A 72,089-nucleotide genomic window follows, 5' to 3' on the forward strand; every position below is an offset into this window, starting at 1 on the left:
GTACAGTACACTACAATGTGAATCACGGTGCTGTGGGTCTGGGTACACATGTAGGGACAGTACAGTACAATATGAATCACGGTGCTGTGTGTCTGTGTACACATGTAGGGACGGTACAGTACAATGTGAATCACGGTGCTTTCCGTTTGGGTACAAATGTAGGTACATTACAGTACAATGTGAATCACGGTGCTGTGGATCTGTGTACACATGTAGGGACAGTACAGTACAATGTGAATCACGGTGCTGTGGGTCTGGGTACTCATGTAGGGACGGGAAAGTACAATGTGATTAACCGTACTGTGGGTCTGTGTACACATTTAGGGACGGTACAGTACAATGTGAATCACGGTGCTGTGGGTGTGGGTACACATGTAGGGACGTTACAGTACAATGTGAATCACGGTGCTGTGGGTCTGTTTACACATGTAGGGACGGTACAGTACATTGTGAATAACGGTGCTGTGGGTCTGTGTACACATGTAGGGACGGTACAGTACAATGTGAATCTCATTGCTGTCAGTCTGTGTACACATGGAGGGACGGTACAGTACAATGTGAATCACGGTGCTGTGGGTCTGTGTACACATGTAGGGACGGTACAGTACAATGTGAATCACGGTGCTGTGGGTCTGTGTACACTTGTAGTGACAGTACAGGACAATGTGAATCACGGTGCTCTGGGTCTATGTACACATGTAGGGACGGTACAGTACAATGTGAATCACGGTGCTGTGGGTGTGGGTACACATGTAGGGACGGTACAGTACAATGTGAATCACGGTGCTGTGAGTCTGTGTACACATGTAGGGACGGTACAGTACAATGTGAATAACGGTGCTGTGGGTCTGGGTACACATGTAGGGTTGGTTTAGTACAATGTGAATCACGGTGCTCTGGGTCTGTGTACACATGGAGGGACAGTACAGTACAATGTGAATCACGGTGCTGTGGGTCTGTGTACACATGTAGGGACAGTACTGTACAATGTGAATCACGGTGCTGTGGGTCTGGGTACACATGTAGGGACGGTACAGGTCAATGTGAATCACGGTGCTGTGTGTCTGTGTACACATGTAGGGACGGTACAGTACAATGTGAATCACGGTGCTGTGGGTCAGTGTGCACATGTATGGACGGTACATTACAATGTGAATCACGGTGCTGTGGGTCTGTATACACATGTAGGGACGGTACAGTACAATGTGAATCACGGCGCTGTGGGTCTGTGTACACATGCAGGGACGGTACAGTACTTTGTGAATAACGGTGCTGTGGGTCTGTGTACACATGTAGGTACAGTACACTACAATGTGAATCACGGTGCTGTGGGTCTGGGTACACATGTAGGGACAGTACAGTACAATATGAATCACGGTGCTGTGTGTCTGTGTACACATGTAGGGACGGTACAGTACAATGTGAATCACGGTGCTTTCCGTTTGGGTACAAATGTAGGTACATTACAGTACAATGTGAATCACGGTGCTGTGGATCTGTGTACACATGTAGGGACAGTACAGTACAATGTGAATCACGGTGCTGTGGGTCTGGGTACTCATGTAGGGACGGGAAAGTACAATGTGATTAACCGTACTGTGGGTCTGTGTACACATTTAGGGACGGTACAGTACAATGTGAATCACGGTGCTGTGGGTCTGTGTACACATGTAGGGACGGTACAGTACAATGTGAATCACGGTGCTGTGGGTCTGTGTACACTTGTAGTGACAGTACAGGACAATGTGAATCACGGTGCTCTGGGTCTATGTACACATGTAGGGACGGTACAGTACAATGTGAATCACGGTGCTGTGGGTGTGGGTACACATGTAGGGACGGTACAGTACAATGTGAATCACGGTGCTGTGAGTCTGTGTACACATGTAGGGACGGTACAGTACAATGTGAATAACGGTGCTGTGGGTCTGGGTACACATGTAGGGATGGTTTAGTACAATGTGTATCACGGTGCTCTGGGTCTGTGTACACATGGAGGGACAGTACAGTACAATGTGAATCACGGTGCTGTGGGTCTGTGTACACATGTAGGGACAGTACTGTACAATGTGAATCACGGTGCTGTGGGTCTGGGTACACATGTAGGGACGGTACAGGTCAATGTGAATCACGGTGCTGTGTGTCTGTGTACACATGTAGGGACGGTACAGTACAATGTGAATCACGGTGCTGTGGGTCAGTGTGCACATGTATGGACGGTACATTACAATGTGAATCACGGTGCTGTGGGTCTGTATACACATGTAGGGACGGTACAGTACAATGTGAATCACGGCGCTGTGGGTCTGTGTACACATGCAGGGACGGTACAGTACTTTGTGAATAACGGTGCTGTGGGTCTGTGTACACATGTAGGTACAGTACACTACAATGTGAATCACGGTGCTGTGGGTCTGGGTACACATGTAGGGACAGTACAGTACAATATGAATCACGGTGCTGTGTGTCTGTGTACACATGTAGGGACGGTACAGTACAATGTGAATCACGGTGCTTTCCGTTTGGGTACAAATGTAGGTACATTACAGTACAATGTGAATCACGGTGCTGTGGATCTGTGTACACATGTAGGGACAGTACAGTACAATGTGAATCACGGTGCTGTGGGTCTGGGTACTCATGTAGGGACGGGAAAGTACAATGTGATTAACCGTACTGTGGGTCTGTGTACACATTTAGGGACGGTACAGTACAATGTGAATCACGGTGCTGTGGGTGTGGGTACACATGTAGGGACGTTACAGTACAATGTGAATCACGGTGCTGTGGGTCTGTTTACACATGTAGGGACGGTACAGTACATTGTGAATAACGGTGCTGTGGGTCTGTGTACACATGTAGGGACGGTACAGTACAATGTGAATCTCATTGCTGTCAGTCTGTGTACACATGGAGGGACGGTACAGTACAATGTGAATCACGGTGCTGTGGGTCTGTGTACACATGTAGGGACGGTACAGTACAATGTGAATCACGGTGCTGTGGGTCTGTGTACACTTGTAGTGACAGTACAGGACAATGTGAATCACGGTGCTCTGGGTCTATGTACACATGTAGGGACGGTACAGTACAATGTGAATCACGGTGCTGTGGGTGTGGGTACACATGTAGGGACGGTACAGTACAATGTGAATCACGGTGCTGTGAGTCTGTGTACACATGTAGGGACGGTACAGTACAATGTGAATAACGGTGCTGTGGGTCTGGGTACACATGTAGGGATGGTTTAGTACAATGTGAATCACGGTGCTCTGGGTCTGTGTACACATGGAGGGACAGTACAGTACAATGTGAATCACGGTGCTGTGGGTCTGTGTACACATGTAGGGACAGTACTGTACAATGTGAATCACGGTGCTGTGGGTCTGGGTACACATGTAGGGACGGTACAGGTCAATGTGAATCACGGTGCTGTGTGTCTGTGTACACATGTAGGGACGGTACAGTACAATGTGAATCACGGTGCTGTGGGTCAGTGTGCACATGTATGGACGGTACAGTACAATGTGAATCACGGTGCTGTGGGTCTGTATACACATGTAGGGACGGTACAGTACAATGTGAATCACGGCGCTGTGGGTCTGTGTACACATGCAGGGACGGTACAGTACTTTGTGAATAACGGTGCTGTGGGTCTGTGTACACATGTAGGGACGGTACAGTACAATATGAACCACGGTGCTGTGGGTCTGTGTACACATGTAGGGACGATACAGTACAATGCGAATCACGGTGCTGTGGGTCTGTGGACACATGCAGGGACGGTACAGTACAATGTGAATCACGGTGCTGTGGGTCTGCGTACACATGTAGGGACGGTACAGTACAATGTGAATCACGGCGCTGTGGGTCTGTGTACACATGTAGGGACGGTACAGTGCAATGTGAAACACGGTGCTGTGGGTCTGTGTACACATGTAGGGGCGGTACAGTACAATGTGAATCACGCTGCTGTGCGTCTGTGTACACGTGTAGGGATGGTACAGGTCAATGTGAATCACGGTGCAATTGGTCTGTGTACACATGTAGGGACGTTACAGTACAATGTGAATCACGGTGCTGTGTGTCTGTGTACACATGTAGGGACTGTACAGTACAATGTGAATCACGGTGCTGTGGGTCTGTGCACACATGTAGGGGCGGTACAGTACAATGTGAATCACGCTGCTTTGCGTCTGTGTACACGTGTAGGGATGGGACAGGTCAATGTGAATCACGGTGCAATTGGTCTGTGTACACATGTAGGGGCGGTACAGTACAATGTGAATCACGGTGCTGTGTGTCTGTGTACACATGTAGGGACTGTACAGTACAATGTGAATCACTGCGCTGTGGGTCTGGGTACACATGTAGGGACGTTACAGTACAATGTGAATCACGGTGCTGGGGATCTGTGTACACATGTAGGGGCGGTACAGTACAACGTGAATCTCATTGCTGTCAGTCTGTGTACACATGGAGGGACCGTACAGTATAACGTGAATCACGGTGCTGTGGGTCTGTGTACACATGTAGGGACGGTACAGTACAATGTGAATCTCATTGCTGTCAGTCTGTGTACACATGGAGGGACGGTACAGTACAATGTGAATCACGGTGCTGTGGGTCTGTGTACACACAAGGGACGGTACAGTACAATGTGAATCACGGTGCTGTGGGTCTGTGTACACTTGTAGTGACAGTACAGTACAATGTGAATCACGGTGCTCTGGGTCTATGTACACATGTAGGGACGGTACGGTACAATGTGAATCACGGTGCTGTGGGTGTGGGTACACATGTAGGGATGGTACAGTACAATGTGAATCACGGTGCTGTGGGTTCGCGTACACATGTAGGGATGGTATAGTACAATGTGAATCACGGTGCTGTGGGTCTGTGTACACATGGAGGGACAGTACAGTACAATGTGAATGACGGTGCTGTGGGTCTGTGTACACATGTAGGGACAGTACTGTACAATGTGAATCACGGTGCTGTGGGTGTGAGTACACATGTAGGGACGGTACAGTACAATGTGAATCATGGCGGTGTGGGTCTGTGAACACATGTAGGGACGTTACAGGTCAATGTGAATCACAGTGCTGTGTGTCTGGGTACACATGTAGGGACGGTACAGTACAATGTGAATCACGGTGCTGTGGGTCTGTGTAAACATGTAGGGACGTTACAGGTCAATGTGAATCACGGTGCTGTGGGTCTGTGTACACATGTAGGGACGGTACTGTACAATGTGAATCACGGTGCTGTGGGTCTGGGTACACATGTCGGGACGGTACAAGTCAATGTGAATCACGGTGCTGTGGGTCTGGGTACACATGTAGGGACGGTACAGTACAATGTGAATTACGGCGCTGTGGGTCTGGGTACACATGTAGGGACCGTACAGTTTAATGTGAATCACCGTGCTGTGGGTCTGGGTACACATGTAGGGACGGTACAGGTCAATGTGAATCACGGTGCTGTGTGTCTGTGTACACATGTAGGGACGGTACAGTACAATGTGAATCACGGTGCTGTGGGTCAGTGTGCACATGTATGGACGGTACAGTACAATGTGAATCACGGTGCTGTGGGTCTGTATACACATGTAGGGACGGTACAGTACAATGTGAATCACGGCGCTGTGGGTCTGTGTACACATGCAGGGACGGTACAGTACTTTGTGAATAACGGTGCTGTGGGTCTGTGTACACATGTAGGGACGGTACAGTACAATATGAACCACGGTGCTGTGGGTCTGTGTACACATGTAGGGACGATACAGTACAATGCGAATCACGGTGCTGTGGGTCTGTGGACACATGCAGGGACGGTACAGTACAATGTGAATCACGGTGCTGTGGGTCTGCGTACACATGTAGGGACGGTACAGTACAATGTGAATCACGGCGCTGTGGGTCTGTGTACACATGTAGGGACGGTACAGTGCAATGTGAAACACGGTGCTGTGGGTCTGTGTACACATGTAGGGGCGGTACAGTACAATGTGAATCACGCTGCTGTGCGTCTGTGTACACGTGTAGGGATGGTACAGGTCAATGTGAATCACGGTGCAATTGGTCTGTGTACACATGTAGGGACGGTACAGTACAATGTGAATCACGGTGCTGTGTGTCTGTGTACACATGTAGGGACTGTACAGTACAATGTGAATCACGGTGCTGTGGGTCTGTGCACACATGTAGGGGCGGTACAGTACAATGTGAATCACGCTGCTTTGCGTCTGTGTACACGTGTAGGGATGGTACAGGTCAATGTGAATCACGGTGCAATTGGTCTGTGTACACATGTAGGGGCGGTACAGTACAATGTGAATCACGGTGCTGTGTGTCTGTGTACACATGTAGGGACTGTACAGTACAATGTGAATCACTGCGCTGTGGGTCTGGGTACACATGTAGGGACGTTACAGTACAATGTGAATCACGGTGCTGGGGATCTGTGTACACATGTAGGGGCGGTACAGTACAACGTGAATCTCATTGCTGTCAGTCTGTGTACACATGGAGGGACCGTACAGTATAACGTGAATCACGGTGCTGTGGGTCTGTGTACACATGTAGGGACGGTACAGTACAATGTGAATCTCATTGCTATCAGTCTGTGTACACATGGAGGGACGGTACAGTACAATGTGAATCACGGTGCTGTGGGTCTGTGTACACACAAGGGACGGTACAGTACAATGTGAATCACGGTGCTGTGGGTCTGTGTACACTTGTAGTGACAGTACAGTACAATGTGAATCACGGTGCTCTGGGTCTATGTACACATGTAGGGACGGTACGGTACAATGTGAATCACGGTGCTGTGGGTGTGGGTACACATGTAGGGATGGTACAGTACAATGTGAATCACGGTGCTGTGGGTTCGCGTACACATGTAGGGATGGTATAGTACAATGTGAATCACGGTGCTGTGGGTCTGTGTACACATGGAGGGACAGTACAGTACAATGTGAATGACGGTGCTGTGGGTCTGTGTACACATGTAGGGACAGTACTGTACAATGTGAATCACGGTGCTGTGGGTGTGAGTACACATGTAGGGACGGTACAGTACAATGTGAATCATGGCGGTGTGGGTCTGTGAACACATGTAGGGACGTTACAGGTCAATGTGAATCACAGTGCTGTGTGTCTGGGTACACATGTAGGGACGGTACAGTACAATGTGAATCACGGTGCTGTGGGTCTGTGTAAACATGTAGGGACGTTACAGGTCAATGTGAATCACGGTGCTGTGGGTCTGTGTACACATGTAGGGACGGTACTGTACAATGTGAATCACGGTGCTGTGGGTCTGGGTACACATGTCGGGACGGTACAAGTCAATGTGAATCACGGTGCTGTGGGTCTGGGTACACATGTAGGGACGGTACAGTACAATGTGAATTACGGCGCTGTGGGTCTGGGTACACATGTAGGGACCGTACAGTTTAATGTGAATCACCGTGCTGTGGGTCTGTGTACACATGTAGGGACGGTACAGTACAATGTGAATCACGGTGCTGTGGGTCTGTGTACACATGTAGTGGCGGTACAGTACAATGTGATTCACGGTGCTGTGGCTCTGGGTGCACATGTAGGGACTGTACAGGTCAATGTAAATCACGGTGCTGTGGGTCTGGGTACACATGTAGGGACGGTACAGTACAATGTGAATCACCGTGCTGTGGGTCTGTGTACACATGTAGGCACGGTACAGGACAATGTGAATCACAGTGCTGTGGGTCTGCGTACACATGTAGGGACGTTACAGTACAAAGTGAGTCACGGTGCTGTGGGTCTGTGTACACATGTAGAGACTGTACAGGTCAATCTAAATCACGGTGCTGTGGGTCTGGGTACACATGTAGGGACGGGACAGGTCAATGTGAATCACGGTTCTGTGGGTCTGTGTACACATGTAGGGACGGTCCAATACAATGTGAATCACGGTGCTGTGGGTCTGTGTACACATGTAGGTACAGTACACTACAATGTGAATCACGGTGCTGTGGGTCTGGGTACACGTGTAGGGACGGTACAGGACAATGTGAATCTCATTGCTGTCAGTCTGTGTACACATGGAGGGACGGTACAGTACAATGCGAATCACGGTGCTGTGGGTCTGGGTATACATGTAGGGACAATACAGTACAATGTGAATCACGGTGCTGTGGGTCTGGGTACACATGCAGGGACGGTACAGGTCAATGTGTATCACGGTGCTGTGGGTCTGTGTACACATGTAGGTACAGTACACTACAATGTGAATCACGGTGCTGTGGGTCTGGGTACACATGTAGGGACAGTACAGTACAATATGATTCACGGTGCTGTGTGTCTGTGTACACATGTAGGGACGGTACAGTACAATGTGAATCACGGTGCTGTCCGTTTGGGTACAAATGTAGGTACATTACAGTACAATGTGAATCACGGTGCTGTGGATCTGTGTACACATGTTGGGATGGTACAGTACAATGTGAATCACAGTTCTGTGGGTCTGGGTACACATGTAGGGACGGTACAGTACAATGTGAATCACGGTGCTGTGGGTCTGTGTAAACATGTAGGGATGTTAAAGGTCAATGTGAATCACGGTGCTGTGGGTGTGGGTACACATGTAGGGACGGTACAGTACAATGTGAATCACGGTGCTGTGGGGCTGTTTACACATGTAGGGACGGTACAGTATAACGTGAATCACGGTGCTGTGGGTCTGTGTACACATGTAGGGACGGTACAGTACAATGTGAATCTCATTGCTGTCAGTCTGTGTACACATGGAGGGACGGTACAGTACAATGTGAATCACGGTGCTGTGGGTCTGTGTACACTTGTAGTGACAGTACAGTACAATGTGAATCACGGTGCTCTGGGTCTATGTACACATGTAGGGACGGTACAGTACAATGTGAATCACGGTGCTGTCGGTCTGGGTACACATGTAGGGACGGTACAGTACAATGTGAATCACGGTGCTGTGGGTCCGCGTACACATGTAGGGACGGTACAGTACAATGTGAATAACGGTGCTGTGGGTCTGTGTACACATGTAGGGATGGTATAGTACAATGTGAATCACGGTGCTCTGGGTCTGTGTACACATGGAGGTACAGTACAGTACAATGTGAATCACGGTGCTGTGGGTGTGAGTACACATGTAGGGACGGTACAGTACAATGTGAATCACGGTGCTGTGGGTCTGTGTGCACATGTATGGACGGTACAGTACAATGTGAATCACGGTGCTGTGGGTCTGTATACACATGTAGGGACGGTACAGAACAATGTGAATCACGGTGCTGTGGGTCTGTGTACACATGTAGGGACGGTACAGTACAATGTGAATAACGGTGCTGTGGGTCTGTGTACACATGTAGGGACGGTACAGTACGATGCGAATCACGGTGCTGTGGGTCTGTGGACACATGCAGGGACGGTACAGTACAATGTGAACCACGGTGCTGTGGGTCTGTGTACACATGTAGGGACGATACAGTACAATGCGAATCACGGTGCTGTGGGTCTGTGGACACATGCAGGGACGGTACAGTAGAATGTGAATCACGGTGCTGTGGGTCTATGTACACATGTAGGGACGGTACAGTACAATGTGAATCACGGTGCTGTGGGTCTGGGTACACATGCAGGGACGATACAGTACAATGCGAATCACGGTGCTGTGGGTCTGTGGACACATGTAGGGACGGTACAGTACAATGTGAATAACGGTGCTGTGGGTCTGTGTACACATGTAGGGACGGCACAGGACAATGTGAATCACGGCGCTGTGGGTCTGTGTACACATGTAGGTACGGTACAGTACAATGTGAATCACGGTGCTGTGGGTGAGTGTACACATGTAGGGACAGTACAGTACAATGTGAATCACGATGCTGTGGGTCTGGGTACACATGTAGGGGCGGTACAGTACAATGTGAATCACGGTGCTGTGGGTCTGTGTACACATGTAGAGACAGTACAGTACAATGTGAATCACGGTGCTGTGAGTCTGTGTACACATGTAGGGACGGTATAGTACAATGTGAATCACGGTGCTGTGGGTCTGTGTACACATGTAGGGACAGTACAGTACAATGTAAATCGCGGTGCTGTGGGTCTGGGTACACATGTAGGGGCGGTACAGTACAATGTGAATCACGGTGCTGTGCGTCTGTGTATACATGTAGGGACGGTACAGGTCAGTGTGAATCACGGTGCTGTGGGTCTGTGTACACATGTAGGGACGGTACAGTGCAATGTGATTAACGGTGGTGTGGGTCTGTGTACACATTTAGGGACGGTAGAGTACAATGTGAATCACGGTGCTGTGGGTCTGTGTACACGTGTAGGGATGGTACAGATCAATTTGAATCACGGTGCTGTGGGTCTGGGTACACATGTAGGGACGGTACAGTACAATGTGAATCACAGTTCTGTCGGTCTGGGTACTCATGTAGGGACGGGAAAGTACAATGTGATTAACCGTACTGTGGGTCTGTGTACACATTTAGGGACGGTACAGTACAATGTGAATCACGGTGCTGTGGGTGTGGGTACACATGTAGGGACGGTACAGTACAATGTGAATCACGGTGCTGTGGGTCTGTTTACACATGTAGGGACGGTACAGTATAACGTGAATCACGGTGCTGTGGGTCTGTGTACACATGTAGGGACGGTACAGTACAATGTGAATCTCATTGCTGTCAGTCTGTGTACACATGGAGGGACGGTACAGTACAATGTGAATCACGGTGCTGTGGGTCTGTGTACACTTGTAGTGACAGTACAGTACAATGTGAATCACGGTGCTCTGGGTCTATGTACACATGTAGGGACGGTACAGTACAATGTGAATGACGGTGCTGTCGGTCTGGGTACACATGTAGGGACGGTACAGTACAATGTGAATCATGGTGCTCTGGGTCTGTGTACACATGGAGGGACAGTACAGTACAATGTGAATCACGGTGCTATGGGTCTGTGTGCACATGTATGGACGGTACAGTACAATGTGAATCACGGTGCTGTGGGTCTGCATACACATGTAGGGACGGTACAGAACAATGTGAATCACGGTGCTGTGGGTCTGTGGACACATGCAGGGACGGTACAGTACAATGTGAATCACGGTGCTGTGGGTCTATGTACACATGTAGGGACGATACAGTACAATGCGAATCACGGTGCTGTGGGTCTGTGGACACATGTAGGGACGGTACAGTACAATGTGAATAACGGTGCTGTGGGTCTGTGTACACATGTAGGGACGGTACAGTACAATGTGAATCACGGCGCTGTGGGTCTGTGTACACATGTAGGGACGGTACAGTACAATGTGAATCACGGTGCTGTGGGTGAGTGTACACATGTAGGGACAGTACAGTACAATGTGAATCACGATGCTGTGGGTCTGGGTACACATGTAGGGGCGGTAAGGTACAATGTGAATCACGGTGCTGTGGGTCTGTGTACACATGTAGAGACAGTACAGTACAATGTGAATCACGGTGCTGTGAGTCTGTGTACACATGTAGGGACGGTATAGTACAATGTGAATCATGGTGCTGTGAGTCTGTGTACACATGTACGGACGGTATAGTACAATGTGAATCACGGTGCTGTGGGTCTGTGTACACATGTAGGGACAGTACAGTACAATGTAAATCGCGGTGCTGTGGGTCTGGGTACACATGTAGGGGCGGTACAGTACAATGTTAATCACGGTGCTGTGCGTCTGTGTACACATGTAGGGACGGTACAGGTCAGTGTGAATCACGGTGCTGTGGGTCTGTGTACACATGTCGGGACGGTACAGTGCAATGTGATTAATGGTGCTGTGGGTCTGTGTACACATTTAGGGACGGTAGAGTACAATGTGAATCACGGTGCTGTGGGTCTGTGTACACGTGTAGGGATGGTACAGATCAATTTGAATCACGGTGCGGTGGGTCTGGGTACACATGTAGGGACGGTATAGTACAATGTGTATCACGGTGCTGTAGGTCTGTGTACACATGTAGGTACAGTGCACTACAATGTGAATCACGGTGCTGTGGGTCTGGGTACACATGTAGGGACAGTACAGTACAATATGAATCACGGTGCTGTGTGTCTGTGTACACATGTAGGGACGGTACAGTACAATGTGAATCACGGTGCTGTCCGTTTGGGTACAAATGTAGGTACATTACAGTACAATGTGAATCACGGTGCTGTGGATCTGTGTACACATGTTGGGATGGTACAATACAGTGTGAATCACAGTTCTGTGGGTCTGGGTACACATGTAGGGACGGTACAGTACAATGTGAATCACGGTGCTGTGGGTCTGTGTAAACATGTAGGGATGTTACAGGTCAATGTGAATCACGGTGCTGTGGGTGTGGGTACACATGTAGGGACGGTACAGTACAATGTGAATCACGGTGCTGTGGGTCTGTTTACACATGTAGGGACGGTACAGTATAACGTGAATCACGGTGCTGTGGGTCTGTGTACACATGTAGGGACGGTACAGTACAATGTGAATCTCATTGCTGTCAGTCTGTGTACACATGGAGGGACGGTACAGTACAATGTGAATCACGGTGCTGTGTGTCTGTGTACACTTGCAGTGACAGTACAGTACAATGTGAATCACGGTGCTCTGGGTCTATGTACACATGTAGGGACGGTACAGTACAATGTGAATCACGGTGCTGTCGGTCTGGGTACACATGTAGGGACGGTACCGTACAATGTGAATCACGGTGCTGTGGGTCCGCGTACACATGTAGGGACGGTACAGTACAATGTGAATAACGGTGCTGTGGGTCTGTGTACACATGTAGGGATGGTATAGTACAATGTGAATCACGGTGCTCTGGGTCTGTGTACACATGGAGGGACAGTACAGTACAATGTGAATCACGGTGCTGTGGGTCTCTGTACACATGTAGGGACGGTACAGTACAATGTGAATCACGGTGCTGTGGGTCTGTGTGCACATGTAGGGGCGGTACAGTACAATGTGAATCACGGTGCTGTGGGTCTGTGTACACATGTAGAGACAGTACAGTACAATGTGAATCACGGTGCTGTGGGTCTGTGTAAACATGTAGGGATGTTACAGGTCAATGTGAATCACGGTGCTGTGGGTGTGGGTACACATGTAGGGACGGTACAGTACAATGTGAATCACGGTGCTGTGGGTCTGTTTACACATGTAGGGACGGTACAGTATAACGTGAATCCCGGTGCTGTGGGTCTGTGTACACATGTAGGGACGGTACAGTACAATGTGAATCTCATTGCTGTCAGTCTGTGTACACATGGAGGGACGGTACAGTACAATGTGAATCACGGTGCTGTGTGTCTGTGTACACTTGCAGTGACAGTACAGTACAATGTGAATCACGGTGCTCTGGGTCTATGTACACATGTAGGGACGGTACAGTACAATGTGAATCACGGTGCTGTCGGTCTGGGTACACATGTAGGGACGGTACAGTACAATGTGAATCACGGTGCTGTGGGTCCGCGTACACATGTAGGGACGGTACAGTACAATGTGAATAACGGTGCTGTGGGTCTGTGTACACATGTAGGGATGGTATAGTACAATGTGAATCACGGTGCTCTGGGTCTGTGTACACATGGAGGGACAGTACAGTACAATGTGAATCACGGTGCTGTGGGTCTCTGTACACATGTAGGGACGGTACAGTACAATGTGAATCACGGTGCTGTGGGTCTGTGTGCACATGTATGGACGGTACAGTACAATGTGAATCACGGTGCTGTGAGTCTGTATACACATGTAGGGACGGTACAGAACAATGTGAATCACGGTGCTGTGGGTCTGTGTACACATGTAGGGACGGTACAGTACTTTGTGAATAACGGTGCTGTGGGTCTGTGTACACATGTAGGGACGGTACAGTACGATGCGAATCACGGTGCTGTGGGTCTGTGGACACATGCAGGGACGGTACAGTACAATGTGAACCACGGTGCTGTGGGTCTGTGTACACATGTAGGGACGATACAGTACAATGCGAATCACGGTGCTGTGGGTCTGTGGACACATGCAGGGACGGTACAGTACAATGTGAATCACGGTGCTGTGGGTCTGTGGACACATGTAGGGACGATACAGTACAATGCGAATCACGGTGCTGTGGGTCTGTGGACACATGTAGGGACGGTACAGTACAATGTGAATAACGGTGCTGTGGGTCTGTGTACACATGTAGGGACGGTACAGTACAATGTGAATCACGGCGCTGTGGGTCTGTGTACACATGTAGGGACGGTACAGTACAATGTGAATCACGGTGCTGTGGGTGAGTGTACACATGTAGGGACAGTACAGTACAATGTGAATCACGATGCTGTGGGTCTGGGTACACATGTAGGGGCGGTACAGTACAATGTGAATCACGGTGCTGTGGGTCTGTGTACACATGTAGAGACAGTACAGTACAATGTGAATCACGGTGCTGTGAGTCTGTGTACACATGTAGGGACGGTATAGTACAATGTGAATCACGGTGCTGTGAGTCTGTGTACACATGTAGGGACGGTATAGTACAATGTGAATCACGGTGCTGTGGGTCTGTGTACACATGTAGGGACAGTACAGTACAATGTAAATCGCGGTGCTGTGGGTCTGGGTACACATGTAGGGGCGGTACAGTACAATGTGAATCACGGTGCTGTGCGTCTGTGTATACATGTAGGGACGGTACAGGTCAGTGTGAATCACGGTGCTGTGGGTCTGTGTACACATGTAGGGAAGGTACAGTGCAATGTGATTAACGGCGGTGTGGGTCTGTGTACACATTTAGGGACGGTAGAGTACAATGTGAATCACGGTGCTGTGGGTCTGTGTACACGTGTAGGGATGGTACAGATCAATTTGAATCACGGTGCTGTGGGTCTGGGTACACATGTAGGGACGGTACAGTACAATGTGAATCACAGTTCTGTGGGTCTGGGTACTCATGTAGGGACGGTACAGTACAATGTGAATAACGGTGCTGTGGGTCTGTGTACACATGTAGGGACGGTACAGTACAATGTGAATCACGGCGCTGTGGGTCTGTGTACACATGTAGGGACGGTACAGTTCAATGTGAATCACGGTGCTGTGGGTGAGTGTACACATGTAGGGACAGTACAGTACAATGTGAATCACGATGCTGTGGGTCTGGGTACACATGTAGGGGCGGTACAGTACAATGTGAATCACGGTGCTGTGGGTCTGTGTGCACATGTATGGACGGTACAGTACAATGTGAATCACGGTGCTGTGGGTCTGTATACACATGTAGGGACGGTACAGAACAATGTGAATCACGGTGCTGTGGGTCTGTGTACACATGTAGGGACGGTACAGTACTTTGTGAATAACGGTGCTGTGGGTCTTTGTACACATGTAGGGACGGTACAGTACGATGCGAATCACGGTGCTGTGGGTCTGTGGACACATGCAGGGACGGTACAGTACAATGTGAACCACGGTGCTGTGGGTCTGTGTACACATGTAGGGACGATCCAGTACAATGCGAATCACGGTGCTGTGGGTCTGTGGACACATGCAGGGACGGTACAGTACAATGTGAATCACGGTGCTGTGGGTCTGTGTACACATGTAGGGACGATACAGTACAATGCGAATCACGGTGCTGTGGGTCTGTGGACACATGTAGGGACGGTACAGTACAATGTGAATAACGGTGCTGTGGGTCTGTGTACACATGTAGGGACGGTACAGTACAATGTGAATCACGGCGCTGTGGGTCTGTGTACACATGTAGGGACGGTATAGTACAATGTGAATAACGGTGCTGTGGGTGAGTGTACACATGTAGGGACAGTACAGTACAATGTGAATCACGATGCTGTGGGTCTGGGTACACATGTAGGGGCGGTACAGTACAATGTGAATCACGGTGCTGTGGGTCTGTGTACACATGTAGAGACAGTACAGTACAATGTGAATCACGGTGCTGTGAGTCTGTGTACACATGTAGGGACGGTATAGTACAATGTGAATCACGGTGCTGTGAGTCTGTGTACACATGTAGGGACGGTATAGTACAATGTGAATCACGGTGCTGTGGGTCTGTGTACACATGTAGGGACAGTACAGTACAATGTAAATCGCGGTGCTGTGGGTCTGGGTACACATGTAGGGGCGGTACAGTACAATGTGAATCACGGTGCTGTGCGTCTGTGTATACATGTAGGGACGGTACAGGTCAGTGTGAATCACGGTGCTGTGGGTCTGTGTACACATGTAGGGACGGTACAGTGCAATGTGATTCACGGTGGTGTGGGTCTGTGTATACATTTAGGGACGGTAGAGTACAATGTGAATCACGGTGCTGTGGGTCTGTGTACACGTGTAGGGATGGTACAGATCAATTTGAATCACGGTGCTGTGGGTCTGGGTACACATGTAGGGACGGTACAGTACAATGTGAATCACAGTTCTGTGGGTCTGGGTACTCATGTAGGGACGGTACAGTACAATGTGAATAACGGTGCTGTGGGTCTGTGTACACATGTAGGGACGGTACAGTACAATGTGAATCACGGCGCTGTGGGTCTGTGTACACATGTAGGGACGGTACAGTACAATGTGAATCACGGTGCTGTGGGTGAGTGTACACATGTAGGGACAGTACAGTACAATGTGAATCACGATGCTGTGGGTCTGGGTACACATGTAGGGGCGGTACAGTACAATGTTAATCACGGTGCTGTGCGTCTGTGTACACATGTAGGGACGGTACAGGTCAGTGTGAATCACGGTGCTGTGGGTCTGTGTACACATGTCGGGTCGGTACAGTGCAATGTGATTAACGGTGCTGTGGGTCTGTGTACACATTTAGGGACGGTAGAGTACAATGTGAATCACGGTGCTGTGGGTCTGTGTACACGTGTAGGGATGGTACAGATCAATTTGAATCACGGTGCGGTGGGTCTGGGTACACATGTAGGGACGGTATAGTACAATGTGAATCACGGTGCTGTGGGTCTGTGTACACATGTAGGGACGTTACAGTACAATGTGAATCACGGTGCTGTGGGTCTGTGTACACATGTTGGGACGGTATAGTACAATGTGAATCACGGTTCTGTGGGTCTGGGTACACATGTAGGGACGGTACAGGTCAATGTGAATCACGGTGCTGAATGTCTGTGTACACATGTAGGGACGGTACAGTACAATGTGAATCACGGTGCTGTGGGTCTGTGTAAACATGTAGGGATGTTACAGGTCAATGTGAATCACGGTGCTGTGGGTGTGGGTACACATGTAGGGACGGTACAGTACAATGTGAATCACGGTGCTGTGGGTCTGTTTACACATGTAGGGACGGTACAGTATAACGTGAATCACGGTGCTGTGGGTCTGTGTACACATGTAGGGACGGTACAGTACAATGTGAATCTCATTGCTGTCAGTCTGTGTACACATGGAGGGACGGTACAGTACAATGTGAATCACGGTGCTGTGTGTCTGTGTACACTTGCAGTGACAGTACAGTACAATGTGAATCACGGTGCTCTGGGTCTATGTACACATGTAGGGACGGTACAGTACAATGTGAATCACGGTGCTGTCGGTCTGGGTACACATGTAGGGACGGTACAGTACAATGTGAATCACGGTGCTGTGGGTCCGCGTACACATGTAGGGACGGTACAGTACAATGTGAATAACGGTGCTGTGGGTCTGTGTACACATGTAGGGATGGTATAGTACAATGTGAATCACGGTGCTCTGGGTCTGTGTACACATGGAGGGACAGTACAGTACAATGTGAATCACGGTGCTGTGGGTCTCTGTACACATGTAGGGACGGTACAGTACAATGTGAATCACGGTGCTGTGGGTCTGTGTGCACATGTATGGACGGTACAGTACAATGTGAATCACGGTGCTGTGAGTCTGTATACACATGTAGGGACGGTACAGAACAATGTGAATCACGGTGCTGTGGGTCTGTGTACACATGTAGGGACGGTACAGTACTTTGTGAATAACGGTGCTGTGGGTCTGTGTACACATGTAGGGACGGTACAGTACGATGCGAATCACGGTGCTGTGGGTCTGTGGACACATGCAGGGACGGTACAGTACAATGTGAACCACGGTGCTGTGGGTCTGTGTACACATGTAGGGACGATACAGTACAATGCGAATCACGGTGCTGTGGGTCTGTGGACACATGCAGGGACGGTACAGTACAATGTGAATCACGGTGCTGTGGGTCTGTGTACACATGTAGGGACGATACAGTACAATGCGAATCACGGTGCTGTGGGTCTGTGGACACATGTAGGGACGGTACAGTACAATGTGAATAACGGTGCTGTGGGTCTGTGTACACATGTAGGGACGGTACAGTACAATGTGATTCACGGCGCTGTGGGTCTGTGTACACATGTAGGGACGGTACAGTACAATGTGAATCACGGTGCTGTGGGTGAGTGTACACTTGTAGGGACAGTACAGTACAATGTGAATCACGATGCTGTGGGTCTGGGTACACATGTAGGGGCGGTACAGTACAATGTGAATCACGGTGCTGTGGGTCTGTGTACACATGTAGAGACAGTACAGTACAATGTGAATCACGGTGCTGTGAGTCTGTGTACACATGTAGGGACAGTACAGTACAATGTAAATCGCGGTGCTGTGGGTCTGGGTACACATGTAGGGGCGGTACAGTACAATGTGAATCACGGTGCTGTGGGTCTGTGTACACATGTAGGGACGTTACAGTACAATGTGAATCACGGTGCTGTGGGTCTGTGTACACATGTTGGGACGGTATAGTACAATGTGAATCACGGTTCTGTGCGTCTGGGTACACATGTAGGGACGGTACAGGTCAATGTGAATCACGGTGCTGAATGTCTGTGTACACATGTAGGGACGGTATAGTACAATGTGAATCACGGTGCTGTCCGTTTGGGTACAAATGTAGGTACATTACAGTACAATGTGAATCACGGTGCTGTGGATCTGTGTACACATGTTGGGATGGTACAGTACAATGTGAATCACAGTTCTGTGGGTCTGGGTACACATGTAGGGACGGTACAGTACAATGTGAATCACGGTGCTGTGGGTCTGTGTAAACATGTAGGGATGTTACAGGTCAATGTGAATCACGGTGCTGTGGGTGTGGGTACACATGTAGGGACGGTACAGTACAATGTGAATCACGGTGCTGTGGGTCTGTTTACACATGTAGGGACGGTACAGTATAACGTGAATCCCGGTGCTGTGGGTCTGTGTACACATGTAGGGACGGTACAGTACAATGTGAATCTCATTGCTGTCAGTCTGTGTACACATGGAGGGACGGTACAGTACAATGTGAATCACGGTGCTGTGGGTCTGTGTACACTTGCAGTGACAGTACAGTACAATGTGAATCACGGTGCTCTGGGTCTATGTACACATGTAGGGACGGTACAGTACAATGTGAATCACGGTGCTGTGGGTCTGTGTACACATGTAGGGACGGTACAGTACGATGCGAATCACGGTGCTGTGGGTCTGTGGACACATGCAGGGACGGTACAGTACAATGTGAACCACGGTGCTGTGGGTCTGTGTACACATGTAGGGACGATACAGTACAATGCGAATCACGGTGCTGTGGGTCTGTGGACACATGCAGGGACGGTACAGTACAATGTGAATCACGGTGCTGTGGGTCTGTGTACACACGTAGGGACGATACAGTACAATGCGAATCACGGTGCTGTGGGTCTGTGGACACATGTAGGGACGGTACAGTACAATGTGAATAACGGTGCTGTGGGTCTGTGTACACATGTAGGGACGGTACAGTACAATGTGAATCACGGCGCTGTGGGTCTGTGTACACATGTAGGGACGGTATAGTACAATGTGAATCACGGTGCTGTGGGTGAGTGTACACATGTAGGGACAGTACAGTACAATGTGAATCACGATGCTGTGGGTCTGGGTACACATGTAGGGGCGGTACAGTACAATGTGAATCACGGTGCTGTGGGTCTGTGTACACATGTAGAGACAGTACAGTACAATGTGAATCACGGTGCTGTGAGTCTGTGTACACATGTAGGGACGGTATAGTACAATGTGAATCACGGTGCTGTGAGTCTGTGTACACATGTAGGGACGGTATAGTACAATGTGAATCACGGTGCTGTGGGTCTGTGTACACATGTAGGGACAGTACAGTACAATGTAAATCGCGGTGCTGTGGGTCTGGGTACACATGTAGGGGCGGTACAGTACAATGTGAATCACGGTGCTGTGCGTCTGTGTATACATGTAGGGACGGTACAGGTCAGTGTGAATCACGGTGCTGTGGGTCTGTGTACACATGTAGGGACGGTACAGTGCAATGTGATTAACGGTGGTGTGGGTCTGTGTACACATTTAGGGACGGTAGAGTACAATGTGAATCACGGTGCTGTGGGTCTGTGTACACGTGTAGGGATGGTACAGATCAATTTGAATCATGGTGCTGTGGGTCTGTGTACACATGTCGGGTCGGTACAGTGCAATGTGATTAACGGTGCTGTGGGTCTGTGTACACATTTAGGGACGGTAGAGTACAATGTGAATCACGGTGCTGTGGGTCTGTGTACACGTGTAGGGATGGTACAGATCAATTTGAATCACGGTGCGGTGGGTCTGGGTACACATGTAGGGACGGTATAGTACAATGTGAATCACGGTGCTGTGGGTCTGTGTACACATGTAGGGACGTTACAGTACAATGTGAATCACGGTGCTGTGGGTCTGTGTACACATGTTGGGACGGTATAGTACAATGTGAATCACGGTTCTGTGGGTCTGGGTACACATGTAGGGACGGTACAGGTCAATGTGAATCACGGTGCTGAATGTCTGTGTACACATGTAGGGACGGTACAGTACAATGTGAATCACGGTGCTGTCCGTTTGGGTACAAATGTAGGTACATTACAGTACAATGTGAATCACGGTGCTGTGGATCTGTGTACACATGTTGGGATGGTACAGTACAATGTGAATCACAGTTCTGTGGGTCTGGGTACACATGTAGGGACGGTACAGTACAATGTGAATCACGGTGCTGTGGGTCTGTGTAAACATGTAGGGATGTTACAGGTCAATGTGAATCACGGTGCTGTGGGTGTGGGTACACATGTAGGGACGGTACAGTACAATGTGAATCACGGTGCTGTGGGTCTGTTTACACATGTAGGGACGGTACAGTATAACGTGAATCCCGGTGCTGTGGGTCTGTGTACACATGTAGGGACGGTACAGTACAATGTGAATCTCATTGCTGTCAGTCTGTGTACACATGGAGGGACGGTACAGTACAATGTGAATCACGGTGCTGTGGGTCTGTGTACACTTGCAGTGACAGTACAGTACAATGTGAATCACGGTGCTCTGGGTCTATGTACACATGTAGGGACGGTACAGTACAATGTGAATCACGGTGCTGTCGGTCTGGGTACACATGTAGGGACGGTACAGTACAATGTGAATCACGGTGCTGTGGGTCTGTGTACACATGTAGGGACGGTACAGTACAATGTGAATAACGGTGCTGTGGGTCTGTGTACACATGTAGGGATGGTATAGTACAATGTGAATCACGGTGCTCTGGGTCTGTGTACACATGGAGGGACAGTACAGTACAATGTGAATCACGGTGCTGTCGGTCTGGGTACACATGTAGGGACGGTACAGTACAATGTGAATCACGGTGCTGTGGGTCCGCGTACACATGTAGGGACGGTACAGTACAATGTGAATAACGGTGCTGTGGGTCTGTGTACACATGTAGGGATGGTATAGTACAATGTGAATCACGGTGCTCTGGGTCTGTGTACACATGGAGGGACAGTACAGTACAATGTGAATCACGGTGCTGTGGGTCTCTGTACACATGTAGGGACGGTACAGTACAATGTGAATCACGGTGCTGTGGGTCTGTGTGCACATGTATGGACGGTACAGTACAATGTGAATCACGGGGCTGTGAGTCTGTATACACATGTAGGGACGGTACAGAACAATGTGAATCACGGTGCTGTGGGTCTGTGTACACATGTAGGGACGGTACAGTACTTTGTGAATAACGGTGCTGTGGGTCTGTGTACACATGTAGGGACGGTACAGTACGATGCGAATCACGGTGCTGTGGGTCTGTGGACACATGCAGGGACGGTACAGTACAATGTGAACCACGGTGCTGTGGGTCTGTGTACACATGTAGGGACGATACAGTACAATGCGAATCACGGTGCTGTGGGTCTGTGGACACATGCAGGGACGGTACAGTACAAAGTGAATCACGGTGCTGTGGGTCTGTGTACACATGTAGGGACGATACAGTACAATGCGAATCACGGTGCTGTGGGTCTGTGGACACATGTAGGGACGGTACAGTACAATGTGAATAACGGTGCTGTGGGTCTGTGTACACATGTAGGGACGGTACAGTACAATGTGAATCACGGCGCTGTGGGTCTGTGTACACATGTAGGGACGGTACAGTACAATGTGAATCACGGTGCTGTGGGTGAGTGTACACATGTAGGGACAGTACAGTACAATGTGAATCACGATGCTGTGGGTCTGGGTACACATGTAGGGGCGGTACAGTACAATGTGAATCACGGTGCTGTGGGTCTGTGTACACATGTAGAGACAGTACAGTACAATGTGAATCACGGTGCTGTGAGTCTGTGTACACATGTAGGGACGGTATAGTACAATGTGAATCACGGTGCTGTGAGTCTGTGTACACATGTAGGGACGGTATAGTACAATGTGAATCACGGTGCTGTGGGTCTGTGTACACATGTAGGGACAGTACAGTACAATGTAAATCGCGGTGCTGTGGGTCTGGGTACACATGTAGGGGCGGTACAGTACAATGTGAATCACGGTGCTGTGCGTCTGTGTATACATGTAGGGACGGTACAGGTCAGTGTGAATCACGGTGCTGTGGGTCTGTGTACACATGTAGGGACGGTACAGTGCAATGTGATTAACGGTGGTGTGGGTCTGTGTACACATTTAGGGACGGTAGAGTACAATGTGAATCACGGTGCTGTGGGTCTGTGTACACGTGTAGGGATGGTACAGATCAATTTGAATCACGGTGCTGTGGGTCTGGGTACACATGTAGGGACGGTACAGTACAATGTGAATCACAGTTCTGTGGGTCTGGGTACTCATGTAGGGACGGTACAGTACAATGTGAATAACGGTGCTGTGGGTCTGTGTACACATGTAGGGACGGTACAGTACAATGTGAATCACGGCGCTGTGGGTCTGTGTACACATGTAGGGAGTATACAGTACAATGTGAATCACGGTGCTGTGGGTGAGTGTACACATGTAGGGACAGTACAGTACAATGTGAATCACGATGCTGTGGGTCTGGGTACACATGTAGGGGCGGTACAGTACAATGTGAATCACGGTGCTGTGGGTCTGTGTGCACATGTATGGACGGTACAGTACAATGTGAATCACGGTGCTGTGGGTCTGTATACACACGTAGGGACGGTACAGAACAATGTGAATCACGGTGCTGTGGGTCTGTGTACACATGTAGGGACGGTACAGTACTTTGTGAATAACGGTGCTGTGGGTCTGTGTACACATGTAGGGACGGTACAGTACGATGCGAATCACGGTGCTGTGGGTCTGTGGACACATGCAGGGACGGTACAGTACAATGTGAACCACGGTGCTGTGGGTCTGTGTACACATGTAGGGACGATACAGTACAATGCGAATCACGGTGCTGTGGGTCTGTGGACACATGCAGGGACGGTACAGTACAATGTGAATCATGGTGCTGTGGGTCTGTGTACACATGCAGGGACGATACAGTACAATGCGAATCACGGTGCTGTGGGTCTGTGGACACATGTAGGGACGGTACAGTACAATGTGAATAACGGTGCTGTGGGTCTGTGTACACATGTAGGGACGGTACAGTACAATGTGAATCACGGCGCTGTGGGTCTGTGTACACATGTAGGGACGGTATAGTACAATGTGAATCACGGTGCTGTGGGTGAGTGTACACATGTAGGGACAGTACAGTACAATGTGAATCACGATGCTGTGGGTCTGGGTACACATGTAGGGGCGGTACAGTACAATGTGAATCACGGTGCTGTGGGTCTGTGTACACATGTAGAGACAGTACAGTACAATGTGAATCACGGTGCTGTGAGTCTGTGTACACATGTAGGGACGGTATAGTACAATGTGAATCACGGTGCTGTGAGTCTGTGTACACATGTAGGGACGGTATAGTACAATGTGAATCACGGTGCTGTGGGTCTGTGTACACATGTAGGGACAGTACAGTACAATGTAAATCGCGGTGCTGTGGGTCTGGGTACACATGTAGGGGCGGTACAGTACAATGTGAATCACGGTGCTGTGCGTCTGTGTATACATGTAGGGACGGTACAGGTCAGTGTGAATCACGGTGCTGTGGGTTTGTGTACACATGTAGGGACGGTACAGTGCAATGTGATTAACGGTGGTGTGGGTCTGTGTACACATGTAGGGACGGTACAGTACAATGTGAATCACGGCGCTGTGGGTCTGTGTACACATGTAGGGACGGTACAGTACAATGTGAATCACGGTGCTGTGGGTGAGTGTACACATGTAGGGACAGTACAGTACAATGTGAATCACGATGCTGTGGGTCTGGGTACACATGTAGGGGCGGTAAGGTACAATGTGAATCACGGTGCTGTGGGTCTGTGTACACATGTAGAGACAGTACAGTACAATGTGAATCACGGTGCTGTGAGTCTGTGTACACATGTAGGGACGGTATAGTACAATGTGAATCACGGTGCTGTGAGTCTGTGTACACATGTAGGGACGGTATAGTACAATGTGAATCACGGTGCTGTGGGTCTGTGTACACATGTAGGGACAGAACAGTAGAATGTAAATCGCGGTGCTGTGGGTCTGTGTACACATGTAGGGACGATACAGTACAATGCGAATCACGGTGCTGTGGGTCTGTGGACACATGCAGGGACGGTACAGTACAATGTGAATCACGGTGCTGTGGGTCTGTGTACACATGCAGGGACGATACAGTACAATGCGAATCACGGTGCTGTGGGTCTGTGGACACATGTAGGGACGGTACAGTACAATGTGAATAACGGTGCTGTGGGTCTGTGTACACATGTAGGGACGGTACAGTACAATGTGAATCACGGCGCTGTGGGTCTGTGTACACATGTAGGGACGGTATAGTACAATGTGAATCACGGTGCTGTGGGTGAGTGTACACATGTAGGGACAGTACAGTACAATGTGAATCACGATGCTGTGGGTCTGGGTACACATGTAGGGGCGGTACAGTACAATGTGAATCACGGTGCTGTGGGTCTGTGTACACATGTAGAGACAGTACAGTACAATGTGAATCACGGTGCTGTGAGTCTGTGTACACATGTAGGGACGGTATAGTACAATGTGAATCACGGTGCTGTGAGTCTGTGTACACATGTAGGGACGGTATAGTACAATGTGAATCACGGTGCTGTGGGTCTGTGTACACATGTAGGGACAGTACAGTACAATGTAAATCGCGGTGCTGTGGGTCTGGGTACACATGTAGGGGCGGTACAGTACAATGTGAATCACGGTGCTGTGCGTCTGTGTATACATGTAGGGACGGTACAGGTCAGTGTGAATCACGGTGCTGTGGGTCTGTGTACACATGTAGGGACGGTACAGTGCAATGTGATTAACGGTGGTGTGGGTCTGTGTACACATTTAGGGACGGTAGAGTACAATGTGAATCACGGTGCTGTGGGTCTGTGTACACGTGTAGGGATGGTACAGATCAATTTGAATCACGGTGCTGTGGGTCTGGGTACACATGTAGGGACGGTACAGTACAATGTGAATCACAGTTCTGTGGGTCTGGGTACTCATGTAGGGACGGTACAGTACAATGTGTATAACGGTGCTGTGGGTCTGTGTACACATGTAGGGACGGTACAGTACAATGTGAATCACGGCGCTGTGGGTCTGTGTACACATGTAGGGACGGTACAGTACAATGTGAATCACGGTGCTGTGGGTGAGTGTACACATGTAGGGACAGTACAGTACAATGTGAATCACGATGCTGTGGGTCTGGGTACACATGTAGGGGCGGTAAGGTACAATGTGAATCACGGTGCTGTGGGTCTGTGTACACATGTAGAGACAGTACAGTACAATGTGAATCACGGTGCTGTGAGTCTGTGTACACATGTAGGGACGGTATAGTACAATGTGAATCACGGTGCTGTGAGTCTGTGTACACATGTAGGGACGGTATAGTACAATGTGAATCACGGTGCTGTGGGTCGGTGTACACATGTAGGGACAGTACAGTACAATGTAAATCGCGGTGCTGTGGGTCTGGGTACACATGTAGGGGCGGTACAGTACAATGTTAATCACGGTGCTGTGCGTCTGTGTACACATGTAGGGACGGTACAGGTCAGTGTGAATCACGGTGCTGTGGGTCTGTGTACACATGTCGGGACGGTACAGTGCAATGTGATTAACGGTGCTGTGGGTCTGTGTACACATTTAGGGACGGTAGAGTACAATGTGAATCACGGTGCTGTGGGTCTGTGTACACGTGTAGGGATGGTACAGATCAATTTGAATCACGGTGCGGTGGGTCTGGGTACACATGTAGGGACGGTATAGTCCAATGTGAATCACGGTGCTGTGGGTCTGTGTACACATGTAGGGACGTTACAGTACAATGTGAATCACGGTGCTGTGGGTCTGTGTACACATGTTGGGACGGTATAGTACAATGTGAATCACGGTTCTGTGGGTCTGGGTACACATGTCGGGACGGTACAGGTCAATGTGAATCACGGTGCTGAATGTCTGTGTACACATGTAGGGACGGTACAGTGCAATGTGAATCACGGTGCTGTGGGCCTGTGTACACATCTAGGGACGGTAAAGTACAATGTGAATCACGGTGCTGTTGGTCTGTGTGCACATGTAGGGACAGTACAGTACAATGTGAATCACGGCGCAGTGGGTCTGGGTACACATGTAGAGACTGTACAGTACAATGTGAATCACGAATCTGTGGGTCTGTGTACACATGTAGGGACGGTACAGTACAATGTGAATCACAGTGCTATGGGTCTGTGTACACATGTAGGGATGGTACAGTACAATGTGAATCACGGTGCTGTGGGTCTGTGTACACATGTAGGGACGGTACAGTACAATGTGAATCACGGTGCTATGGGTCTGGGTACACATGTAGGGACGGTACAGTACAATGTGAATCACGGTGCTATGGGTCTGTGTACACATGTAGGGACGGTACAGTACAATGTGAATCACGGTGCTGTGGGTCTGTGTACACATGTAGGGACAGTACAGTACAATGTGAATCACGGTGCTGTCGGTCTGTGTACACTTGCAGGGACAGTACAGTACAATGTGAATCACGGTGCTGTGGGTCTGTGTACACATGTAGGGACGGTACAGTACAATGTGAATCACGTTGCTGTGGGTCTGTGTACACATGTAGGGACAGTACAGTACAATGTGAATCACGGTGCTGTCGGGTCTGTGTACACATGTAGAGACGGTACAGGTCAATGTGAATCACGGTGCTGTGGGTCTGTGTACACATGTAGGGACAGTGCAGTACAATGTGAATCACGGTGCTGTGTGTCTGTGTACACATGTGGGTCAGTGTACACATGTAGGGACGGTACAGTACAATGTGAATCACGGTGCTCTGGGTCTGTGTACACATGTAGGGACAGTACAGGTCAATGTGACTCACGGTGCTATGGGTGTGGGTACACATGTAGGGACAGTACAGTACAATGTGAATCATGGTGCTGTGTGTCTGTGTACACATGCAGGGACGGTACAGGTCAATGTGAATCACGGTGCTGTGGGTCTGGGTACACATGTAGGGATGGTACAGTACAATGTGAATCACGGTGCTGTGGGTCTGGGTACACATGTAGGGACGGTACAGTAGAATGCGAATCACGGTGCTGTGTGTCTGTGTACACATGTCGGGACGGTACAGTACAATGTGAATCACGGTGCTGTCCGTTTGGGTACAAATGTAGGTACATTACAGTACAATGTGAATCACGGTGCTGTGGATCAGTGTACACATGTTGGGATGGTACAGTACAATGTGAATCACAGTTCTGTGGGTCTGTGTACACATTTAGGGACGGGACAGTACAATGTGAATCACGGTGCTGTGGGTGTGGGTACACATGTAGGGACGGTACAGTACAATGTGAATCACGGTGCTGTGGGTCTGTTTACACATGTAGGGACGGTACAGTACATTGTGAATCACGGTGCTGTGGGTGTGGGTACACATGTAGGGACGGTACAGTACAATGTGAATCACGGTGCTGTGGGTGTGGGTACACATTTAGGGACGGTACAGTACAATGTGAATCACGGTGCTGTGGGTCTGGGTACACATGTAGGGACAGTACAGTACAATGTGAATCACGGTGCTGTGCGTCTGTGTACACATGTAAGGACGGTACAGGTCAATGTGAATCACGGTGCTGTGGGTCTGTGTACACATGTAGGGACGGTACAGTGCAATGTGATTCACGGTGCTGTGGGTCTGTGTACACATTTAGGGACGGTACAGTACAATATGAACCACGGTGCTGTGGGTCTGTGTACACATGTAGGGACGATACAGTACAATGCGAATCACGGTGCTGTGGGTCTGTGGACACATGCTGGGACGGTACAGTACAATGTGAATCACGGTGCTGTGGGTGAGTGTACACATGTCGGGACGGTACAGTACAATGTGAATCACGGTGCTGTGGGTCTGTGTACACATCTAGGGACGGTACAGTACAATATGAACCACGGTACTGTGGGTGAGTGTACACATGTAGGGACGGTACAGTACAATGTGAATCACGATGCTGTGGTTCTGGGTACACATGTAGGGACAGTACAGTACAATGTGAATCGCGGTGCTGTCCGTTTGGGTACAAATGTAGGTACATTACAGTACAATGTGAATCACGGTGCTGTGGATCTGTGTACACATGTTGGGATGGTACAGTACAATGTGAATCACGGTGCTGTCGGTCTGTGTACACTTGCAGGGACAGTACAGTACAATGTGAATCACGGTGCTGTGGGTCTGTGTACACATGTAGGGACGGTACAGTACAATGTGAATCACGTTGCTGTGGGTCTGTGTACACATGTAGGGACAGTACAGTACAATGTGAATCACGGTGCTGTCGGTCTTGGTACACATGTAGAGACGGTACAGGTCAATGTGAATCAGGGTGCTGTGGGTCTGTGTACACATGTAGGGACAGTACAGTACAATGTGAATCACGGTGCTGTGTGTCTGTGTACACATGTGGGTCAGTGTACACATGTAGGGACGGTACAGTACAATGTGAATCACGGTGCTCTGGGTCTGTGTACACATGTAGGGACAGTACAGGTCAATGTGAATCACGGCGCTATGGGTGTGGGTACACATGTAGGGACAGTACAGTACAATGTGAATCATGGTGCTGTGTGTCTGTGTACACATGCAGGGACGGTACAGTACAATGTGAAGCACGGTGCTGTGGGTCTGGGTACACTTGTAGGGATGGTGCAGTACAATGTGAATCACGGTGCTGTGGGTCTTTGTACACATGTTGGGACGGTAATGTACAATGTGTGTCACGGTGCTGTGGGTCTGTGTACACATGTAGGGACGGTACAGTACATTGTGAATAACGGTGCTGTGGGTCTGTGTACACATGTAGGGACGGTACAGTACAATATGAACCACGGTGCTGTGGGTCTGTGTACACATGTAGGGACGGTACAGTACAATGTGAATCACGGTGCTGTGGGTCTGTGGACACATGTAGGGACGGTACAGTACAATGTGAATCACGGTGCTGTGGGTCTGTGTACACATGCAGGGACGTTACAGTACAATGTGAATCACGGTGCTGTGTGTCTGTGTACACATGTGGGTCAGTGTACAGATGTAGGGACGGTACAGTCCAATGCGAATCACGGTGCTGTGGGTCTGTGTACACGTGTAGGGACGGTACAGTACAATGTGAATCACGGTGCGGTGGGTCTGGGTACACATGTAGGGACAGTACAGTACAATGTGAATCACGGTGCTGTGCGTCTGTGTACACATGTAGGGACGGTACAGGTCAATGTGAATCACGGTGTTGTGGGTCTGGTTACACATGTAGGGATGGTATAGTACAATGTGAATCACGGTGCTCTGGGTCTGTGTACACATGGAGGGACGGTACAGTACAATGTGAATCACGGTGCTGTGGGTCTGTGTACACTTGTAGTGACAGTACAGTACAATGTGAATCACGGTGCTCTGGGTCTATGTACACATGTAGGGACGGTACAGTACAATGTGAATCACGGTGCTGTGGGTCCGCGTACACATGTAGGGACGGTACAGTACAATGTGCATAACGGTGCTGTGGGTCTGTTTACACATGTAGGGATGGTATAGTACAATGTGAATCACGGTGCTCTGGGTCTGTGTACACATGGAGGGACAGTACAGTACAATGTGAATCACGGTGCTGTGGGTCTGTGTACACATGTAGGGACAGTACTGTACAATGTGAATCACGGTGCTGTGGGTCTGGGTACACATGTAGGGACGGTACAGGTCAATGTGAATCACGGTGCTGTGTGTCTGTGTACACATGTAGGGACGGTACAGTACAATGTGAATCACGGTGCTGTGGGTCTGTGTGCACATGTATGGACGGTACAGTACAATGTGAATCACGGTGCTGTGGGTCTGTATACACATGTAGGGACGGTACAGTACAATGTGAATCACGGCGCTGTGGGAATGTGTACACATGTAGGGACGGTACAGTACATTGTGAATAACGGTGCTGCGGGTCTGTGTACACATGTAGGGACGGTACAGTACAATATGAACCACGGTGCTGTGGGTCTGTGTACACATGTAGGGACGATACAGTACAATGCGAATCACGGTGCTGTGGGTCTGTGGGTACACATGTAGGGACAGTACAGTACAATGTGAATCATGGTGCTGTGTGTCTGTGTACACATGCAGGGACGGTACAGTACAATGTGAAGCACGGTGCTGTGGGTCTGGGTACACATGTAGGGATGGTACAGTACAAGGTGAATCACGGTGCTGTGGGTCTGGGTACACATGTAGGGACGGTACAGTACAATGCGAATCACGGTGCTGTGTGTCTGTGTAGACATGTAGGGACGGTACAGTACAATGTGAATCACGGTGCTGTCCGTTTGGGTACAAATGTAGGTACATTACAGTACAATGTGAATCACGGTGCTGTGGATCTGTGTACACATGTTGGGATGGTACAGTACAATGTGAATCACAGTTCTGTGGGTCTGGGTACTCATGTAGGGACGGGAAAGTACAATGTGATTAACCGTACTGTGGGTCTGTGTACACATTTAGGGACGGGACAGTACAATGTGAATCACGGTGCTGTGGGTGTGGGTACACATGTAGGGACGGTACAGTACAATGTGAATCACGGTGCTGTGGGTCTGTTTACACATGTAGGGACGGTACAGTACATTGTGAATCACGGTGCTGTGGGTGTGGGTACACATGTAGGGACGGTACAGTACAATGTGAATCACCGTGCTGTGGGTGTGGGTACACATGTAGGGACGTTACAGTACAATGTGAATCACGGTGCTGTGGGTCTGGGTACACATGTAGGGACAGTACAGTACAATGTGAATCACGGTGCTGTGCGTCTGTGTACACATGTAGGGACGGTACAGGTCAATGTGAATCACGGTGCTGTGGGTCTGTGTACACATGTAGGGACGGTACAGTTCAATGTGATTCACGGTGCTGTGGGTCTGTGTACACATTTAGGGACGGTACAGTACAATATGAACCACGGTGGTGTGGGTCTGTGTACACATGTAGGGACGATACAGTACAATGCGAATCACGGTGCTGTGGGTCTTTGGACACATGCAGGGACGGTACAGTACAATGTGAATCACGGTGCTGTGGGTGAATGTACACATGTCGGGACGGTACAGTACAATGTGAATCACGGTGCTGTGGGTCTGTGTACACATCTAGGGACGGTACAGTACAATATGAACCACGGTGCTGTGGGTGAGTGTACACATGTAGGGACGGTACAGTACAATGTGAATCACGATGTATGGTTCTGGTACACATGTAGGGACAGTACAGTACAATGTGAATCGCGGTGCTGTCCGTTTGGGTACAAATGTAGGTACATTACAGTACAATGTGAATCACGATGCTGTGGATCTGTGTACACATGTTGGGATGGTACAGTACAATGTGAATCACGGTGCTGTCGGTCTGTGTACACTTGCAGGGACAGTACAGTACAATGTGAATCACGGTGCTGTGGGTCTGTGTACACATGTAGGGACGGTACAGTACAATGTGAATCACGTTGCTGTGGGTCTGTGTACACATGTAGGGACAGTACAGTACAATGTGAATCACGGTGCTGTCGGTCTGGGTACACATGTAGAGACGGTACAGGTCAATGGGAATCAGGGTGCTGTGGGTCTGTGTACACATGTAGGGACAGTACAGTACAATGTGAATCACGGTGCTGTGTGTCTGTGTACACATGTGGGTCAGTGTACACATGTAGGGACGGTACAGTACAATGTGAATCACGGTGCTCTGGGTCTGTGTACACATGTAGGGACAGTACAGGTCAATGTGAATCACGGCGCTATGGGTGTGGTTACACATGTAGGGACAGTACAGTACAATGTGAATCATGGTGCTGTGTGTCTGTGTACACATGCAGGGACGGTACAGTACAATGTGAAGCACGGTGCTGTGGGTCTGGGTACACATGTAGGGATGGCACAGTACAATGTGAATCACGGTGCTGTGGGTCTTTGTACACATGTTGGGACGGTACAGTACAATGTGTGTCACGGTGCTGTGGGTCTGTGTACACATGTAGGGACGGTACAGTACATTGTGAATAACGGTGCTGTGGGTCTGTGTACACATGTAGGGACGGTACAGTACAATATGAACCACGGTGCTGTGGGTCTGTGTACACATGTAGGGACGGTACAGTACAATGCGAATCACGGTGCTGTGGGTCTGTGGACACATGTAGGGACGGTACAGTACAATGTGAATCACGGTGCTGTGGGTCTGTGTACACATGCAGGGACGTTACAGTACAATGTGAATCACGGTGCTGTGTGTCTGTGTACACATGTGGGTCAGTGTACAGATGTAGGGACGGTACAGTCCAATGCGAATCAAGGTGCTGTGGGTCTGTGTACACGTGTAGGGACGGTACAGTACAATGTGAATCACGGTGCTGTGGGTCTGGGTACAAATGTAGGGACAGTACAGTACAATGTGAATCACGGTGCTGTGCGTCTGTGTACACATGTAGGGACGGTACAGGTCAATGTGAATCACGGTGCTGTGGGTCTGGGTACACATGTAGGGATGGTATAGTACAATGTGAATCACGGTGCTCTGGGTCTGTGTACACATGGAGGGACGGTACAGTACAATGTGAATCACGGTGCTGTGGGTCTGTGTACACTTGTAGTGACACTACAGTACAATGTGAATCACGGTGCTCTGGGTCTATGTACACATGTAGGGACGGTACAGTACAATGTGAATCACGGTGCTGTGGGTGTGGGTACACATGTAGGGACTGTACAGTACAATGTGAATCACGGTGCTGTGGGTCCGCGTACACATTTAGGGACGGTACAGTACAATGTGCATAACGGTGCTGTGGGTCTGGGTACACATGTAGGAATGGTATAGTACAATGTGAATCACGGTGCTCTGGGTCTGTGTACACATGGAGGGACAGTACAGTACAATGTGAATCACGGTGCTGTGGGTCTGTGTACACATGTAGGGACAGTACTGTACAATGTGAATCACGGTGCTGTGGGTCTGGGTACACATGTAGGGACGGTACAGGTCAATGTGAATCACGGTGCTGTGTGTCTGTGTACACATGTAGGGACGGTACAGTACAATGTGAATCACGGTGCTGTGGGTCTGTGTGCACATGTATGGACGGTACAGTACAATGTGAATCACGGTGCTGTGGGTCTGTATACACATGTAGGGACGGTACAGTACAATGTGAATCACGGCGCTGTGGGTCTGTGTACACATGTAGGGACGGTACAGTACATTGTGAATAACGGTGCTGTGTGTCTGTGTACACATGTAGGGACGGTACAGTACAATATGAACCACGGTGCTGTGGGTCTGAGTACACATGTAGGGACGATACAGTACAATGCGAATCACGGTGCTGTGGGTCTGTGGACACATGCAGGGACGGTACAGTACAATGTGAATCACGGTGCTGTGGGTCTGTGTACACATGTAGGGACGTCACAGTACAATGTGAATCACGGCGCTGTGGGTCTGTGTACACATGTAGGGACGGTACAGTACAATGTGAATCACGGTGCTGTGGGACAGTGTACACATGTAGGGACAGTACAGTACAATGTGAATCACGATGCTGTGGGTCTGGGTACACATGTAGGGACAGTACAGTACAATGTGAATCGTGGTGCTGTGGGTCTGTGTACACATGTAGGGGCGGTACAGTACAATGTGAATCACGGTGCTGTGCGTCTGTGTACACATGTAGGGACGGTACAGGTCAATGTGAATCACGGTGCTGTGGGTCTGTGTACACATGTAGGGACGGTACAGTTCAATGTGATTAACGGTGCTGTGGGTCTGTGTACACATTTAGGGAGTATAGAGTACAATGTGAATCACGGTGCTGTGGGTCTGTGTACACGTGTAGGGATGGTACAGATCAATGTGAATCACGGTGCTGTGGGTGTGGGTACACATGTAGGGACGGTACAGTACGATGTGAATCACGGTGCTGTGGGTCTGTTTACACATGTAGGGACGGTACAGTACATTGTGAATCACGGTGCTGTGGGTGTGGGTACACATGTAGGGACGGTACAGTACAATGTGAATCACGGTGCTGTGGGTGTGGGTACACATGTAGGGACGGTACAGTACAATGTGAATCACGGTGCTGTGGGTCTGGGTACACATGTAGGGACAGTACAGTACAATGTGAATCACGGTGCTGTGCGTCTGTGTACACATTTAGGGACGGTACAGTACAATATGAACCACGGTGCTGTGGGTCTGTGTACACATGTAGGGACGATACAGTACAATGCGAATCACGGTGCTGTGGGTCTTTGGACACATGCAGGGACGGTACAGTACAATGTGAATCACGGTGCTGTGGGTGAATGTACACATGTCGGGACGGTACAGTACAATGTGAATCACGGTGCTGTGGGTCTGTGTACACATCTAGGGACGGTACAGTACAATATGAACCACGGTGCTGTGGGTGAGTGTACACATATAGGGACGGTACAGTACAATGTGAATCACGATGCTGTGGTTCTGGTACACATGTAGGGACAGTACAGTACAATGTGAATCGCGGTGCTGTCCGTTTGGGTACAAATGTAGGTACATTACAGTACAATGTGAATCACGGTGCTGTGGGTCCGCGTACACATTTAGGGACGGTACAGTACAATGTGCATAACGGTGCTGTGGGTCTGGGTACACATGTAGGAATGGTATAGTACAATGTGAATCACGGTGCTCTGGGTCTGTGTACACATGGAGGGACAGTACAGTACAATGTGAATCACGGTGCTGTGGGTCTGTGTACACATGTAGGGACAGTACTGTACAATGTGAATCACGGTGCTGTGGGTCTGGGTACACATGTAGGGACGGTACAGGTCAATGTGAATCACGGTGCTGTGTGTCTGTGTACACATGTAGGGACGGTACAGTACAATGTGAATCACGGTGCTGTGGGTCTGTGTGCACATGTATGGACGGTACAGTACAATGTGAATCACGGTGCTGTGGGTCTGTATACACATGTAGGGACGGTACAGTACAATGTGAATCACGGCGCTGTGGGTCTGTGTACACATGTAGGGACGGTACAGTACATTGTGAATAACGGTGCTGTGTGTCTGTGTACACATGTAGGGACGGTACAGTACAATATGAACCACGGTGCTGTGGGTCTGAGTACACATGTAGGGACGATACAGTACAATGCGAATCACGGTGCTGTGGGTCTGTGGACACATGCAGGGACGGTACAGTACAATGTGAATCACGGTGCTGTGGGTCTGTGTACACATGTAGGGACGTCACAGTACAATGTGAATCACGGCGCTGTGGGTCTGTGTACACATGTAGGGACGGTACAGTACAATGTGAATCACGGTGCTGTGGGACAGTGTACACATGTAGGGACAGTACAGTACAATGTGAATCACGATGCTGTGGGTCTGGGTACACATGTAGGGACAGTACAGTACAATGTGAATCGTGGTGCTGTGGGTCTGTGTACACATGTAGGGGCGGTACAGTACAATGTGAATCACGGTGCTGTGCGTCTGTGTACACATGTAGGGACGGTACAGGTCAATGTGAATCACGGTGCTGTGGGTCTGTGTACACATGTAGGGACGGTACAGTTCAATGTGATTAACGGTGCTGTGGGTCTGTGTACACATTTAGGGAGTATAGAGTACAATGTGAATCACGGTGCTGTGGGTCTGTGTACACGTGTAGGGATGGTACAGATCAATGTGAATCACGGTGCTGTGGGTGTGGGTACACATGTAGGGACGGTACAGTACGATGTGAATCACGGTGCTGTGGGTCTGTTTACACATGTAGGGACGGTACAGTACATTGTGAATCACGGTGCTGTGGGTGTGGGTACACATGTAGGGACGGTACAGTACAATGTGAATCACGGTGCTGTGGGTGTGGGTACACATGTAGGGACGGTACAGTACAATGTGAATCACGGTGCTGTGGGTCTGGGTACACATGTAGGGACAGTACAGTACAATGTGAATCACGGTGCTGTGCGTCTGTGTACACATTTAGGGACGATACAGTACAATGCGAATCACGGTGCTGTGGGTCTTTGGACACATGCAGGGACGGTACAGTACAATGTGAATCACGGTGCTGTGGGTGAATGTACACATGTCGGGACGGTACAGTACAATGTGAATCACGGTGCTGTGGGTCTGTGTACACATCTAGGGACGGTACAGTACAATATGAACCACGGTGCTGTGGGTGAGTGTACACATATAGGGACGGTACAGTACAATGTGAATCACGATGCTGTGGTTCTGGTACACATGTAGGGACAGTACAGTACAATGTGAATCGCGGTGCTGTCCGTTTGGGTACAAATGTAGGTACATTACAGTACAATGTGAATCACGGTGCTGTGGATCTGTGTACACATGTTGGGATGGTACAGTACAATGTGAATCACGGTGCTGTCGGTCTGTGTACACTTGCAGGGACAGTACAGTACAATGTGAATCACGGTGCTGTGGGTCTGTGTACACATGTAGGGACGGTACAGTACAATGTGAATCACGTTGCTGTGGGTCTGTGTACACATGTAGGGACAGTACAGTACAATGTGAATCACGGTGCTGTCGGTCTTGGTACACATGTAGGGATGGTACAGTACAATGTGAATCACGGTGCTGTGGGTCTTTGTACACATGTTGGGACGGTACAGTACAATGTGTGTCACGGTGCTGTGGGTCTGTGTACACATGTAGGGACGGTACAGTACATTGTGAATAACGGTGCTGTGGGTCTGTGTACACATGTAGGGACGGTACAGTACAATATGAACCACGGTGCTGTGGGTCTGTGTACACATGTAGGGACGGTACAGTACAATGCGAATCACGGTGCTGTGGGTCTGTGGACACATGTAGGGACGGTACAGTACAATGTGAATCACGGTGCTGTGGGTCTGTGTACACATGCAGGGACGTTACAGTACAATGTGAATCACGGTGCTGTGTGTCTGTGTACACATGTGGGTCAGTGTACAGATGTAGGGACGGTACAGTCCAATGCGAATCAAGGTGCTGTGGGTCTGTGTACACGTGTAGGGACGGTACAGTACAATGTGAATCACGGTGCTGTGGGTCTGGGTACAAATGTAGGGACAGTACAGTACAATGTGAATCACGGTGCTGTGCGTCTGTGTACACATGTAGGGACGGTACAGGTCAATGTGAATCACGGTGCTGTGGGTCTGGGTACACATGTAGGGATGGTATAGTACAATGTGAATCACGGTGCTCTGGGTCTGTGTACACATGGAGGGACGGTACAGTACAATGTGAATCACGGTGCTGTGGGTCTGTGTACACTTGTAGTGACACTACAGTACAATGTGAATCACGGTGCTCTGGGTCTATGTACACATGTAGGGACGGTACAGTACAATGTGAATCACGGTGCTGTGGGTGTGGGTACACATGTAGGGACTGTACAGTACAATGTGAATCACGGTGCTGTGGGTCCGCGTACACATTTAGGGACGGTACAGTACAATGTGCATAACGGTGCTGTGGGTCTGGGTACACATGTAGGAATGGTATAGTACAATGTGAATCACGGTGCTCTGGGTCTGTGTACACATGGAGGGACAGTACAGTACAATGTGAATCACGGTGCTGTGGGTCTGTGTACACATGTAGGGACAGTACTGTACAATGTGAATCACGGTGCTGTGGGTCTGGGTACACATGTAGGGACGGTACAGGTCAATGTGAATCACGGTGCTGTGTGTCTGTGTACACATGTAGGGACGGTACAGTACAATGTGAATCACGGTGCTGTGGGTCTGTGTGCACATGTATGGACGGTACAGTACAATGTGAATCACGGTGCTGTGGGTCTGTATACACATGTAGGGACGGTACAGTACAATGTGAATCACGGCGCTGTGGGTCTGTGTACACATGTAGGGACGGTACAGTACATTGTGAATAACGGTGCTGTGTGTCTGTGTACACATGTAGGGACGGTACAGTACAATATGAACCACGGTGCTGTGGGTCTGAGTACACATGTAGGGACGATACAGTACAATGCGAATCACGGTGCTGTGGGTCTGTGGACACATGCAGGGACGGTACAGTACAATGTGAATCACGGTGCTGTGGGTCTGTGTACACATGTAGGGACGTCACAGTACAATGTGAATCATGGCGCTGTGGGTCTGTGTACACATGTAGGGACGGTACAGTACAATGTGATTCACGGTGCTGTGGGACAGTGTACACATGTAGGGACAGTACCGTACAATGTGAATCACGATGCTGTGGGTCTGGGTACACATGTAGGGACAGTACAGTACAATGTGAATCGTGGTGCTGTGGGTCTGGGTACACATGTAGGGGCGGTACAGTACAATGTGAATCTCGGTGCTGTGCGTCTGTGTACACATGTAGGGACGGTACAGGTCAATGTGAATCACGGTGCTGTGGGTCTGTGTACACATGTAGGGACGGTACAGTTCAATGTGATTAACGGTGCTGTGGGTCTGTGTACACATTTAGGGAGTATAGAGTACAATGTGAATCACGGTGCTGTGGGTCTGTGTACACGTGTAGGGATGGTACAGATCAATGTGAATCACGGTGCTGTGGGTGTGGGTACACATGTAGGGACGGTACAGTACGATGTGAATCACGGTGCTGTGGGTCTGTTTACACATGTAGGGACGGTACAGTACATTGTGAATCACGGTGCTGTGGGTGTGGGTACACATGTAGGGACGGTACAGTACAATGTGAATCACGGTGCTGTGGGTGTGGGTACACATGTAGGGACGGTACAGTACAATGTGAATCACGGTGCTGTGCGTCTGTGTACACATTTAGGGACGGTACAGTACAATATGAACCACGGTGCTGTGGGTCTGTGTACACATGTAGGGACGATACAGTACAATGCGAATCACGGTGCTGTGGGTCTTTGGACACATGCAGGGACGGTAGAGTACAATGTGAATCACGGTGCTGTGGGTGAATGTACACATGCCGGGACGGTACAGTACAATGTGAATCACGGTGCTGTGGGTCTGTGTACACATCTAGGGACGGTACAGTACAATATGAACCACGGTGCTGTGGGTGAGTGTACACATATAGGGACGGTACAGTACAATGTGAATCACGATGCTGTGGTTCTGGTACACATGTAGGGACAGTACAGTACAATGTGAATCGCGGTGCTGTCCGTTTGGGTACAAATGTAGGTACATTACAGTACAATGTGAATCACGGTGCTGTGGATCTGTGTACACATGTTGGGATGGTACAGTACAATGTGAATCACGGTGCTGTCGGTCTGTGTACACTTGCAGGGACAGTACAGTACAATGTGAATCACGGTGCTGTGGGTCTGTGTACACATGTAGGGACGGTACAGAACAATGTGAATCACGTTGCTGTGGGTCTGTGTACACATGTAGGGACAGTACAGTACAATGTGAATCACGGTGCTGTCGGTCTGGGTACACATGTAGAGACGGTACAGGTCAATGTGAATCACGGTGCTGTGGGTCTGTGTACACATGGAGGGACAGTACAGTACAATGTGAATCACGGTGCTGTGTGTCTGTGTACACATGTGGGTCAGTGTACACATGTAGGGACGGTACAGTACAATGTGAATCACGGTGCTCTGGGTCTGTGTACACATGTAGGGACAGTACAGGTCAATGTGAATCACGGCGCTATGGGTGTGGGTACACATGTAGGGACACTACAGTACAATGTGAATCATGGTGCTGTGTGTCTGTGTACACATGCAGGGACGGTACAGTACAATGTGAAGCACGGTGCTGTGTGTCTGGGTACACATGTAGGGATGGTACAGTACAATGTGAATCACGGTGCTGTGGGTCTTTGTACACATGTTGGGACGGTACAGTACAATGTGTGTCACGGTGCTGTGGGTCTGTGTACACATGTAGGGACGGTACAGTACATTGTGAATAACGGTGCTGTGGGTCTGTGTACACATGTAGGGACGGTACAGTACAATATGAACCACGGTGCTGTGGGTCTGTGTACACATGTAGGGACGGTACAGTACAATGCGAATCACGGTGCTGTGGGTCTGTGGACACATGTAGGGACGGAACAGTACAATGTGAATCACGGTGCTGTGGGTCTGTGTACACATGCAGGGACGTTACAGTACAATGTGAATCACGGTGCTGTGTGTCTGTGTGCACATGTGGGTCAGTGTACAGATGTAGGGACGGTACAGTCCAATGCGAATCAAGGTGCTGTGGGTCTGTGTACACGTGTAGGGACGGTACAGTACAATGTGAATCACGGTGCTGTGGGTCTGGGTACAAATGTAGGGACAGTACAGTACAATGTGAATCACGGTGCTGTGCGTCTGTGTACACATGTAGGGACGGTACAGGTCAATGTGAATCACGGTGCTGTGGGTCTGGGTACACATGTAGGGATGGTATAGTACAATGTGAATCACGGTGCTCTGGGTCTGTGTACACATGGAGGGACGGTACAGTACACTGTGAATCACGGTGCTGTGGGTCTGTGTACACCTGTAGTGACACTACAGTACAATGTGAATCACGGTGCTCTGGGTCTATGTACACATGTAGGGACGGTACAGTACAATGTGAATCACGGTGCTGTGGGTGTGGGTACACATGTAGGGACGGTACAGTACAATGTGAATCACGGTGCTGTGGGTCCGCGTACACATTTAGGGACGGTACAGTACAATGTGCATAACGGTGCTGTGGGTCTGGGTACACATGTAGGAATGGTATAGTACAATGTGAATCACGGTGCTCTGGGTCTGTGTACACATGGAGGGACAGTACAGTACAATGTGAATCACGGTGCTGTGGGTCTGTGTACACATGTAGGGACAGTACTGTACAATGTGAATCACGGTGCTGTGGGTCTGGGTACACATGTAGGGACGGTACAGGTCAATGTTAATCACGGTGCTGTGTGTCTGTGTACACATGTAGGGACGGTACAGTACAATGTGAATCACGGTGCTGTGGGTCTGTGTGCACTTGTATGGACGGTACAGTACAATGTGAATCACGGTGCTGTGGGTCTGTATACACATGTAGGGACGGTACAGTACAATGTGAATCACGGCGCTGTGGGTCTGTGTACACATGTAGGGACGGTACAGTACATTGTGAATAACGGTGCTGTGTGTCTGTGTACACATGTAGGGACGGTACAGTACAATATGAACCACGGTGCTGTGGGTCTGAGTACACATGTAGGGACGATACAGTACAATGCGAATCACGGTGCTGTGGGTCTGTGGACACATGCAGGGACGGTACAGTACAATGTGAATCACGGTGCTGTGGGTCTGTGTACACATGTAGGGACGTCACAGTACAATGTGAATCACGGCGCTGTGGGTCTGTGTACACATGTAGGGACGGTACAGTACAATGTGAATCACGGTGCTGTGGGACAGTGTACACATGTAGGGACAGTACAGTACAATGTGAATCACGATGCTGTGGGTCTGGGTACACATGTAGGGACAGTACAGTACAATGTGAATCGTGGTGCTGTGGGTCTGTGTACACATGTAGGGGCGGTACAGTACAATGTGAATCACGGTGCTGTGCGTCTGTGTACACATGTAGGGACGGTACAGGTCAATGTGAATCACGGTGCTGTGGGTCTGTGTACACATGTAGGGACGGTACAGTGCAATGTGATTAACGGTGCTGTGGGTCTGTGTACACATTTAGGGAGTATAGAGTACAATGTGAATCACGGTGCTGTGGGTCTGTGTACACGTGTAGGGATGGTACAGATCAATTTGATTCACGGTGCTGTGGGTCTGGGTACACATGTAGGGACGGTATAGTACAATGTGAATCACGGTGCTGTGTGTCTGTGTACACATGTAGGGACGTTACAGTACAATGTGAATCACGGTGCTGTGGGTCTGTGTACACATGTTGGGACGGTATAGTACAATGTGAATCACGGTTCTGTGGGTCTGGGTACACATGTAGGGACGGTACAGGTCAATGTGAATCACGGTGCTGTGGGTCTGTGTACACATGTAGGGACGGTACAGTACAATGTGAATCACGGTGCTGTGGGTCTGTGTACACATCTAGGGACGGTACAGTACAATGTGAATCACGGTGCTGTTGGTCTGTGTGCACATGTAGGGACAGTACAGTACAATGTGAATCACGGCGCTGTGGGTCTGGGTACACATGTAGAGACTGTACAGTACAATGTGAATCACGAATCTGTGGGTCTGTGTACACATGTAGGGACGGTACAGTACAATGTGAATCACAGTGCTGTGGGTCTGTGTACACATGTAGTTACAGTACAGTGCAATGTGAATCACGGTGCTGTCGGTCTGTGTACACTTGCAGGGACAGTACAGTACAATGTGAATCACGGTGCTGTGGGTCTGTGTACACATGTAGGGACGGTACAGTACAATGTGAATCACGTTGCTGTGGGTCTGTGTACACATGTAGGGACAGTACAGTACAATGTGAATCACGGTGCTGTCGGTCTGGGTACACATGTAGAGACGGTACAGGTCAATGTGAATCACGGTGCTGTGGGTCTGTGTACACATGTAGGGACAGTACAGTACAATGTGAATCACGGTGCTGTGTGTCTGTGTACACATGTGGGTCAGTGTACACATGTAGGGACGGTACAGTACAATGTGAATCACGGTGCTGTGGGTCTGTGTACACATCTAGGGACGGTACAGTACAATATGAACCACGGTGCTGTGGGTCTGTGTACACATGTAGGGACGATACAGTACAATGCGAATCACGGTGCTGTGGGTCTGTGTGCACATGCAGGGACGGTACAGTACAATGTGAATCACGGTGCTGTGGGTGAGTGTACACAAGTAGGGACGGTACAGTAGAATGTGAATCACGATGCTGTGGGTCTGGGTACACATGTAGGAACAGTACAGTACAATGTGAATCGCGGTGCTGTCGGTCTGGGTACACATGTAGGGGCGGTACAGTACAATGTGAATCACGGTGCTGTGCGTCTGTGTACACATGTAGGGACGGTACAGGTCAATGTGAATCACGGTGCTGTGGGTCTGTGTACACGTGTAGGGACAGTACAGTACAATGTGATTAACGGTGCTGTGGGTCTGTGTACACATTTAGGGATGGTAGAGTACAATGTGAATCACGGTGCTGTGGGTTTGTGTACACGTGTAGGGATGGTACAGATCAATTTGAATCACGGTGCTGTGGGTCTGGGTAAACATGTAGGGACGGTATAGTACAATGTGAATCACGGTGCTGTGGGTCTGTGTACACATGTAGGGACGTTACAGTACAATGTGAATCACGGTGCTGTGGGTCTGTGTACACATGTTGGGACGGTATAGTACAATGTGAATCACTGTTCTGTGGGTCTGGGTACACATGTAGGGACGGTACTGGTCAATGTGAATCACGGTGCTGTGGGTCTGGGTACACATGTAGGGACGGTACAGGTCAATGTGAATCACGGTGCTGTGGGTCTGTGTACACATGTAGGGACGGTACAGTACAATGTGAATCACGGTGCTGTGGGTCTGTGTACACATCTAGGGACGGTACAGTACAATGTGAATCACGGTGCTGTTGGTCTGTGTGCACATGTAGGGACAGTACAGTACAATGTGAATCACGGCGCTGTGGGTCTGGGTACACATGTAGAGACTGTACAGTACAATGTGAATCACGAATCTGTGGGTCTGTGTACACATGTAGGGACGGTACAGTACAATGTGAATCACAGTGCTGTGGGTCTGTGTACACATGTAGGGACAGTACAGTGCAATGTGAATCACGGTGCTGTCGGTCTGTGTACACTTGCAGGGACAGTACAGTACAATGTGAATCACGGTGCTGTGGGTCTGTGTACACATGTAGGGACGGTACAGTACAATGTGAATCACGTTGCTGTGGGTCTGTGTACACATGTAGGGACAGTACAGTACAATGTGAATCACGGTGCTGTCGGTCTGGGTACACATGTAGAGACGGTACAGGTCAATGTGAATCACAGTGCTGTGGGTCTGTGTACACATGTAGGGACAGTACAGTACAATGTGAATCACGGTGCTGTGTGTCTGTGTACACATGTGGGTCAGTGTACACATGTAGGGACGGTACAGTACAATGTGAATCACGGTGCTGTGGGTCTGTGTACACATCTAGGGACGGTACAGTACAATATGAACCACGGTGCTGTGGGTCTGTGTACACATGTAGGGACGATACAGTACAATGCGAATCACGGTGCTGTGGGTCTGTGTGCACATGCAGGGACGGTACAGTACAATGTGAATCACGGTGCTGTGGGTGAGTGTACACAAGTAGGGACGGTACAGTAGAATGTGAATCACGATGCTGTGGGTCTGGGTACACATGTAGGGACAGTACAGTACAATGTGTATCGCGGTGCTGTGGGTCTGGGTACACATGTAGGGGCGGTACAGTACAATGTGAATCACGGTGCTGTGCGTCTGTGTACGCATGTAGGGACGGTACAGGTCAATGTGAATCACGGTGCTGTGGGTCTGTGTACACATGTAGGGATGGTACAGTGCAATGTGATTAACGGTGCTGTGGGTCTGTGTACACATTTAGGGATGGTAGAGTACAATGTGAATCACGGTGCTGTGGGTTTGTGTACACGTGTAGGGATGGTACAGATCAATTTGAATCACGGTGCTGTGGGTCTGGGTAAACATGTAGGGACGGTATAGTACAATGTGAATCACGGTGCTGTGGGTCTGTGTACACATGTAGGGACGTTACAGTACAATGTGAATCACGGTGCTGTGGGTCTGTGTACACATGTTGGGACGGTATAGTACAATGTGAATCACGGTTCTGTGGGTCTGGGTACACATGTAGGGACGGTACTGGTCAATGTGAATCACGGTGCTGTGGGTCTTTGTACACATGTAGGGACGGTACAGTACAATGTGAATCACGGTGCTGTGGGCCTGTGTACACATCTAGGGACGGTAAAGTACAATGTGAATCACGGTGCTGTTGGTCTGTGTGCACATGTAGGGACAGTACAGTACAATGTGTATTACGGCGCTGTGAGTCTGTGTACACTTGTAGAGACTGTACAGTACAATGTGTATCACGAATCTGTGGGTCTGTGTACACATGTAGGGACGGTACAGTACAATGTGAATCACAGTGCTGTGGGTCTGTGTACACATGTCGGGATGGTACAGTACAATGTGAATCACGGTGCTGTGGGTCTGGGTACACATGTAGGTACGTTACAGTACAATGTGAATCACGGCGCTGTGGGTCTGGGTACACATGTAGGGACGGTACAGTACAATGTGAATCACGGTGCTATGGGTCTGGGTACACATGTAGGGACGGTACAGTACAATGTGAATCACGGTGCTATGGGTCTGGGTACACATGTAGGGACGGTACAGTACAATGTGAATCACGGTGCTGTGGGTCTGTGTACACATGTAGGGACGGTACAGTACAATGTGAATCACGGTGCTGTCGGTCTGTGTACACTAGCAGGGACAGTACAGTACAATGTGAATCACGGTGCTGTGGGTCTGGGTACACATGTAGAGACGGTACAGGTCAATGCGAATCACGGTGCTGTGGGTCTCTGTACACATGTAGGGACAGTACAGTACAATGTGAATCACGGTGCTGTGTGTCTGTGTACACATGTGGGTCAGTGTACACATGTAGGGACAGTACAGTACAATGTTAATCTCGGTGCTCTGGGTCTGTGTACACATGTAGGGACAGTACAGGTCAATGTGAATCACGGCGCTATGGGTGTGGGTACACATGTAGGGACAGTACAGTACAATGTGAATCATGGTGCTGTGTGTCTGTGTACACATGCAGGGACGGTACAGTACAATGTGAAGCACGGTGCTGTGGGTCTGGGTACACATGTAGGGATGGTACAGTACAATGTGAATCACGGTGCTGTGGGTCTGGGTACACATGTAGGGACGGTACAGTACAATGCGAATCACGGTGCTGTGTGTCTGTGTACACATGTAGGGACGGTACAGTACAATGTGAATCACGGTGCTCTTGGTCTGTGTACACATGCAGGGACGTTACAGTACAATGTGAATCACGCTGCTGTGTGTCTGTGTACACATGTGGGTCAGTGTACAGATGTAGGGACGGTACAGTCCAATGCGAATCACGGTGCTGTGGGTCTGTGTACACGTGTAGGGACGGTACAGTACAATGTGAATCACGGTGCGGTGGGTGTGGGTACACATGTAGGGACAGTACAGTACAATGTGAATCACGGTGCTGTGTGTCTGTGTACACATGTGGGTCAGTGTACACATGTAGGGACAGTACAGTACAATGTTAATCTCGGTGCTCTGGGTCTGTGTACACATGTAGGGACAGTACAGGTCAATGTGAATCACGGCGCTATGGGTGTGGGTACACATGTAGGGACAGTACAGTACAATGTGAATCATGGTGCTGTGTGTCTGTGTACACATGTCGGGACGGTACAGGTCAATGTGAATCACGGTGCTGTGGGTGTGTGTACACATGTAGGGACGGTACAGTTCAATGTGATTCACGGTGCTGTGGGTCTGTGTACACATGTAGGGACGGGAAAGTACAATGTGAATCACGGTGCTGTGGGTCTGTGTACACGTGTAGGGATGGTACAGATCAATTTGAATCACGGTGCAATTGGTCTGTGTACACATGTAGGGGCAGTACAGTACAATGTGAATCACGGTGCTGTGGGTCTGTGTACGCATGTAGGGACGGTAAAGTACAATGTAAATCACGGTGCTGTGGGTGTGTGTACACATGTAGGGACCGTATAGTACAATGTGAATCACGGTGCTGTGTGTCTGGGTACACATGTAGGGACGGTATAGTACAATGAGAATCACGGTGCTGTGGGTCTGTGTACACATGTAGAGACGGTACAGTACAATGTGAATCAGGGTGCTGTGGGTCTGTGGACACATGTAGGGATGGTATAGTACAATGTGAATCACGGTGCTGTGGGTCTGGGTACACATGTAGGGGCGGCACAGGTCAATGTGAATCACGGTGCTGTGGGTCTGTGTACACATGTAGGGACGGTACAGTACAATGTGAATCACGGTGCTGTTGGTCTGTGTACACATGTAGGGACAGTACAGTACAATGTGAATCACGGCGATGTGGGTCTGGGTACACATATAGAGACGGTACATTACAATGTGAATCGCGAATCTGTGGGTCTGTGTACACATGTAGGGACGGGACAGTACAATTTGAATCACAGTGCTGTGGGTCTGTGTACACATGTAGGGACGGTACAGTACAATGTGAATCACGGTGCTGTGGGTCTGTGTACACATGTAGGGACGGTACAGTACATTGTGAATCACGATGCTGTGGGTCTGTGTACACTTGCAGGGACAGTACAGTACATTGTGAATCACAGTGCTGTGGGGCTGTGTACACATGTATGGACGGTACAGTACAATGTGAATCACGGTGCTGTGGGTCTGTGTACACATGTAGGGACGGTACAGTACAATGTGAATCTCATTGCTGTCAGTCTGTGTACACATGTAGGGACGGTACAGTACAATGTGAATCTCATTGCTGTCAGTCTGTGTACACATGGAGGGCCGGTACAGTACAATGTGAATCACGGTGCTGTGGGTCTGTGTACACATGTAGGGACGGTACAGTACAATGTGAATCACGGTGCTGTGGGTCTGTGTACACTTGTAGTGACAGTACAGTACAATGTGAATCACGGTGCTGTGGGTGTGTGTACACATGTAGGGACGGTACAGTACAATGTGAATCACGGTGCTGTGGGTCCGCGTACACATGTAGGGACGGTACAGTACAATGTGAATAACGGTGATGTGGGTCTGGGTACACATGTAGGGATGGTATAGTACAATGTGAATCACGGTGCTCTGGGTCTGTGTACACATGGAGGGACAGTACAGTACAATGTGAATCACGGTGCTGTGGGTCTGTGTACACATGTAGGTACAGTACTGTACAATGTGAATCACGGTGCTGTGGGTCTGGGTACACATATAGGGACGGTACAGGTCAATGTGAATCACGGTGCTGTGTGTCTGTGTACACATGTAGGGATGGTACAGTACAATGTGAATCACGGTGCTGTGGGTCTGTGTGCACATGTATGGACGGTACAGTACAATGTGAATCACGGTGCTGTGGGTCTGTATACACCTGTAGGGACGGTACAGTACAATGTGAATCACGGCGCTGTGGGTCTGTGTACACATGTAGGGACGGTACAGTACATTGTGAATAACCGTGCTGCGGGTCTGTGTACACATGTAGGGACGGTACAGTACAATATGAACCACGGTGCTGTGGGTCTGTGTACACATGTAGGGACGATACAGTACAATGCGAATCACGGTGCTGTGGGTCTGTGTACACATGCAGGGACGGTACAGTACAATGTGAATCACGGTGCTGCGGGTCTGTGTACACATGTAGGGACGTTACAGTACAATGTGAATCACGGCGCAGTGGGTCTGTGTACACATGTAGGGACGGTACAGTACAATGTGAATCACAGTGCTGTGGGTCAGTGTACACATGTCGGGACAGTACAGTACAATGTGAATCACGATGCTGTGGGTCTGGGTACACATGTAGGGGCGGTACGTACAATGTGAATCACGGTGCTGTGCGTCTGTGTACACATGTAGGGACGGTACATGTCAATGTGAATCACGGTGCTGTGGGTCTGCGTACACATGTAGGGACGGTACAGTTCAATGTGATTAACGGTGCTGTGGGTCTGTGTACACATTTAGGGACGGTACAGTACAATGTGAATCACGGTGTTGTGGGTGTGTGTACACGTGTAGGGATGGTACAGATCAATTTGAATCACGGTGCAGTGGGTCTGGGTACACATGTAGGGACGGTATAGTACAATGTGAATCACGGTGCTGTGTGTCTGTGTACACATGTAAGGACGTTACAGTACAATGTGAATCACGGTGCTGTGGGTCTGTGTACACATGTTGGGACGGTATAGAACAATGTGAATCACGGTTTTGTGGGTCTGGGTACACATGTAGGGATGGTACAGGTCAATGTGAATCACGGTGCTGTGGGTCTGTGTCCACATGTAGGGACGGTACAGTACAATGTGAATCACGGTGCTGTGGGTCTGTGTACACATCTAGGGACGGTACAGTACAATGTGAATCACGGTGCTGTTGGTCTGTGTGCACATGTAGGGACAGTACAGTACAATGTGAATCACGGCGCTGTGCGTCTGGGTACACATGTAGGGACTGTACAGTACAATGTGAATCACGAATCTGTGGGTCTGTGTACACATGTAGGGACGGTACAGTACAATGTGAATCACAGTTCTGTGGGTCTGTGTACACATGTAGGGATGGTACAGTACAATGTGAATCACGGTGCTGAGTGTCTGGGTACACATGTAGGGACGTTACAGTACAATGTGAATCACGGCGCTGTGGGTCTGGGTACACATGTAGGGACGGTACAGTACAATGTGAATCACGGTGCTATGGGTCTGGGTACACATGTAGGGACGGTACAGTACAATGTGAATCACGGTGCTATGGGTCTGGGTACACATGTAGGGACGGTACAGTACAATGTGAATCACGGTGCTGTGGGTCTGTGTACACATGTAGGGACAGTACAGTAGAATGTGAATCACGGTGCTGTCGGTCTGTGTACACTTGCAGGGACAGTACAGTACAATGTGAATCACGGTGCTGTGGGTCTGTGTACACATGTAGGGACGGTACAGTACAATGTGAATCACGTTGCTGTGGGTCTGTGTACACATGTATGGACAGTCCAGTACAATGTGAATCACGGTGCTGTCGGTCTGGGTACACATGTAGAGACGGTACAGGTCAATGTGAATCACGGTGCTGTGGGTCTGTGTACACATGTAGGGACAGTACAGTCCAATGTGAATCACGGAGCTGTGTGTGTGTGTACACATGTGGGTCAGTGTACACATGTAGGGACGGTACAGTACAATGTGAATCACGGTGCTCTGGGTCTGTGTACACATGTAGGGACAGTACAGGTCAATGTGAATCACGGCGCTATGGGTGTCGGTACACATGTAGGGACAGTACAGTACAATGTGAATCATGGTGCTGTGTGTCTGTGTACACATGCAGGGACGGTACAGTAAAATGTGAAGCACGGTGCTGTGGGTCTGGGTACACATGTAGGGACAGTACAGCACAATGTGAATCACGGTGCTGTCGGTCTGTGTACACTTGCAGGGACAGTACAGTACAATGTGAATCACGGTGCTGTGGGTCTGTGTACACATGTAGGGACGGTACAGTACAATGTGAATCACGTTGCTGTGGGTCTGTGTACCCATGTATGGACAGTCCAGTACAATGTGAATCACGGTGCTGTCGGTCTGGGTACACATGTAGAGACGGTACAGGTCAATGTGAATCACGGTGCTGTGGGTCTGTGTACACATGTAGGGACAGTACAGTCCAATGTGAATCACGGTGCTGTGTGTGTGTGTACACATGTGGGTCAGTGTACACATGTAGGGACGGTACAGTACAATGTGAATCACGGTGCTCTGGGTCTGTGTACACATGTAGGGACAGTACAGGTCAATGTGAATCACGGCGCTATGGGTGTGGGTACACATGTAGGGACAGTACAGTACAATGTGAATCATGGTGCTGTGTGTCTGTGTACACATGCAGGGACGGTACAGTAAAATGTGAAGCACGGTGCTGTGGGTCTGGGTACACATGTAGGGATGGTACAGTACAATGTGAATCACGGTGCTGTGGGTCTTTGTACACATGTAGGGACGGTACAGTACAATGTGTGTCACGGTGCTGTGGGTCTGTGTACACATGTAGGGACGGTACAGTACATTGTGAATAACGGTGCTGTGGGTCTGTGGACACATGTAGGGACGGTACAGTACAATATGAACCACGGTGCTGTGGGTCTGTGTACACATGTAGGGACGGTACAGTACAATGCGAATCACGGTGCTGTGGGTCTGTGGACACATGTAGGGACGGTACAGTACAATGTGAATCACGGTGCTGTGGGTCTGTGTACACATGCAGGGACGTTACAGTACAATGTGAATCACGGTGCTGTGTGTCTGTGTACACATGTGGGTCAGTGTACAGATGTAGGGACGGTACAGTCCAATGCGAATCACGGTGCTGTGGGTCTGTGTACACGTGTAGGGACGGTACAGTACAATGTGAATCATGGTGCTGTGTGTCTGTGTACACATGTAGGGACGGTACAGTACAATGTGAATCACGGTGCTGTGGGTCTGGGTACACATGTAGGGATGGTATAGTACAATGTGAATCACGGTGCTCTGGGTCTGTGTACACATGGAGGGACGGTACAGTCCAATGTGAATCACGGTGCTCTGGGTCTATGTACACATGTAGGGACGGTACAGTACAATGTGAATCACGGTGCTGTGGGTCCGCGTGCACATGTAGGGACGGTACAGTACAATGTGCATAACGGTGCTGTGGGTCTGGGTACACATGTAGGGATGGTATAGTACAATGTGAATCACGGTGCTCTGGGTCTGTGTACACATGTAGGGACGGTACAGTACAATATGAACCACGGTGCTGTGGGTCTGTGTACACATGTAGGGACGGTACAGTACAATGTGAATCATGGTGCTGTGTGTCTGTGTACACATGTAGGGACGGTACAGGTCAATGTGAATCACGGTGCTGTGGGTCTGTGTACACATGTAGGGAGACCCCGTACTGTACAATGTGAATCACGGTGCTGTGGGTCTGGGTACACATGTAGGGACGGTACAGGTCAATGTGAATCACGGTGCTGTGTGTCTGTGTACACATGTCGGGACGGTACAGTACAATGTGAATCACGGTGCTGTGGGTCTGTGTGCACATGTATGGACGGTACAGTGCAATGTGAATCACGGTGCTGTGGGTCTGTATACACATGTAGGGACGGTACAGTACAATGTGAATCACGGCGCTGTGGGTCTGTGTACACATGTAGGGACGGTACAGTACATTGTGAATAACGGTGCTGCGGGTCTGTGTACACATGTAGGGACGGTACAGTACAATATGAACCACGGTGCTGTGGGTCTGTGTACACATGTAGGGACGATACAGTACAATGCGAATCACGGTGCTGTGGGTCTGTGGACACATGTAGGGACGGTACAGTACAATGAGAATCACGGTGCTGTGGGTCTGTGGACACATGCAGGGACGGTACAGTACAATGTGAATCACGGTGCTGTGGGTCTGTGGACACATGCAGGGACAGTACAGTACAATGTGAATCACGGCGCTGTGGGTCTGTGTACACATGTAGGGACGGTACAGTACAATGTGAATCACGGTGCTGTGGGTCAGTGTACACATGTAGGGACAGTACAGTACAATGTGAATCACGATGCTGTGGGTCTGGTACACATGTAGGGACAGTACAGTACAATGTGAATCGTGGTGCTGTGGGTCTGGGTACACATGTAGGGGCGGTACAGTACAATGTGAATCACGGTGCTGTGCGTCTGTGTACACATGTAGGGACGGTACAGGTCAATGTGAATCACGGTGCTGTGGGTCTGTGTACACATGTAGGGACGGTACAGTTCAATGTGATTAACGGTGCTGTGGGTCTGTGTACACATTTAGGGACGGTAGAGTACAATGTGAATCACGGTGCTGTGGGTCTGTGTACACGTGTAGGGATGGTACAGATCAATTTGAATCACGGTGCTGTGGGTCTGGGTACACATGTAGCGACGGTATAGTACAATGTGAATCACGGTGCTGTGTGTCTGTGTACACATGTAGGGACGTTACAGTACAATGTGAATCACGGTGCTGTGGGTCTGTGTACACATGTTGGGACGGTATAGTACAATGTGAATCACGGTTCTGTGGGTCTGGGTAAACATGTAGGGACGGTACAGGTCAATGTGAATCACGGTGCTGTGGGTCTGTGTACACATGTAGCGACGGTACAGTACAATGTGAATCACGGTGCTGTGGGTCTGGGTACACATCTAGGGACGGTACAGTACAATGTGAATCACGGTGCTGTTGGTCTGTGTACACATGTTGGGACGGTACAGGTCAATGTGAATCACGAATCTGTGGGTCTGTGTACTCATGTAGGGACGGTACAGTACAATGTGAATCACGAATCTGTGGGTCTGTGTACACATGTAGGGACGGTACAGTACAATGTGAATCACAGTGCTGTGGGTCTGTGTACACATGTAGGGATGGTACAGTACAATGTGAATCACGGTGCTGTGGGTCTGGGTACACATGTAGGGACGTTACAGTACAATGTGAATCACGGCGCTGTGGGTCTGGGTACACATGTAGGGACGGTACAGTACAATGTGAATCACGGTGCTATGGGTCTGGGTACACATGTAGGGACGGTATAGTACAATGTGAATCACGGTGCTATGGGTCTGGGTACACATGTAGGGACGGTACAGTACAATGTGAATCACGGTGCTGTGGGTCTGTGTACACATGTAGGGACAGTACTGTACAATGTGAATCACGGTGCTGTCGGTCTGTGTACACTTGCAGGGACAGTACAGTACAATGTGAATCACGGTGCTGTGGATCTGTATACACACGTAGGGACAGTACAGTACAATGTGAATCACGGTGCTGTCGGTCTGGGTACACATGTAGAGACTGTACAGGTCAATGTGAATCACGGTGCTGTGGGTCTGTGTACACATGGAGGGGCAGTACAGTCCAATGTGAATCACGGTGCTGTGTGTCTGTGTACACATGTGGGTCAGTGTACACATGTAGGGACGGTACAGTACAATGTGAATCACGGTGCTCTGGGTCTGTGTACACATGGAGGGACAGTACAGGTCAATGTGAATCACGGCGCTATGGGTGTGGGTACACAGGTAGGGACAGTACAGTACAATGTGAATCATGGTGCTGTGTGTCTGTGTACACATGCAGGGACGGTACAGTACAGTGTGAAGCACGGTGCTGTGGGTCTGGGTACACATGTAGGGATGGTACAGTACAATGTGAATCACGGTGCTGTGGGTCTTTGTACACATGTAGGGACGGTACAGTACAATGTGTGTCACGGTGCTGTGGGTCTGTGTACACATGTAGGGACGGTACAGATCAATTTGAATCACGGTGCAATTGGTCTGTGTACACATGTAGGGGCAGTACAGTACAATGTAAATCACGGTGCTGTGGGTCTGTGTACGCATGTAGGGACGGTATAGTACAATGTAAATCACGGTGCTGTGGGTCTGTGTACACATGTAGGGACCGTATAGTACAATGTGAATCACGGTGCTGTGGGTCTGGGTACACATGTAGGGACGGTATAGTACAATGTGAATCACGGTGCAGTGGGTCTGGGTACTCATGTAGGGGCGGCACAGGTCAATGTGAATCACGGTGCTGTGGGTCTGTGTACACATGTAGGGACGGTATAGTACAATGTGAATCATGGTGCTGTTGGTCTGTTTACACATGTAGGGACGGTACAGTACAATTTGAATCACAGTGCTGTGGGTCTGTGTACACATGTAGGGACGGTACAGTACATTGTGAATCACGGTGCTGTGGGTCTGTGTACACATGTAGGGACGGTATAGTACAATGTGAATCACGGTGCTGTGGGTCTGTGTACACATGTAGGGACGGTACAGTACAATGTGAATCACGGTGCTGTTGGTCTGTTTACACATGTAGGGACGGTACAGTACAGTTTGAATCACAGTGCTGTGGGTCTGTGTACACATGTAGGGACGGTACAGTACATTGTGAATCACGGTGCTGTGGGTCTGTGTACACATGAAGGGACAGTACAGTACAATGTGAATCACGGTGCTGTCGGTCTGGGTACACATGTAGAGACGGTACAGTACAATGTGAATCACGAATCTGTGGGTCTGTGTACACATGTAGGGACGGTACAGTACAATGTGAATCACAGTGCTGTGGGTCTGTGTACACATGGAGGGACGGTACAGTACAATGTGAATCAAGTGCTGTGTGTCTGGGTACACATGTAGGGACGTTACAGTACAATGTTTATCTCGGCGCTGTGGGTCTGGGTACACATGTAGGGACGGTACAGTACAATGTGAATCACGGTGCTATGGGTATGTGTACACATGTAGGGACGGTACAGTACAATGTGAATCAAGTGCTGTGTGTCTGGGTACACATGTAGGGACGTTACAGTACAATGTTTATCTCGGCGCTGTGGGTCTGGGTACACATGTAGGGACGGTACAGTACAATGTGAATCACGGTGCTATGGGTCTGTGTACACATGTAGGGACGGTACAGTACAATGCGAATCACGGTGCTGTGGGTCTGTGTACACATGTAGGGACGGTACAGTACATTGTGAATCACGGTGCTGTGGGTCTGGGTACACATGTACGGCCGGTACAGTACAATGTGAAGCACGGTGCTGTGTGTCTGTGTACACATTTGGGTCAGTATACACATGTAGGGACGGTACAGTACAATGCGAATCACGGTTCTGTGGGTCTGTGTACACGTGTAGGGACGGTACAGTACAATGTGAATCACGGTGCTGTGGGTCTGGGTACACATGTAGGGACCGTACAGTACAATGTGAATCACGTTGCTGTCGGTCTGGGTACAAATGTAGGGACGGTACAGGTGAATGTGAATCACGGTGCTGTGGGTCTGTGTACACATGTAGGGACGGTACAGTTCAATGTGATTAACGGTGCTGTGGGTCTGTGTACACATTTAGGGACGGTAGAGTACAATGTGAATAACGGTGCTGTGGGTGTGTGTACACATGTAGGGATAGTACAGTACAATGTTAATCACGGTGCTGTGAGTCTGTGTACACATGTATGGACGGTTCAGTTCAATGTGAATCACGTTGCTGTGGGTCTGGGTACACATGTAAGGACGGTGCAGTACAATGTGAATCACGGTGCTGTGGGTCTGTGTACACATGTATGAGCGGTACAGTACAATGTAAATCACGGTGCTGTGGGACTGGGTGCACATGTAGGGACGGTACAGTTCAATGTGAATCACGGCGCTGTCGGTCTGGGTACACATGTAGGGACGGTACAGTACAATGTGAATCACGGTGCTGTGAGTCTGTGTACACATGTAGGGGCGGTACAGTACAATGTGAATAACGGTGCTGTGGGTCTGTGTACACATGAAGCGACGGTACAGTACAATGTGAATCACGGTTCTGTGGGTCTGTGTACACATGTAGGGACGTTACAGTACAATGTGAATCACGGTGTTGTGGGTCTGTGTACACATGTTGGGACGGTATAGTACAATGTGAATCACGGTTCTGTGGGTCTGGGTACACATGTAGGGACGGTACAGGTCAATGTGAATCACGGTGCTGTGGGTCTGTGTACACATGTAGCGACGGTACAGTACAATGTGAATCACGGTGCTGTGGGTCTGGGTACACATCTAGGGACGGTACAGTACAATGTGAATCACGGTGCTGTTGGTCTGTGTGCACATGTAGGGACAGTACAGTACAATGTGAATCACGGCGCTGTGGGTCTGGGTACACATGTAGAGACTGTACAGTACAATGTGAATCACGAATCTGTGGGTCTGTGTCCACATGTAGGGACGGTACAGTCCAATGTGAATCACAGTGCTGTGGGTCTGTGTACACATGTAGGGACGGTACAGTACAATGTGAATCACGGTGCTGTGGGTCTGGGTACACATGTAGGGACGGTACAGTACAATGTGAATCACGGTGCTGTCGGTCTGGGTACACATGTTGGGACGGTACAGTGCAATGTGAATCACGGTGCTATGGATCTGGGTACACATGTAGGGACGGTACAGTACAATGTGAATCACGGTGCTATGGGTCTGGGTACACATGTAGGGACGGTACAGTACAATGTGAATCACGGTACTGTGGGTCTGTGTAAACATGTAGGGACAGTACAGTACAATGTGAATCACGGTGGTGTCAGTCTGTGTACACTTGCAGGGACAGTACAGTACAATGTGAATCACGGTGCTGTGGGTCTGTGTACACATGTACGGACGGTACAGTACAATGTGAATCACGTTGCTGTGGGTCTGTGTACACATGTAGGGACAGTACAGTACAATGTGAATCACGGTGCTGTCGGCCTGTGTACACATGTAGAGACGGTACAGGTCAATGTGAATCACGGTGCTGTGGGTCTGTGTACACATGTAGGGGCAGTACAGTACAATGTGAATCACGGTGCTGTGTGTCTGTGTACACATGTGGGTCAGTGTACACATGTAGGGACGGTACAGTACAATCGGAATCACGGTGCTCTGGGTCTGGGTACACATGTAGGGACAGCACAGGACAATGTGAATCACGGCGCTATGGGTGTGGGTACACATGTAGGGACAGTACAGTACAATGTGAATCATGGTGCTGTGTGTCTGTGTACACATGCAGGGACAGTACTGTACAATGTGAATCACGGTGCTGTGGGTCTTTGTACACATGTAGGGACGGTACAGTACAATGTGTGTCACGGTGCTGTGGGTCTGTGTACACATGTAGGGACGGTACAGTACATTGTGAATAACGGTGCTGTGGGTCTGTGTACACATGTAGGGACGGTACAGTACAATATGAACCACGGTGCTGTGGGTCTGTGTACACATGTAGGGACGGTACAGTACAATGCGAATCACGGTGCTGTGGGTCTGTGGACACATGTAGGGACGGTACAGTACAATGTGAATCACGGTGCTTTGGGTCTGTGTACACATGCAGGGACGTTACAGTATAATGTGAATCACGGTGCTGTGTGTCTGTGTACACATGTGGGTCAGTGTACAGATGTAGGGACGGTACAGTCCAATGCGAATCACGGTGCTGTGGGTCTGTGTACACGTGTAGGGACGGTACAGGACAATGTGAATCACGGTGCTGTGGGTCTGGGTACACATGTAGGGACAGTACAGTACAATGTGAATCACGGTGCTGTGCGTCTGTGTACACATGTAGGGACGGTACAGGTCAATGTGAATCACGGTGCTGTGGGTCTGTGTACACATGTAGGGACGGTACAGTTCAATGTGATTCACGGTGCTGTGGGTCTGTGTACACGTGTAGGGATGGTACAGATCAATTTGAATCACGGTGCAATTGGTCTGTGTACACATGTAGGGACAGTACAGTACAATGTGAATCACGGTGCTGTGGGTCTGTGTCCGCATGTAGGGATGGTAAAGTACAATGTAAATCACGGTGCTGTGGGTCTGTGTACACATGTAGGGACCGTATAGTACAATGTGAATCACGGTGCTGTGGGTCTGTTTACACATGTAGGGACGGTATAGTACAATGTGAATCACGGTGCTGTGGGTCTGTGTACACATGTAGAGACGGTACAGTACAATGTGAATCACGGTGCTGTGGGTCTGTGTACACATGTAGGGACGGTATAGTACAATGTGAATCACGGTGCTGTGGGTCTGGGTACACATGTAGGGGCGGCACAGGTCAATGTGAATCACGGTGCTGTCAGTCTGTGTTCACATGTAGGGAAGGTATAGTACAATGTGAATCACGGTGCTGTGGGTCTGTGTACACATGTAGGGACGGTACAGTACAATGTGAATCACGGTGCTGTTGGTCTGTGTACACATGTAGGGACGGTAGTGTACAATTTGAATCACAGTGCTGTGGGTCTGTGTACACATGTAGGGACGGTACAGTAAAATGTGAATCACGGTGCTGTGGGTCTGTGTACACATGTAGGGACGGTACAGTACATTGTGAATCACGGTGCTGTGGGTCTGTGTACACATGAAGGGACAGTACAGTACAATGTGAATCACGGTGCTGTCGGTCTGGGTACACATGTAGAGACGGTACAGTACATTGTGAATCACGGTGCTGTGCGTCTGGGTACACATGTAGGGACGTTACAGTACAATGTTAATCTCGGCGCTGTGGGTCTGGGTACACATGTAGGGACGGTACAGTACAAAGTGAATCACGGTGCTTTGGGTCTGTGTACACATGTAGGGACGGTACAGTACAATGTGAAGCACGGTGCTGTGTGTCTGTGTACACATGTGGGTCAGTATACTCATGTAGGGACGGTACAGTACAATGCGAATCACGGTGCTGTGGGTCTGTGTACACGTGTAGGGACGGTACAGTACAATGTGAATCACGGTGCTGTGGGTCTGTGTACACATGTAGGGACGGTACAGTACAATGTGAATCACGGTGCTGTCGGTCTGGGTACACATGTAGGGACGGTACAGGTTAATGTGAATCACGGTGCTGTGTGTCTGGGTACACATGTAGGGATTGTACAGTACAATGTAATTAACGGTGCTGTGGGTCTGGGTACACATTTAGGGACGGTAGAGTACAATGTGAATCACGGCGCTGTGGGTCTGGGTACACATGTAGGGACGGTACAGTACAATGTGAATCACGGTGCTATGGGTCTGGGTACACATGTAGGGACGGTATAGTACAATGTGAATCACGGTGCTATGGGTCTGGGTACACATGTCGGGACGGTACAGTACAATGTGAATCACGGTGCTGTGGGTCTGTGTACACATGTAGGGACAGTACAGTACAATGTGAATCAGGGTGCTGTCGGTCTGTGTACACATGTAGAGACGTTACAGGTCAATGGGAATCACGGTGCTGTGGGTCTGTGTACACATGTAGGGGCAGTACAGTCCAATGTGAATCACGGTGCTGTGTGTCTGTGTTCACATGTGGGTCAGTGTACACATGTAGGGACGGTACAGTACAATGTGAATCACGGTGCTCTGGGTCTGTGTACACATGTAGGGACAGTACAGGTCAATGTGAATCACGGCGCTATGGGTGTGGGTACACAGGTAGGGACAGTACAGTATAATGTGAATCATGGTGCTGTGTGTCTGTGTACACATGCAGGGACGGTACAGTACAATGTGAAGCACGGTGCTGTGGGTCTGGGTACACATGTAGGGACAGTACTGTACAATGTGAATCACGGTGCTGTGGGTCTTTGTACACATGTAGGGACGGTACAGTACAATGTGTGTCACGGTGCTGTGGGTCTGTGTACACATGTAGGGACGGTACAGTACATTGTGAATAACGGTGCTGTGGGTCTGTGTACACATGTAGGGACGGTACAGTACAATATGAACCACGGTGCTGTGGGTCTGTGTACACATGTAGGGACGGTACAGTACAATGCGAATCACGGTGCTGTGGGTCTGTGGACACATGTAGGGACGGTACAGTACAATGTGAATCACGGTGCTTTGGGTCTGTGTACACATGCAGGGACGTTACAGTATAATGTGAATCACGGTGCTGTGTGTCTGTGTACACATGTGGGTCAGTGTACAGATGTAGGGACGGTACAGTCCAATGCGAATCACGGTGCTGTGGGTCTGTGTACACGTGTAGGGACGGTACAGGACAATGTGAATCACGGTGCTGTGGGTCTGGGTACACATGTAGGGACAGTACAGTACAATGTGAATCACGGTGCTGTGCGTCTGTGTACACATGTAGGGACGGTACAGGTCAATGTGAATCACGGTGCTGTGGGTCTGTGTACACATGTAGGGACGGTACAGTTCAATGTGATTCACGGTGCTGTGGGTCTGTGTACACGTGTAGGGATGGTACAGATCAATTTGAATCACGGTGCAATTGGTCTGTGTACACATGTAGGGACAGTACAGTACAATGTGAATCACGGTGCTGTGGGTCTGTGTCTGCATGTAGGGATGGTAAAGTACAATGTAAATCACGGTGCTGTGGGTCTGTGTACACATGTAGGGACCGTATAGTACAATGTGAATCACGGTGCTGTGGGTCTGTTTACACATGTAGGGACGGTATAGTACAATGTGAATCACGGTGCTGTGGGTCTGTGTACACATGTAGAGACGGTACAGTACAATGTGAATCACGGTGCTGTGGGTCTGTGTACACATGTAGGGACGGTATAGTACAATGTGAATCACGGTGCTGTGGGTCTGGGTACACATGTAGGGGCGGCACAGGTCAATGTGAATCACGGTGCTGTAAGTCTGTGTTCACATGTAGGGAAGGTATAGTACAATGTGAATCACGGTGCTGTGGGTCTGTGTACACATGTAGGGACGGTACAGTACAATGTGAATCACGGTGCTGTTGGTCTGTGTACACATGTAGGGACGGTAGTGTACAATTTGAATCACAGTGCTGTGGGTCTGTGTACACATGTAGGGACGTTACAGTAAAATGTGAATCACGGTGCTGTGGGTCTGTGTACACATGTAGGGACGGTACAGTACATTGTGAATCACGGTGCTGTGGGTCTGTGTACACATGAAGGGACAGTACAGTACAATGTGAATCACGGTGCTGTCGGTCTGGGTACACATGTAGAGACGGTACAGTACATTGTGAATCACGGTGCTGTGCGTCTGGGTACACATGTAGGGACGTTACAGTACAATGTTAATCTCGGCGCTGTGGGTCTGGGTACACATGTAGGGACGGTACAGTACAAAGTGAATCACGGTGCTTTGGGTCTGTGTACACATGTAGGGACGGTACAGTACAATGTGAAGCACGGTGCTGTGTGTCTGTGTACACATGTGGGTCAGTATACTCATGTAGGGACGGTACAGTACAATGCGAATCACGGTGCTGTGGGTCTGTGTACACGTGTAGGGACGGTACAGTACAATGTGAATCACGGTGCTGTGGGTCTGTGTACACATGTAGGGACGGTACAGTACAATGTGAATCACGGTGCTGTCGGTCTGGGTACACATGTAGGGACGGTACAGGTTAATGTGAATCACGGTGCTGTGTGTCTGTGTACACATGTAGGGATTGTACAGTACAATGTAATTAACGGTGCTGTGGGTCTGGGTACACATTTAGGGACGGTAGAGTACAATGTGAATCACGGCGCTGTGGGTCTGGGTACACATGTAGGGACGGTACAGTACAATGTGAATCACGGTGCTATGGGTCTGGGTACACATGTAGGGACGGTATAGTACAATGTGAATCACGGTGCTATGGGTCTGTGTACACATGTCGGGACGGTACAGTACAATGTGAATCACGGTGCTGTGGGTCTGTGTACACATGTAGGGACAGTACAGTACAATGTGAATCAGGGTGCTGTCGGTCTGTGTACACATGTAGAGACGTTACAGGTCAATGGGAATCACGGTGCTGTGGGTCTGTGTACACATGTAGGGGCAGTACAGTCCAATGTGAATCACGGTGCTGTGTGTCTGTGTTCACATGTGGGTCAGTGTACACATGTAGGGACGGTACAGTACAATGTGAATCACGGTGCTCTGGGTCTGTGTACACATGTAGGGACAGTACAGGTCAATGTGAATCACGGCGCTATGGGTGTGGGTACACAGGTAGGGACAGTACAGTATAATGTGAATCATGGTGCTGTGTGTCTGTGTACACATGCAGGGACGGTACAGTACAATGTGAAGCACGGTGCTGTGGGTCTGGGTACACATGTAGGGATGGTACAGTACAAAGTGAATCACGGTGCTGTGGGTCTTTGTACACATGTAGGGACGGTACAGTACAATGTGTGTCACGGTGCTGTGGGTTTGTGTACACATGTAGGGACGGTACAGATCAATTTGAATCACGGTGCAATTGGTCTGTGTACACATGTAGGGGCAGTACAGTACAATGTGAATCACGGTGCTGTGGGTCTGTGTACGCATGTAGGGACGGTAAAGTACAATGTAAATCACGGTGCTGTGGGTCTGTGTACACATGTAGGGACGGTAAAGTACAATGTGAATCACGGTGCTGTAAGTCTGTGTTCACATGTAGGGACGGTACAGTACAATGTGAATCACGGTGCTGTGAGTCTCTGTGCACATGTAGGGACGATACAGGACAATGTGATTCACGGTGCTGTGGGTCTGTGTACACATGAAGCGACGGTACAGTACAATGTGAATCACGGTTCTGTGGGTCTGTGTACACATGTAGGGACGTTACAGTACAATGTGAATCACGGTGCTGTGGGTCTGTGTACACATGTAGGGACGGTACAGTACAATGTGAATCACGGTGCTGTGGGTCTGGGTACACATGTAGGGACGGTACAGTACAATGTGAATCACGGTGCTGACGGTCTGGGTACACATGTTGGGACGGTACAGTGCAATGTGAATCACGGTGCTATGGATCTGGGTACACATGTAGGGACGGTACAGTACAATGTGAATCACGGTGCTATGGGTCTGGGTACACATGTAGGGACGGTACAGTACAATGTGAATCACGGTGCTGTGGGTCTGTGTACACATGTAGGGACAGTACAGTACAATGTGAATCACGGTGCTGTCAGTCTGTGTACACTTGCAGGGACAGTACAGTACAATGTGAATCACGGTGCTGTGGGTCTGTGTACACATGTAGGGACAGTACAGTACAATGTGAATCACGGTGCTGTCGGTCTGTGTACACATGTAGAGACGGTACAGGTCAATGTGAATCACGGTGCTGTGGGTCTGTATACACATGTAGGGACAGTACAGTCCAATGTGAATCACGGTGCTGTGTGTCTGTGTACACATGTGGGTCAGTGTACACATGTAGGGACGGTACAGTACAATCTAAATCACGGTGCTCCGTGTCTGGGTACACATGTAGGGACAGTACAGGTCAATGTGAATCACGGCGCTATGGGTGTGGGTACACATGTAGGGACAGTACAGTACAATGTGAATCATGGTGCTGTGTGTCTGTGTACACATGCAGGGACGGTACTGTACAATGTGAAGCACGGTGCTGTGGGTCTGGGTACACATGTAGGGATGGTACAGTACAATGTGAATCACGGTGCTGTGGGTCTTTGTACACATGTAGGGACTGTACAGTACAATGTGTGTCACGGTGCTGTGGGTCTGTGTACACATGTAGGGACGGTACAGTACAATGTGAATCACGGTGCTGTGTGTCTGTGTACACATGTGGGTCAGTGTACAGATGTAGGGACGGTACAGTCCAATGCGAATCACGGTGCTGTGGGTCTGTGTACACGTGTAGGGACGGTACAGTACAATGTGAATCACGGTGCTGTGGGTCTGGGTACACATGTAGGGACAGTACAGTTCAATGTGAATCACGGTGCTGTGCGTCTGTGTACACATGTAGGGACGGTACAGGTCAATGTGAATCACGGTGCTGTGGGTCTGTGTACACATGTAGGGACGGTACAGTTCAATGTGATTCACGGTGCTGTGGGTCTGTGTACACGTGTAGGGATGGTACAGATCAATTTGAATCACGGTGCAATTGGTCTGTGTACACATGTAGGGGCAGTACAGTACAATGTGAATCACGGTGCTGTGGGTCTGTGTCCGCATGTAGGGACGGTAAAGTACAATGTAAATCACGGTGCTGTGGGTCTGGGTACACATGTAGGGACCGTATAGTAAAATGTGAATCACGGTGCTGTGGGTCTGTTTACACATGTAGGGACGGTATAGTACAATGTGAATCACGGTGCTGTGGGTCTGTGTACACATGTAGAGACGGTACAGTACAATGTGAATCACGGTGCTGTGGGTCTGTGTACACATGTAGGGACGGTATAGTACAATGTGAATCACGGTGCTGTGGGTCTGGGTACACATGTAGGGGCGGCACAGGTCAATGTGAATCACGGTGCTGTAAGTCTGTGTTCACATGTAGGGAAGGTATAGTACAATGTGAATCACGGTGCTGTGGGTCTGTGTCCACATGTAGGGACGGTACAGTACAATGTGAATCACGGTGCTGTTGGTCTGTGTACACATGTAGGGACGGTACAGAACAATTTGAATCACAGTGCTGTGGGTCTGTGTACACATGTAGGGACGGTACAGTACAATGTGAATCACGGTGCTGTGGGTCTGTGTACACATGTAGGGACGGTACAGTACATTGTGAATCACGGTGCTGTGGGTCTGTGTACACATGAAGGGACAGTACAGTACAATGTGAATCACGGTGCTGTCGGTCAGTGTACACATGTAGAGACGGTACAGTACATTGTGAATCACGGTGCTGTGTGTCTGGGTACACATGTAGGGACGTTACAGTACAATGTTAATCTCGGCGCTGTGGGTCTGCGTACACATGTAGGGACGGTACAGTACAATGTGAATCACGGTGCTATGGGTCTGTGTACACATGTAGGGACGGTACAGTACAATGTGAATTACGGTGCTGTGTGTCTGTGTACACATGTGGGTCAGTGTACAGATGTAGGGACGGTACAGTCCAATGCGAATCACGGTGCTGTGGGTCTGTGTACACGTGTAGGGACGGTACAGTACAATGTGAATCATGGTGCTGTGGGTCTGGGTACACATGTAGGGACAGTACAGTACAATGTGAATCACGGTGCTGTGCGTCTGTGTACACATGTAGGGACGGTACAGGTCAATGTGAATCACGGTGCTGTGGGTCTGTGTACACATGTAGGGACGGTACAGTTCAATGTGATTCACGTTGCTGTGGGTCTGTGTACACGTGTAGGGATGGTACAGATCAATTTGAATCACGGTGCAATTGGTCTGTGTACACATGTAGGGGCAGTACAGTACAATATGAATCACGGTGCTGTGGGTCTGTGTCCGCATGTAGGGACGGTAAAGTACAATGTAAATCACGGTGCTGTGGGTCTGTGTACACATGTAGGGACCGTATAGTACAATGTGAATCACGGTGCTGTGGGTCTGTTTACACATGTAGGGACGGTATAGTACAATGTGAATCACGGTGCTGTGGGTCTGTGTACACATGTAGAGACGGTACAGTACAATGTGAATCACGGTGCTGTGGGTCTGTGTACACATGTAGGGACGGTATAGTACAATGTGAATCACGGTGCTGTGGGTCTGGGTACACATGTAGGGGCGGCACAGGTCAATGTGAATCACGGTGCTGTAAGTCTGTGTTCACATGTAGGGAAGGTATAGTACAATGTGAATCACGGTGCTGGGGGTCTGTGTACACATGTAGGGACGGTACAGTACAATGTGAATCACGGTGCTGTTGGTCTGTGTACACATGTAGGGACGGTACAGTACAATTTGAATCACAGTGCTGTGGGTCTGTGCACACATGTAGGGACGGTACAGTACAATGTGAATCACGGTGCTGTGGGTCTGTGTACACATGTAGGGACGGTACAGTACATTGTGAATCACGGTGCTGTGGGTCTGTGTACACATGAAGGGACAGTACAGTACAATGTGAATCACGGTGCTGTCGGTCTGGGTACACATGTAGAGACGGTACAGTACATTGTGAATCACGGTGCTGTGTGTCTGGGTACACATGTAGGGACGTTACAGTACAATGTTAATCTCGGCGCTGTGGGCCTGGGTACACATGTAGGGACGGTACAGTACAATGCGAATCACGGTGCTGTGGGTCTGTGGACACATGTGGGTCAGTATACTCATGTAGGGACGGTACAGTACAATGCGAATCACGGTGCTGTGGGTCTGTGTACACGTGTAGGGACGGTACAGTACAATGTGAATCACGGTGCTGTGGGTCTGTGTACACATGTAGGGACGGTACAGTACAATGTGAATCACGGTGCTGTTGGTCTGGGTACACATGTAGGGACGGTACAGGTTAATGTGAATCACGGTGCTGTGTGTCTGTGTATACATGTAGGGATGGTACAGTACAATGTAATTAACGGTGCTGTGTGTCTGGGTACACATTTAGGGACGGTAGAGTACAATGTGAATCACGGCGCTGTGGGTCTGGGTACACATGTAGGGACGGTACAGTACAATGTGAATCACGGTGCTATGGGTCTGGGTACACATGTAGGGACGGTACAGTACAATGTGAATCACGGTGCTGTGGGTCTGTGTACACATGTAGGGACAGTACAGTACAATGTGAATCAGGGTGCTGTCGGTCTGTGTACACATGTAGAGACGTTACAGGTCAATGTGAATCACGGTGCTGTGGGTCTGTGTACACATGTAGGGGCAGTACAGTCCAATGTGAATCACGGTGCTGTGTGTCTGTGTACACATGTGGGTCAGTGTACACATGTAGGGACGGTACAGTACAATGTGAATCACGGTGCTCTGGGTCTGTGTACACATGTAGGGACAGTACAGGTCAATGTGAATCACGGCGCTATGGGTGTGGGTACACAGGTAGGGACAGTACAGTACAAAGTGAATCATGGTGCTGTGTGTCTGTGTACACATGCAGGGTCGGTACAGTACAATGTGAAGCACGGTGCTGTGGGTCTGGATACACATGTAGGGATGGTACAGTACAATGTGAATCACGGTGCTGTGGGTCTTTGTACACATGTAGGGACGGTACAGTACAATGTGAATCACGGTGCTGTGGGTCTGTGTACACATGTAGGGACGGTACAGATCAATTTGAATCACGGTGCAATTGGTCTGTGTACACATGTAGGGGCAGTACAGTACAATGTGAATCACGGTGCTGTGTGTCTGTGTACGCATGTAGGGACGGTAAAGTACAATGTAAATCACGGTGCTGTGGGTCTGTGTACACATGTAGGGACCGTATAGTACAATGTGAATCACGGTGCTGTGGGTCTGTGTACACATGTAGGGACGGTACAGTACAATGTGAATCACGGTGCTGTGGGTCTGTGTACACATGTAGGGACGGTACAGTACAATGTGAATCACGGTGCTGTGGGTCTGTGTACACATGTAGGGACGGTACAGTACATTGTGAATCACGGTGCTGTGGGTCTGTGTACACATGAAGGGACAGTACAGTACAATGTGAATCAAGGTGCTGTCGGTCAGTGTACACATGTAGAGACGGTACAGTACATTGTGAATCACGGTGCTGTGTGTCTGGGTACACATGTAGGGACGTTACAGTACAATGTTAATCTCGGCGCTGTGTGTCTGCGTACACATGTAGGGACGGTACAGTACAATGTGAATCACGGTGCTATGGGTCTGTGTACACATGTAGGGACGGTACAGTACAATGTGAATTACGGTGCTGTGTGTCTGTGTACACATGTGGGTCAGTGTACAGATGTAGGGACGGTACAGTCCAATGCGAATCACGGTGCTGTGGGTCTGTGTACACGTGTAGGGACGGTACAGTACAATGTGAATCACGGTGCTGTGGGTCTGGGTACACATGTAGGGACAGTACAGTACAATGTGAATCACGGTGCTGTGCGTCTGTGTACACATGTAGGGACGGTACAGGTCAATGTGAATCACGGTGCTGTGGGTCTGTGTACACATGTAGGGACGGTACAGTTCAATGTGATTCACGGTGCTGTGGGTCTGTGTACACGTGTAGGGATGGTACAGATCAATTTGAATCACGGTGCAATTGGTCTGTGTACACATGTAGGGGCAGTACAGTACAATGTGAATCACGGTGCTGTGGGTCTGTGTCCGCATGTAGGGACGGTAAAGTACAATGTAAATCACGGTGCTGTGGGTCTGTGTACACATGTAGGGACCGTATAGTACAATGTGAATCACGGTGCTGTGGGTCTGTTTACACATGTAGGGACGGTATAGTACAATGTGAATCACGGTGCTGTGGGTCTGTGTACACATGTAGAGACGGTACAGTACAATGTGAATCACGGTGCTGTGGGTCTGTGTACACATGTAGGGACGGTATAGTACAATGTGAATCACGGTGCTGTGGGTCTGGGTACACATGTAGGGGCGGCACAGGTCAATGTGAATCACGGTGCTGTAAGTCTGTGTTCACATGTAGGGAAGGTATAGTACAATGTGAATCACGGTGCTGGGGGTCTGTGTACACATGTAGGGACGGTACAGTACAATGTGAATCACGGTGCTGTTGGTCTGTGTACACATGTAGGGACGGTACAGTACAATGTGAATCACGGTGCTGTGGGTCTGTGTACACATGTAGGGACGGTACAGTACATTGTGAATCACGGTGCTGTGTGTCTGGGTACACATGTAGGGACGTTACAGTACAATGTTAATCTCGGCGCTGTGGGCCTGGGTACACATGTAGGGACGGTACAGAACAATGCGAATCACGGTGCTGTGGGTCTGTGGACACATGTATGGACGGTACAGTACAATGTGAAGCACGGTGCTGTGGGTCTGTGTACACATGTAGGGACGGTACAGTACAATGCGAATCACGGTGCTGTGGGTCTGTGTACACGTGTAGGGACGGTACAGTACAATGTGAATCACGGTGCTGTGGGTCTGTGTACACATGTAGGGACGGTACAGTACAATGTGAATCACGGTGCTGTCGGTCTGGGTACACATGTAGGGACGGTACAGGTTAATGTGAATCACGGTGCTGTGTGTCTGTGTACACATGTAGGGATGGTACAGTACAATGTAATTAACGGTGCTGTGTGTCTGGGTACACATTTAGGGACGGTAGAGTACAATGTGAATCACGGCGCTGTGGGTCTGGGTACACATGTAGGGACGGTACAGTACAATGTGAATCACGGTGCTGTGGGTCTGGGTACACATGTAGGGACAGTACAGTACAATGTGAATCACGGTGCTGTGCGTCTGTGTACACATGTAGGGACGGTACAGGTCAATGTGAATCACGGTGCTGTGGGTCTGTGTACACATGTAGGGACGGTACAGTTCAATGTGATTCACGGTGCTGTGGGTCTGTGTACACGTGTAGGGATGGTACAGATCAATTTGAATCACGGTGCAATTGGTCTGTGTACACATGTAGGGGCAGTACAGTACAATGTGAATCACGGTGCTGTGGGTCTGTGTCCGCATGTAGGGACGGTAAAGTACAATGTAAATCACGGTGCTGTGGGTCTGTGTACACATGTAGGGACCGTATAGTACAATGTGAATCACGGTGCTGTGGGTCTGTTTACACATGTAGGGACGGTATAGTACAATGTGAATCACGGTGCTGTGGGTCTGTGTACACATGTAGAGACGGTACAGTACAATGTGAATCACGGTGCTGTGGGTCTGTGTACACATGTAGGGACGGTATAGTACAATGTGAATCACGGTGCTGTGGGTCTGGGTACACATGTAGGGACGGTACAGTACAATGTGAATCACGGTGCTGTTGGTCTGTGTACACATGTAGGGACGGTACAGTACAATTTGAATCACAGTGCTGTGGGTCTGTGTACACATGTAGGGACGGTACAGTACAATGTGAATCACGGTGCTGTGGGTCTGTGTACACATGTAGGGACGGTACAGTACATTGTGAATCACGGTGCTGTCGGTCTGGGTACACATGTAGAGACGGTACAGTACATTGTGAATCACGGTGCTGTGTGTCTGGGTACACATGTAGGGACGTTACAGTACAATGTTAATCTCGGCGCTGTGGGCCTGGGTACACATGTAGGGACGGTACAGTACAATGCGAATCACAGTGCTGTGGGTCTGTGGACACATGTGGGTCAGTATACTCATGTAGGGACGGTACAGTACAATGCGAATCACGGTGCTGTGGGTCTGTGTACACGTGTAGGGACGGTACAGTACAATGTGAATCACGGTGCTGTGGGTCTGTGTACACATGTAGGGACGGTACAGTACAATGTGAATCACGGTGCTGTCGGTCTGGGTACACATGTAGGGACGGTACAGGTTAATGTGAATCACGGTGCTGTGTGTCTGTGTACACATGTAGGGATGGTACAGTACAATGTAATTAACGGTGCTGTGGGTCTGGGTACACATTTAGGGACGGTAGAGTACAATGTGAATCACGGCGCTGTGGGTCTGGGTACACATGTAGGGACGGTACAGTACAATGTGAATCACGGTGCTATGGGTCTGGGTACACATGTAGGGACGGTACAGTACAATGTGA

The sequence above is a fragment of the Chiloscyllium punctatum genome, chromosome 51 (genome assembly GCF_047496795.1).
Source record: "Chiloscyllium punctatum isolate Juve2018m chromosome 51, sChiPun1.3, whole genome shotgun sequence".
NCBI lineage: Eukaryota > Metazoa > Chordata > Chondrichthyes > Orectolobiformes > Hemiscylliidae > Chiloscyllium > Chiloscyllium punctatum.